General features: G+C 39.2%; 1 protein-coding gene across 1 annotated transcript; it reads right to left on the minus strand.

Moving 5' to 3' along the window:
• Positions 1–28572: 28572 nt before the first annotated feature.
• On the minus strand, positions 28573–47643 carry Ccdc198 (coiled-coil domain containing 198). Its single transcript, XM_090344183.1, has 6 exons — positions 47211–47643; positions 45638–45720; positions 38251–38343; positions 36516–36614; positions 35031–35190; positions 28573–30421 (listed from the first exon to the last, which is right to left on the minus strand). Exons 1-6 carry the CDS (start codon positions 47431–47433, stop codon positions 30186–30188), a joined length of 894 nt encoding a protein of 297 aa, XP_090200309.1. The 5' UTR covers positions 47434–47643; the 3' UTR covers positions 28573–30185.
• Between the last annotated feature and the right edge of the window lie 16288 nt (positions 47644–63931).

Here is a 63931-nt window from a genome sequence, read left to right on the forward strand (position 1 = left end):
ACTTTCCTTGCCCTGTGTTACAGTATTAGCTGACACATATAAGACTAGATGTATATGCTATGATGTCTACAATCATGAAGTTCATCCCTGTCCAGGAGCATAGATAAAATCAAATCAGTAGTGCATCATTTACTTTTTAAGTGCACCATGACATCACTAAAATGAATGCTATAAACTTTCAGGGCTTTCTGGTTTATAAAGACATCCATAAATTATATTGACATCAGTTATGAGTTGAGTATAAGATAAAGTATGTACCCTAAAATATTGGCCTGTTTGACTGGATATTGCTTCATATTTTTTTTCCTATTGTCCCATATCCTTTTGGAGAGAGATTTAATGGGCTTTGAAATGTGCAAGCTGTCTAAGATGCAGTCAAATAAAGTATGGTTAAGTTGTGTTTGCATTTTTCTTTTAAAATGCAGCTATGTGCATTTTATGATTGGGTTTTGCTCTTTTCTACTCAAAAAAACTAGTTATTTGGAAGAAATAATTTGAAAGAAATGATAAACAATTGTTATCACTCTACTTTGTGTTCTGACAAAGTAAATTTGAAAATAACATGAAATTAATTTCCCTAAAAGCAATTATAGTTAATCAACTCACTACCAAATCGATAGCATTTTTGTATGCACTAATCTTAACCCCAACTTTTTTAGTATTTGTTCAATAGCAGTTATTCCTTTGACTTTTTTTTTTTTGGTCAGCTGTGGGACTTGAACTCTGGGCAAGTCCCTGAGCTCTTCAGTTTAAGACTACCACCCTACTACTTGAGCTACAGCGCCACTTCCCTTTTTTGGTTTGTTGGGTTTTTTTTTTTTTATGGTGATTGGAGATAAGAGTCTCATGGACTTTAGTGCCCAGGCTGGCACTGAACTGATCCTCAGATCTTAGCCTCCTGAATAGCTATATATTATATGTGTGAGTCACCTTGCCTGACTCAAGGTTTTTTGTTTTTTGCCTGTCCTGGGCCTTGAACTCGGGGCCTCAGCACTGTCCTCGGACACTTTTTGCTCAAGGGTAGTGCTCTGCCACTTGAGCTACGGTGCTACTTCCAGCCTTTTCTGTATATGTGGTACCAAGGAATGGAACCCAGGGCTTTGTGCATGTTAGGTGATTACCACTAGGCCAAGCTCCTGATCCTCTTTTTTTTTTTATTGTACTTGATTATTTTGGGTTTACACAGTCCATTCTTGTACATATAGTATTTTTCTTTTGCTAAACACTTGATTATTTTGGGTTTGCACAGTTCATTCTTGTACATAAAGTATTTTTCTTTTGCTAAACACTAGTAAGATAAATCAGTACCATAAAAAGGCTTTTTGTCTCATTTTGAGAAACAAATTAGGAGTTTTACATTCTTTCATACTTCAGAATTATTTCTGGATGAAAGTAATTATATTATTGCTAAATTACTTTTGTCATATATGCCAAATATTTTTATAATGTGAGAATATCTAATTGACTTCATGGTTTATTTGGGTTATTGTAAATTCAGCCTAAGTAACAACAGAAAATTGGTACCATTAGCGCATTAATTGGAGACAGTATCTCACGTTGAAAGATCTCTTGTAGAGATATAGATAGTACTATAAGTGCATTCATTGACAGAGTAGATAGACATTGAAGATTATACTTTCTTTGGTGAATGAAATATATATATATATGTGTGTGTGTGTGTGTGTGTGACTTAAAAATATAAAATAGTATAGAAGAGTGTATCTCTTTCGAATCAGGACTGTTCAATTGCACTTTTAATAATGGAAATCTTGTATTATCCAATACCATTACCACTAGTCACAGCAACTCAGTCCCTGAAGTGTAGTGTGAATAAAGACCTGAAATCTTAATTTTCCTTAGCTAAAATTAGCCCTGTATAGCCAGAGAATATTGGATGGCATAGCTTTAGGTAATATTAAGCAGTAATAATTGAGTAAAGTATACTATACAGAATTTTAAATATGCTGATAAATTGAAAACTGAAATAGGAATAATAAAAACCTCCGAACACATAAGGAGAGAGAACTGTATTTTGACAATGCTTTTTTTCCCTGTGTGTGAGTGTGCAGGCACCGGTCCTTGAACTTGGCCTCTGTGCTGTCCCTGAGTTTATTTTGCTCAAGGCTAGTACTCTGCTAATTGAGCCACAGCACCACTTCTAGATAATGTATTTAGTTGACAGTGATCAATCCTCCTCACCCCAGTTCACACACATTGTCCCCATTGTGGTGATGTTCTCTGCAAAAAGCAGTCCTTACATTTTTATTGTTGGTTATTTGGGTTTCAGAGATGCACAGATTCAAATACCAGACATTAGTTTCTAGTGAAACTGATGGTTTCTCTCACGTGATTTTAGTCTTTTTTTTTTAAAAGGTATATCAGACCTGATCATGTTTCAGATGAATTTGAAGTCATTTCTAAATGAAATTGATATGTTCAGTGGTCAATTTGGAACCAGAGAGGTTTGTCATATTTATATCTTACTTTTTATGTAGTTCTGGAAGATAGTTTGTGTTGACTAAGTCAAAGGCAAGTGCTTTTGTTTGTGAACAAACCAGATAAATTTGCTGTGTCCATAGTCATAAAGTCCCACCTTGGGCATACCTGGTCTTCTGGTAAGTTGAAATTCATCAGAGGGCAGGAATGAGAATAGAAAACTTCTAGCCAAAGTGCCTGGTTTGATACAGCCCTTAAGCAAACTCAAAACACATGCTAATGTTTAATTTCATATTGAAAAAACAAGTGCCAAAGTACACATACTGTCTTACACATTTATACACGGCATAGGTTTTAATGGAATGTTTTTTCAATCTAAGGATTTTATAATGCTAAGAAGAAAGTTATTTTTAGTTATAAGCTTTTTTTTTAAAATTGAACAACTCTTTGCTGTATGAATATATCTCACTTTTAGATACTTTAGTATCTATGTGCATTTCTGTAAATTACTACTCCAGGGAAAGGACCTGATTTTGAAAGAAATTGTATTGTCACATAGTACGCAGATTAGGAAAAATCTTTAAACCTTGCAAACACTCCTTTCGCAATGTTTTTAGTAAACATAACTTGTTAGCGAGACGTACTCTAGGAAGTGTGTACTCTCATTTGTTCACGTACAACTGCAGTTTGTGTGTTTTATCCTTGTACCAAAGGAAATTGCCTTTTTAAAATTAGCAAATAGCTTGGACTTGGGGGAAAAATTAAACCAAAACTCCCTCACATATGTGTGTGTGCGTGTGTGTGTGTGTGTGTGTGTGTGTGTGTGTGTGTTGGGGCTTGAATTAGGGCCTGGATGCTGTCCCTAAGGTTTTGTGCTCAAGGATGGCATTCTACCACTTGAGCCACAGCTTCACTTGTGCCTTTTGGGGTATGTAATTGGAGATAAAAGTGTCATGGACTTTCCTACCCAGGCTGGTTTTGAACTGTAGTCCTCAGATCTCTTGTGTAGCTATGATTACAGATGTACAGATGCCCAGCAGTATTGACATTTAAAAGAGACGCATTAAAATCTACAGATGGATAAAACTTAAGTTGATAGAGTTGCTAAAATTTGTCTATGTTTATAGATGTGGTGCCCCAATATGTAAATCTGTCATCTTTTGGGTCAGATTTCCAATGAATATGTGGTTATTGACCATTTTAAAGATGTTAGAACCTACTATCTTAAGCTAAACCTCTGCTTTTAAGTTTATATCCTCTCCAGATGGTGATTGCAAGCTACAATTTGGTGCATAGTCTGCTGACATACCCACCCACTTCTTATTGACAATGTAAATAAAATTTGTAAGTCCGCCAAGTATTAACTAAATAATGGAAAATGATTTTTGGTTGTATCTTTGGACAAGTCCATTTGGTGGCTTATTTGGAAATTAAGTACATTAGTATGGATGCGAACATTGTGTTTTGATTTACAAGTTGGGTAATTTTTGTTCAGAACTGATAGCACACATAGCAAATATTTTTCATCCTGATGCTGGACAAATTTCTTTCCTGAGCTTTAAGTGATAAATACCTGACAATCTTGTAAAAAAAAAATAAAGGAGATAATTTATATGTCACTTTAACAATTCCTGGCACATATATAGTAACTAATTAAGGTAGCTCTTGTTAGTATATAATAAAGTAATAACTTTTGTATTTTAATGTTTTATGCCACCATTTAAGTAGTAAAACTAGATGTTAGATTCTATGATGTACTCCAAATTGTAACAAGTGAAGGAAAAACTTGTATTTCTATTATGGAGAATATTAAAAGTATAATAAGCTACATATGTACTTATGAAGTAGACCTAAGACTGTGGCCAATTCCATCATCCCTGCTTCCTGTAAAAAAAATTCCAAAATTTTTAATCATAAATGTTTTGGGATTTGTCTCAAACTGTAAAAAAATTTTTTTTAGGAATAAAATAATGAATCACACAAATCCCTAATCAGCAGATTTCCAGTTAGCATTCTGATTTTTAGGAGCTTATTTTTTTTAAATAGTCACCTACAGATATGTTGTAAGTATTGGAAAATAAATATGATGAATACAGAGCAATAACCCTTATGAAGATGAGGAAAAATTCCTCTTTCAACTACAATAGATGCCTAAGTATAAGTATAAGTACAAATACTTAGCTAAGTGGGATAGTAGAGGAGAGGTTGAGAGGAGGTAGTCTGTGGATGTAAGAGGTAAGGATTTAAAACAGTTGTGGTGCTTATGATCCTAGCATTCAGGAGATAGAGGCAGATGGATCCAGAATTTGAGGCCAGCCTGTACTACATACATAGCAATATCTTGTTTCAGAAAGCACAGACACTGGGAGTGGTGGCTCCTTTTTGTAATTCTAGGTACTTGAGGCTGAGATCTGGAAAATCATAATTGAGGCTAGCTTATTCTTAAGATTCCATCTCACCCAACAGAGAGCTGATGTGATGGTGTATGCTTGTCGGCTAGGAGGGAGGCGGAAGTAGGAGGATCACTATTTGTAAATGAGATGTTGCTCGAAAATAGGTGAAGCAGATGTAGCTCCATAACTATCGAGTTCAAATTGCTCAAATAAAATATGGGCCAATAAGTATGATGAAGTTGCCAACAGAGATTAATTATAATGAGGTTAGTTTTTTAAATGTATTAATGGAAAAGGTAACTGGGTGAGCAGGAGAGATGAAAAAATCAGGTGATATATATGCAAAAATTTAATAGGATTGATTGAAGATAATTGAAGTGGAAACAAAGTGGGGGAAAAAAAAGACCAAACTTCCCCATTATGATCAGGAGGGGATCAGTGAAAGTCAGGATGCTTATTACAGTCTTTATCTGAAGAAGAAACCCTGCTCCACATAGGTGACTGGAGTTACCAGAATTTCATAAAGTTAGGCGATCTTGAGTTTGTTGTACTGTGGCTACACTGTATATTCATTAGAAATGACAAAATTCAGTCAGTGAGTCCAATTTTAGAGTGCAGAAAAGTGTCTAGCTACTGTTGCCCATCTTGTTACAGAGGACAGAGTTAATGTGGATTGGTCCATTGTAGGATCCTTCAGATGCTGATGGAAGATAACTTTGCTAAGAGAGTTGAATCATAAGTGGTAGTAAAAAGCTCATAACAAATTGTTACCTCCTGTTTTTCAGAACACTTTCACTTAGTTTTAGTGGCTGTAAGGTCTTTTCAAATGCAAATCAAAGCATTGAGATTCCATCCCACCCCAGTTAGCGTGGTTTTCAAGGAAGCAAACCGAGGTGGATGTGTATAGTGTGTATACTGTTGGAATATAAATGAATGTGGCTACTATGGAAGTGAGCATGAAGGTTCCTCCCCCAGAGTAGGAAGGTATCTGCCATATTATCATCCTATTCCACTCTTGGACATATATCCAAAGGAAAGTAAGCTAACAATAAGAGAGACATGTGTGCATTCATGTTTATTGCAGCATTAATCACAACAGCCAAGAATGAAATTTCTTTGGATGCCTATTGAAAATGAATAAATAAAATGGTTTATATGCACCAGGGAGTATTTTTCAGCTACAAAGAAGAAAATCGATGGAACTGGAAATCATCATATTAAATGACTCAAAGGCAAACATTTTCTCTCCATGCAGAATGTTGACCTTAAAAACTAACTACAATATAGAAAATGAAAGCCAGACTCACAGAAATTACATGTTTCCTTCCACATGCAGAATATATACTTAAAAAAGTCAACCTTTTTTTGTGTGGGGGGGTGTGGAAGGCAGAAGGATGAAAATAATGATGGGAGTGAATAATTTATGTTTGTGCAAGTATGACAATAGAGTAATGAAACCACTATTAAAATTGAAAAGGAAAAGAGTTAATAGGAGTTAAGATTTGTAAATCATATAAATTTTAATGTATATTTCCATTTATGTGCCTTGTTTTGCAAGTCATAATAAAATAAGAACCTAAAAAAATCAGTGCCTCTGATAGTGGAAATATTTTGGTTTTGTTAATGAAAAGGCCAATACTAAAAAATGCTACAGTGATTTAAAAAAGTATACGATAGTGGTGCTCCTGACCCAAGCCGCCTCTCTAGATCTAGTTTTTATGTTTTTCATTTATTTTATTTTATTTTATTTTTGCCAGTCCTGGGCTTGAGCTCAGGGCCTGAGCACTGTTCTTGGGTTTTCTCAAGACTAGAGCTCTACCACTTGAGCCACAAGCACCACTTCTGGCTTTTTTTCTACATATGTGGTACCGGGGAATTAAACCCAGGTCTTTGTGCATGCTAGGCAAGCACTCTACCACTAGGCCAAACTCCTGGCCCTTCATTTATTTTTTATTACAAGTTATTTATTTTAGAGAAAGTGTCTGACTATATAGGCAAAGCTGGCCTTGAACTTGCAATCCTGCCTTCAGAATGAGAGCAGGGAATCCAGGCATTCATCTTCCCTAGGTAGATCTAGTTTTGCCACCACAAACAGTGCTTGGTGAAATCTGAAGCGGATGGAGCCAACTTCATCAACTTTAATGAATCTTAGTAAATTATTTAAATAGTTGTTGATTCAGCATAAAATGTAAATGCTCTCAAAATGTTTAATAAGTCTAATTGATGAAATCCATTAAAGGGTTTTGGATTAGGTGGATTTTCCTAGCATCTAATTGATTTCCACTAATTCGGTCTGGAATATCTTTCAAGGAATCTGAGATTTTTAAGGAGTCTTTCAAGAAGTGTTTTTCAAAATAGACTTGCATATTTTCTTGTTCTATACAAGTTGAAATTAATAATCATTACCTAATTCATTTACATTTAACTTTAAAATTTTTTGCTGGAGTATGTAAATCCATCTTACTCTGATAAATTCTAACTAAGGCCATATTAATACTTTTTGTAAGGATTAAAAAACAGTTTCTAAAGAGAAAACCACCTTGAGTGTAACACCTTAGAGTGTAAACCTCTAAAATGTGTAAAGATATGTAACTGTATAAAGATATGGAAAAATCAGATAATATTTTCCTCAGTGCTAAGTCCATAAAGCTGTGAACAAAACATTTTATATAGATGTTATATATGTTTATATGTATTATATATTATATGCTGGTTTTTTTAGTAGACCTTTTTGCTGGTGGTAAAAAGTTGCTTGGAATATCACAGATTAGTTATATAATGTTAAATGATTGGGTTGGTCTGTAATGCTTGCTTCTGAAAAAGTAGAATGCTAATGTTCAAGTCTTGAGTCTTTTTATGCAGTGAATAGGCCAGGGATCACAAGTATAGTGTAAAAGAAAAACTTTGGTATTTTCCTACTCATAAGAATGAGGTTATCAGATGCCTAGAGGAAAAACTGTACTGGAGTCAAAATAAATATTACATAAATGAATTAACTGATGCAGAATGCTTTTACAGTTCACAACAAAAAAGAAGTTCTTACTTAAAATTACCTGAGGTATCACAGATATTAACTATTGGATTATTTCTATTTCTGTTTTCCTCCCTCTTTTCCTCTCTTTTCATGAAAGTATGTGTCCTTTGCTAATGTTCTTTACCTTATGTCTTGAGGTCATAAGTGATTTTTTTGGTCATGAAACAGCAGCTCTGTTCAATTATTCATGAAACAGTGACTAAGGATTTGCTTTAGACTAGACTTCTGTGCTAGACTTTGAGGTAGCAGAAGCACCTGAATGGTTCATGTGAGTCTTACACATTTGTCTTGAAAGTTAGGTAGCATGAAGCTACCTTTTTCCTTTTTCAAGTAGGTAATATGGTTAGTGTTTATTGGAGCAGTCTGAATTTTGATTAATTTGTAACTACATGAGCCTCATCTTAAAAAAAATCTGAATGGCATAACTGAATAAAGTACCAGCTATGTATTTGGATACTTGAAGAGAAAGATGCTTGAGATTTAATCTTAAATTTCTTTTTGGTTCCAAGTCTGAGCAAAGCTCCTGGAAAATGGATCTGTACGCCTGACAGACTTGTGAACTACATAGCACAAACACTGTGGGAGTGTGCCAGTGTACAAGGAAATGTTTGAATCCTCATCCAGAATATACCAGGCCACCTACTATGTGCCAGACACTGAACCTGGCAGAAGAAGTCACTTTGCTCCTGTAGCATCAAATCATCTATGAAGATGGCACAAGTCTAAGGAAGAAAAGAAAAAAATGTTAAAGCTTTGAAGAAGACAGCAGTCTGCAGAGTCTAATAGAAAAATTGGGAACACTTAAGTATTCAAATGTATGGTGAGTCAGAACTATGGAAGGTAAATCTTGAAAGATTTATTAGGAAGCAAGAGAGAAATCTTCCTCATAAATACTTTAAAACTGGACAGTGAATGTAAGCACACAATTGTATCTCTTCAACAGCCTAATCTTTTTGTTACCAGATCATAACTAGTATTTTGTAGCATCTCTCTGTGCCTCTTAAAGAAACAAAACTCCAAAAGGCATTCATCGGTGTGGGCTAAGGATTCTTGCACGGGTGTGCCTGTGTTAGGGAAGGTAGCTCCTCAAGTAGCAAAACAAAGATCCTCTTAAATGGTTGTCTCCCTTCAGAAATGAAGGTCTTAACCTTGCCTGCTCCTGGGGAGTGCTGCTAATGGGTAGCCTTCAGTCAGCCATGAGTCCCCTTTAGTAAAAACCTAAGCTGAGGAGAGCTACTTTGCCCAGTCTAATGCCCTTTCTCAGAGTAGCCTGTATTCAAGGTCTGGTTAATGTGGATGTGTAAAAGCTCAACTGCACCCCTGGTGTCTGGAAGGGCAATCCCAGGACTGTATTGCACGTATTACATCTCAGCTCAGCTTTCCTCTGCTCAAATCTGTGTCCTGTCAAAACTTCCTGATAAGCTTCCCGCTTGCTGGTCTTCCTGACAAAGTCTGCCTCCCAAGGAACAGGCTTTCATATTTTCACCATTAGCTTATTCATGAAAATAAGTGAAGAGCTTTAATAGCCAACTTACCTCTGTTGTCTTCATTTGGGGAGGATGGGATAGAAGAGGGCTATGGCATGAAAGGCAGTCACTGCTAAGATTTAGACTTAGGAAGCTGGCAGTGAACACGCCCAACACTCCCAAAATTATGTCTTAAAGAGCAGGGCTTCCAGAGTCAGATTTAGGTGCTAATCACGTCTGACATGGGATAGGAAAAGGGTAACTTAGAAGGAATTTGGAGCTAGAATATAAGGGAGAGAAAGCAAAGGAAAGGGCGACATTGTCTTAAGAAATGTACTCATTCTCATCTGACTTATGAAACAGTAGCCCCTCTGTACAACACTGCCCTCCGTTTTTTTGGTTGTGGAGTTTGAACTCAGGGCCTGGGTGCTGAACTTTTTTTGCTCAAGGCCAATGCTCTACCACTTTGCACCACAGCCCCCACTTAAGTGGTTATGTGGAGGTGAGAGCCTCACAGACTTTTCTGCCCAGGCTGGCTTTGAACTGGGATCCTCAGCTATCAGCCTCTTGAGTAGCTAGGATTACAGGTTAGAGCCATCAGCACTTGGCTGTACATATCATTTTTATAATAAAAATAAAAAAGAACATGAGGGAATAGCAAGAACTTAGTTTAAATAGTTGGAGATGAGTATATTTACAAGTCTTTTCTACATGAGTTCTACCTTCTGCCTGTTAACCAAAATATCAACTAAAAACAACCCCAGTGAGACATTCAAGATGATTAGACAGTATGATGCCTTAAGAGATTCTTTTTGTATTTTATTGTTGTAATGTCGGGGTTCCAGTTATATTCTGCAGGTAGTAGGTACATAACTTCTCAAACATTGATACCTCTTCTCATGTTTTTGTCCCCCTCTCCCTCCCCCAACAAGAGGTTCTTTTTTGTAGAGCAGTTCCCTTCCTTGGGTTTGTATTTAGATGGCTATTTTAAATTGCTTACATTGGGGTATCTTAGGCTCTTTTTTTAAAAAAATAATTTTTATTATGATTAATAGAAGGGTTACATTATATTCACCAGATAGAAGGTGCATAACTTCACAAACATTGATATCCTTTCTCATGACATGGTCCCCATTTCCCTCCCACCCTCCCCCTGCTTATCTTGATTCCCCCCCTTCCCTATTCAATTTCAAATAAGCAATTAAGCACATTTAAAAAATATCAGATAACAAGGTGAAATATTGTAACAATATGAGATAACCAAGGAATGGCAAAAGAGATGAGCGATAACAGTACATTAAAGACAACAGTCACTCATTAAATGGCTTTTGTTTCCTTATTCTGGAGGTTTTTACATTTAGTGTCGTACTGTTTGGTTAGGCTCTTTTTTTATTGAGAGGACATATTTATTGCAGTATTTTGACCCTAAATTACTACTATTAGAGGAGCACAAAATGTTGAGGCTTATGGAGCATTTTAGGTAGGGGTTAATTAAATGGACTTTGACATAGAAAGCCTTGGGTTCAAACCACTTATCAGCTACATGATCCTGGAGATCTTGATGGAAGAATATCAGTTTTCTTAACTGCAATATTAAGAGAATAATAATTATCCTTACTCCACAGAGAAATGGAGATGATTAAATACAACAGTGCAAATAACATCTTTATGAGAGGGTTAGATCCAGACTATGAGTTTAATATGTATGAGCTGCTTTTGTGAGTAGTAGTAGAAAAAATATTCCAAAAAATAAAAAAAAGAACTTGTTATTTTAACCTAATGACCTGAATGTTATGCTAATTTCAAGTCAGGAATTGGGCATGAAGAACTGTGGATACAAGAGCATCTTTACATGGGATGCTGGCAAGATGGGGGCAGGCCTTCAGCTGATATGATAACAGCCACACTTGGTCTGAGAGCTGTTGTCAGACAGGAAGGACTGCATTTCTTATTGAAGAGCTCTAAGATCTAAATAATACCCTCTTCCACGTGGATTGAGTTACTAATGTTGCTTACATGGCTCTTTTTCCCAGGCTAGGGGCTGACTATTCACTTATTTATGGAAATTAAATCTTTCTGCTTATATTGATCTACCTTCAGAGATGGTATTTTTTTTTGCCAATCCCAGGGCTTGAACTCAGGGCCTGAGCACTGTCCTTGGGCTTTCTCAAGACTAGAGCTCTACCATTTGAGCCACAGCACCACTTCTTGCCTTTTCTATGTTTGTGATACAGAGGAATCAAACCCAGGTCTTCATTGATGCTGGGCAAGCACTCTACCACTAGGCCAAACTCCTGGCCCTGAAATGGTACTTCTTTAGTAAGGCTTTTATAATTTTCCAATTTATGATTGAATATATGCGTCAAAAACTTTTCATTTTGAAGAAACTTTGATTTTATGAAAATTTTGCAAAGCATTAAAAGACACAAAGAACTTCTTAACATGTCCTTTATTTTGTATTTCCAACATTTTCTCTTTTTTTTTTGGTTAATTGTGGGGCTTGAACTTGGCCTGGGTACTGTCCCTTAGCTCTTCAGCTCAAGGTTAGAGCTCTACCACTTTGAGCCACAGCACCACTTCCAGTTTCCTGGTGCTTAATTGGAGATAAGAATCTCACTAAGTCATCTAGGCTGACCTCAAAAGCCACTACATATTTTGGAGAGAGATGCTTTGCGATTGGGTAAAAATTGTGCTTCTAATCAAATGTTTACCTGTTTTAGCATCTATTAACTTGATTTATGACTAAATTATTATTACTATGATAATTGTCAAATGGTAATTTTTAATTTCCTAGAGAATCATTATTTTGCATTCTTGTAAGGTAGAGCTTTCCTTTTTCCTTTTTTTGCATAAACATTTATCACATAAATGAACCAATAAATTTCTATTGTATTCAGTGTGTTTGTATTATTTGTCAAATGGCTTCCTGTGATTTCGACATGTCCCTATCATTTTTGAGTGCCTGCAAGGAGTACAAGAAGAGGGCCAGGAGTTTGGCCTAGTGGTAGAGTGCTTGCCTAGCATGAAGATCCGGGTTCAATTCTTCAGTACCACATACATAGAAAAAGCTGGCTTCAAATAATAAAGAAATTACTGATTCTCAGGATGTAGAAGATGAGCCTAGAACACCTGGTCCTTCTCTCTCTCTCTCTCTCTCTCTCTCTCTCTCTCTCTCTCTCTCTCTCTCTCTCTCTCTCTCTCTCTCTCTCTTTCTCTCTCTCTCTCTCTCTTTCTTTCTTTCTTTCTTTTGTTCTTTCTTCCTTGCCAGTCCTGGGCTTGAACTCAGGGCCTGAGCACTGTCCTTGGGCTTTCTCAAGGCTAGAGCCCTACTGCTTGATCCACAGCACCACTTCCAGCTTTTTCTATGTATGTGGTACTGAGGAATCGAACTTGGATCTATGTGCACTCTACCACTAGGTCAAACTCTAGCTGCTTTTTTTCCCCAAAAAACGTTAAGGATTTTTTTCTTCTTTAAAAACATTTAAATTGTTATTATCAAGATGATATACAGAGGGGTTACAGTTACCTAAGTCAGGTAATGAGTACCTTTCTTTTGAGGCATTGTCCCCTTTTCCCTTGATCCCTCTTCAGTTTTTTCCTCTCATCCCACCCACAAGTTGTGTAGTTCATTTTTGCTGTAGTGTCTGATCAATACCACTGCTGCATGTGTTCACCCTCTCTAGCTTGTTTTATCTGTGTAACTTCTTTCTCCAGTCTTTAAACCTCCCATTGGCCTCAGTACATGGGGTTAGGTGGCTAGCAGTCCTGTCTTAAGCATGCTAGCCAGCTCTGCGGCCAGCCCCGACTAACTATGAAAGTTACTGGCCAGTATTTTTGCCTTGACTAATGGGAGTGGATGAAGAAGACAGTATAATTTTTTTCTTTAAGCCTGAAGTAGAAGTTCTGCTAAGGGTCATATGAACTAGTTCTTTTAATTTAATTATATTTCAAAGTTCAAAACAGGTAAGCAACAACAACAACCACAACAAAAACACCATAGTGTCAGTTTCACAAGCAATGGTCAAGCAGGTGTTTGACTTGGCAAGTGATTATATCTTGCTTATTTTTATAATCAGAGGTTCGTAAAATACCCTATTGAAGCCATGAAAATTGACCATTTCATTCCATAATGGGCAGTCCTTCACATCTTAGTGAAATTCATGTGCTACTGTAGTGCTACTCAATTCATGTTTCTTAAGTTGTACTCATTTTTAATCATGTTCAATTTTAGGAATGAAACATTTCCATGTACTTTAACGTCCTTGCTGGAAGTATTGTCTATTGCATGGAGTCCTTGAAGCCTAATTCATGTGAATAACTTTGTGTTTGTTTCACCAGTCCATACTTGTATTGTTATCATATTGCTTGCCACCAGAGCTGATTCCTTCCCCTAGTGATTTTGATTCAGGAACTCTGGAGAATACATACTTTTTTTATTTTTATTTTTAATATTTTTATTGTAATTAATAAAAGGGTTACATGATATTTGCCAGATAGAAGGTGCATTAATTCACATACATTGATACCCTTTCACATGTCTTGGTACCCATTACCCTCCCCCCCAGCCCCCCACCCGTCTTGGTTTCCCCCCCTTCCCTATCAAATTTCAAATAACCAAATACAAATAAATTCAATATATCAGATAACAAAGTGAGATACTGTAACAATATGAGATACCCAAGGGACAGCAAAGGAGATGAGAGATAACATAGTACATTAAGGACAACAATCATTCGGGAATACATACTTTTTAATGACATGTCTAGGAGGTTTCAGAGCAGTGTCGGGGGAGGGGGGATTTCCATGAGAAACACCAGATTAGCATGTTTTTACTTGAGCCCAAGAGTCCTGAAGCTGTGATCAATCATTCCTGGTGACAGTGACATTGATAAGCAAGCAAATCAGTGTGTTGATACCTGGCTGCTAACACTTGCAGTTAGGGAACAAATATGTTAGTGTGTTCAACACTCAAGTGTCAAAGCTGAGTTAGTGTGTTTGGAAGTGGAAAACCAGACAGAGCTGCCGCCACTGACAGCCTAGTCTGCAAATGGGTGAGATTTCGGCTGGGGTGGTTCATGCTCTTAAGGAAGATTGATTGAGAAGTGACTAGTGACAGGCCAAGGACATAAGCTACCCATTTCCTAATAAAATCGGTTTTACTGATGGAACAAAGACAGATGATTGAATAAATTATATTCTTCAGCAGAAAGAAAGCAACTCTCAAGTCAGCATTTACTTAACCTGATACCTGGAGTGCTTTCATGGAGATTATTGCATTCTGTCATAAATCACTTGGTAGGGGATTTATCATCACATTCCACAGATAAGGAAAGAGAGTTGAGGGTGTGAAGTTTGCAGGCAGAGATGGTGATGATGCAGCTACTAAGTGGCCATGAAAACTGGCAGTCTTGGCTTTCACTTCAGTATTTGTGCAGTGCACCTTACATTAGACAGTCTCTTTTACTTTATTTGCCCTCTCAGGAGGATAGTATTCTAGAAAACAGATACTGTCATGTCTGAAAAGTGTACAGCCAGGACCTTGTGACTTTATATCTAATAACAGGAAGGCCACTTTTGTAAGGATGCTGTGTTTGCCTTCCCAACTCATGTTATTTACTTGCATGGAAATTTCTTATTTCATAGAATTTGATCTCACTGAGAACCAAACACTTGTGTGACTGCTGGGTTAACGGATGTCTCTTTTACTAACCCATAAAAACCATCAAAGATTGGGGCCGGGAGTTTGGCCTAGTGGTTAAAGTGCGTGCCTAGCATGCATGAATACCTGGGTTCGATTCCTCGGTACCACATACATAGAAAAAAGCCGGAAGTGGTGCTGAGGCTCAAGTGGTAGAGCTCTAGCCTTGAGAAAGTCCAAGGACAGTGCTCAGGCCCTGAGCTCAAGCCCAGGACTGGCAAAAAAAAAAAAAACCATCAAAGAGAGACATGTATTTGGTTTTGTTCATTTGTTTCTGCACTTTGCTCAGTGTCTGATTTGTAAGAAATTGTTGAAAGGATAAATAATGATAAGAGGAACTTTAAAGGACATAGGAAGAAAACTGTGGCCAATTTTGTTTCAACTACAGTGAAACCTTGGGGAAAAATCCAAGGCAAATATAAAACCTTAACCTTTTCTTTCTGTAAAAGTTATCCTCTTTCTCTACTCCCTTCTCTCCTTTATTTCTCCCTATTTTCTTGACTCTCTTTCCTCATTTTTTAAAACTATAAAGCTCTGTTATCTCAAACTATTACACATTGAGAAGAAAAAAAATGGAAAGCAGTGTGTGTGTGTGCGCGTGCGTGGTATTTCTAGGGCTTGGCCTTGAATGCAGGTCCTGGGCTCAATCTTTTCTTGAGCTTTTGTGCTCAAGGTTAGCACTCTACCACTTGGGCCACAGCTCTATTTCCAGTATTTTTGGTAGTCTCACCAACTTTCTTGTTCAGGCTGGCTTTGAACAGTGACCCTCAGATATCAGTTTACTAAGCTGTGAGGACTATAGGTGTAACCACTAGCACCTGGCTTGGAAGTCATTCTTTTCAAGCTTGAACTTTGGAACCATCTGCGGTGTTTCCCTAAACGTCTGAAAGAATACAACTCTCCTAAATAAAGACTCCAAGAACTTTCTATTGAAATTACTTTCATTTTTCTCTGCTTTCCTCAATTTTATTTACTTGTGAAACTTTGAATAGAAACTTTAAAACCATACATAAACAAATAGTATTATAAACTATATGTACTAATTAATATGTGCTAGGAAACTTGTCTCATCTCATCTCCTGCCACTTGTGTTGGCAGCAATACTGAAGTTATTTAAAGTACATGCCAGCATCATATCATTTTACTTATAAATAGTTCAGTATCACTAACACCCAGCCTTTTTAAAAAGCACAACTCCCAATGCCATTTTGACTCTCAAAGATAATTCACCTACATAATTTTCATATTACATAATTTCTTACCATGCTCAATTTTCCTCCATTGTTAAAAATCATTGTCAAATGTTCTAATTGGTCTACACATGGAATTGTTCCCAAGTCTCTTGAATAAGTAGCTTTTCAAAATAGCATTTATTTATCAGAGAAACAGGATCATTTATCTCATACAATATTCTTCCTTCAAGATTTGTCTGAGTGCCTCCTTGACCAACACTTCTTTTTGAAAATTTAAATTGATTCCATAGTATTTTAGTAGACAGATTTCAGTTTGTTTAGAGTTCACTGTGACATTTAGAGTTCAGTGTAGGTAAACAATGTGCGGTGATCAATTCAGGATAATTATATCTATCACCTTAAGCATTTTTCCTCTTTCTATTGGGAATATTCAACTCTACTAGTTATTAGTCATGAGGCTTGAACTCAGGGCTTACGCCCTGTTCCTCAACTCTTTCACTCAAGGGTAGTGCTCTACCACTTTGAGTCACAGTCCCACTTCCAGTTTTCTGGTGGTTAATTGCAGTTAAAGAGTCCTAAGGATTTCCCTGCCCAGGTTGGCTTTGAACCTCGATCCTCAGAGCTCAGCATCCTGAGTAGCTAGGATTATGTGTGTGAGCCACTGGCATGCGGTCTACTAGCTATTTTGAAATACATAATTAATTCAACTTGTTCTTTTATCCCCCAAATTTCCTGAAAATTAGTAGATTTATATTTGCTCTCTTTGGCAAGAATACCTTCTAAGTGATTCTGTAGAGTGATTCATTCATTTCATCAGGCAAAATAGTACTCCATATTTAGTGATTTTAAGATTGGTTAAAATTATGACAGACAATTCTTCAAGGGGCTTTTGCATTTACCTTTATCTTGCCAGAAAAGTGTTCCAAGTTTACTTTATCTGTCTTATCTTTTCATGGGTGCTTGTGTAGTGAAACAATAGGGAAAATGATAGTACCTCCCTTTAGGGCAAATGACAGGCAAGAGTACTTATCACATAAAATATTAGAGTTCTTTTTTTTTTAATTTTATTTTTATTTATTTATTTTTTTATTGTAATTAGTAAAAGGGTTACATGATATTTGCCAGATAGAAGGTGCATTAATTCACATACATTGATACCCTTTCACATGTCTTGGTACCCATTTCCCTCCCCCCCCCACACCCCCCACCCGTCTTGGTTTTCCCCCCTTCCCTATCAAATTTCAAATATCCAAATACAAATAAATTCAATATATCAGATAACAAAGTGAGATACTATACCAATATGAGATAACCAAGGGATAGCAAAGGAGATGAGAGACAACATAGTACATTAAGGACAACAATCATTCATTATATGGCTTTTGTTTCACTATCCTGGAGGTCCTTTCAATTAGCTTCACATTATATGTCCTTATGTATCAATATTTTGCTCTATTGCAAATATCTGCTAGTACAGCCCAAGGTTTCTACTGATTATGACGAATGAGGGAAACCATTGAGCCTAAGTTCCTTTGAGTCTGGCTTACTTCACTTAATATGATTTTCTCTAAGTCTTTCCATTTCCTAACAAATGGGGCGATGTCATTCTTTCTGACAGCGGCATAGAATTCCATTGTGTACAAATACCACAACTTGTTGATCCACTCATCAACTGAGGGACATCTAGGTTGGTTCCATATCTTTGCTATGGTGAATAGTGCTGCAATGAACATTGTTGTGCTAGTGGGTTTAGTATGTCCTTGTTTCTGGATGGTTGGGTAAATGCCAAGTAGTGGAATTGCTGGGTCATAGGGGAGTTCTATATTTAGCCTTTTGAGGCACTGCCACACTGCTTTCCATAGTGGTTGAACGAGTTTGCACTCCCACCAACAGTGTAGTAGTGATCCCTCCTGGCCACATCCCCTCCAGCATCTGTTGTCATTCGTTTTCCTGATCCTGGCCATTCTAGCTGGAGTGAGGTGGAATCTTAGAGTTGTTTTGATTTGCATTTCTTTTATGACCAGAGATGTTGAGCATTTCGTCATGTGTCTATAGGCCATTTTTGTTTCTTCTTCAGAGAAGACTCTCTTTAAGTCTTTGGCCCATTTTTTAATGGGATGGTTGTTACTTTGGAGGTTAGTTTTGGAGTGATTCAATTTTTTGAGTTGTTGATATATTTTAGATATGAGGCCTTTGTCCGTTGTTTGGTTGGTGAAGATCTTCTCCCACTCTGTAGGCTTCCTGATTAGTTTAGTAGCTATGTCCTTTGCCATACAAAAGCTCTGCAGTTTAATGCAGTCCCACTTATCCAGCCTTTCTCTGATTTGTTGTGATTCTTGGTCCTTATTGAGAAAGTTTCGACCTGTGCCAAGGAGGCCTAGTGTATCTCCTATTCCTTCCTGTAGAGTTTTCAGTGTGTCAGCTTTTACCTCCAGGTCTTTGATCCATTTGGAGTTAATTCTAGTGCAAGGTGACAAAGAAGGATCCAGCTTTAGTTTTCTGTAGGTGCTTAACCAGTTCTGCCAGCACAACTTGTTGAAGAGGCTGTCTTTCTTCCATTCTATTTTTTTGGCTCCCTTGTCAAAGATTAGGTGGCCATAGGTCTGTGGTTTAATATCTGGGTCCTCAGTTCTATTCCATTGGTCTTCAGGCCTGTTCCTGTGCCAGTACCAAGCTGTTTTGAGAATTATAGCTCTGTAATAGAGTCTAAAGTTTGGAATTGAAATTCCTCCAGCGCTGTTCTTTCTGCTAAGAAGTGTTTTTGCTATACGGGGTCTTTTATTATTCCATATGGAATTTTGGATTGCCTCTTCTATTTCTTTAAAGAATGACATTGGGATGTTGATGGGTATTGCATTGAATTTGTAGATAGCTCTTGGCAAGATTGTCATTTTCACAATGTTGATTCTTCCAATCCAGGAGCATGGGAGGTTTTTCCATTTCCTTAGTTCTGCTTTAATTTCCTTTTTTAGGGTTTTAAAGTTTTCGTCAAAAAGGTCCTTTACATTCTTAGTTAAGCTAATTCCTAGTACTTTATTTTCTTTGAGGCTATTGTGAAAGGAGTTTCTTTCCTGATTATTGCCTCGTTCCTCTCACTGTTGGCATAAAGGAAGACAGTTGATTTTTGAGGGTTGATTTTATAGCCTGCTACTCTTCCAAAGCTTTGAATCAGGTCAAGGAGATTGGGAGTAGAGTCTATAGGATTCTTTAAATACAGAATCATGTCATCTGCAAAGAGGGATAGTTTTATTTCCTCTTTCCCTACTTGGATCCCCTTTATGCTTGCTTCTTGCCTTATTGCACTGGCTAGGAATTCTAGTACTATGTTAAAGAGGAGTGGAGAGAGTGGGCATCCTAGTCTCGTTCCTGATTTTAGAGGGAATGGCTTTAGATTTTTACCATTAAGTGTAATACTGGCAGTAGGTTTCTCATACACAGCCTTTATTACATTGAGGAATGTTCCATGGATTCCTAGTTTCTCCAGAGCTTTTAACATAAAGGGGTGTTGGATCTTGTCAAATGCCTTTTCCGCGTCTATTGAGACAATCATGTGATTTTTGTCTTTGCTCCTGTTGATGTGTTGAATTATATTAATTGATTTGTGTATGTTGAACCAGCTTTGCCTCCCTGTGATGAATCCAGTTTGATCATAGTGTATAATTTTTTTGATGAGTTGTTGTAGACGGTTGGCCAGTATTTTGTTGAGAAGTTTTGCATCGATGTTCATCAAAGATATAGGTCTATAGTTCTCTTTCTTTGATGAATCTCTGTCTGGTTTGGGGATGAGGGTTATACTGGCTTCATAGAATGAGTTTGGTAAGGAACCTTCATTTTCAATTTCGTTGAAGAGCTTGAGGAGTATTGGTGTGAGCTCTGCTTTGAAGACCTTATAGAATTCAGCTGTGAATCCATCTGCTCCTGGGCTTTTCTTAGGTGGAAGTTCTCTAATTGCCATTTCTATTTCAGAACTTGAAATAGGCCTGTTGAGTTGGCTTAGTTCTTCTTGGTTCAGTGTGGGTATGTTAATATTGGCTAGGAATTCATCCATTTCATCTAGATTCTCAAATTTGTTGGTATAAAGGTTTGAGAAGTATTCCCTCATGATATTCTGGATCTTGGTAATTTCTGTCGTGATATTACCATTTTCATCTGCGATTTTGTTTATTTCGATATGCTCTCTTCTTTTTTTGGTAAGATTTGCTAAGGGCTTGTCAATTTTGTTAATTCTTTCAAAGAACCAACTCCTTGTTTTGTTGATTCTTTCTATAGTTTTTTTGGATTCCAAATCATTTAATTCTGCTTTGATTTTAATTATTTGCTTTCTTCTACTGGGATTAGGGTTGGTTTGTTGCTCTTTTTCCAGGAGCTTAAGGTGGGACATTAACTTGTTGGTTTGCAATTTTTCCAACTTGTTGTTATAGACACTCAGCGCTATAAATTTTCCTCTGAGTACTGCCTTTGCTGTGTCCCAAAGGAGTTGGTATTTTGTGTGCTCCTTACTGTTAAATTTCATAAACTGTTGGATTTCTGTTCTGATCTCTTCGATGACCCATTGGTGATTCAACAATGTGTTGTTCAGTCTCCATGAGTTACAGGGTTTTCGTTGGTGGAGATGTGTGTTCAGTTCCAATTTGATGCCTTTGTGGTCTGAGAGTGTGCATGGAATAATTTCAGTGTTTCTGAATCTGTCCAGATGTTTTATGGCCTAAGATGTGATCTATTTTGGAAAATGTTCCATGTGCTGCTGAGAAAAACGTATATTGTGTTGTTGCTGGGTGGAATATTCTGCAGATGTCTGTTAGATCTAGTTGGTCTATATACTTGTTCAGTTCTAAGGTTTCTCTGTTGAGTTTTTGCCTTGTTGATCTGTCCATAGGTGAAAGTGGTGTGTTAAAGTCACCGACAATCACTGTATTTCGATCTATGTATGGTTTCAGTGTAAGTAAAGTTTGCTTGATGAAGTTTGGAGCTCCGGGATTGGGTGTGTAAATATTTAGGATCGTTATGTCTTCCTGGAGGAAAGATCCGTTTAGTAGTATGTAGTAACCTTCTTTGTCTTTTCTTACTAATTTTGGTTTGAAGTCTATTTTATCTGATATGAGGATGGCAACTCCAGCCTGTTTATGGGGGCCGTTAGCTTGATAAAGTTTATTCCAACCTCTCACTTTCAAAAGATGCTTGTTTTTTTGGGTAAGATGTGTCTCTTGAAGACAGCAGAACGATGGCTCTTGCTTTTTGATCCAACTAGACAGCCTATGCCGTTTAATTGGAGAGTTGAGTCCATTGATATTGAGAGTTAGGATTGAGAGATATTTATTAGGTCCTACCATTTTTAAAAGCTTTTATTTGGGGCTGTGTCTTGACAGTTCTTGTGGTCCTTAGGTGGTATGTTGTTTAGGTGCCATTTCTTTCCCTATATTGCATTTATTTTGGTTTTCTATGTGTAGAACGTCTTTCAGAATTCTCTGTAGTGTTGGTTTTGTTGCGACATATTGTTGCAGCTTTTCCCTGGAATGGAATGTTTTTATTGTTCCCTCAGTGATGAATGAGAGCTTAGCTGGGTACAGTATTCTTGGTTGGTAGTTATTTGACTTAAGGGCATGACATATATGCTTCCAGTCACTTCTTGCTTGCATGGTCTCTGCTGAGTAATCTGGGGTTATTCTGATTGGTTTTCCTTTATAGGTTACTGAACCCTTTTCCCTGGCTGCCTTTAGGATCCTTTTTTTGGTTTCTACTGATCCAGTTTGGATTACGATGTGGCGGTGAGATGTTCTTTTCTGGTCAGGTCTGTTTGGGGTTCTAAAAGCTTCTTGTATCTGGATGGGTCTGCTCTTCTGGATATTTGGGAAATTCTCTGAGATGATTCCCTGAAGTATATTTCCAATAACATTGACCTCTTTCTCCAGACCCTCCTCAATACCAATTAGCCTTAGATTAGGCTTCCTAATTGTATCTTGGACCTCCTGAAGCGCTCTCTCATTTTTCCTAGATTGGATTGACTCATTTTCTGTTCTTTCTCTATAATGACTAAATTATCTTCAGCCCCAGAAATTCTCTCCTCTGCATTGTCTAACCTGCTATCAAAGCTATCTACTTTACTTTTCATCTCCCTTGCTACTAATTGCTCATTTTTGATGCCTTGCATCTCTTCTTTTAGATCATGTATGGATTTCTTTAGCTCCTTGATTTCCATTTGAGTGGTTAGCTCAGTAGCTTTATTTTCTTTGAACATTTGCTGGAGTTCGGTCACCTTTTTATTTGTGGATTCTATGAATTCATCCATCTTTCTTTGAACAGCCTTTATTATGGCTTCCTTTATGGCTCCTTCTTTTTCACTTATCACCTTGTTTATGGTTTCCTCTTGTTCAGCTATGGCCTCCTCCCTTATCTCTTTCTTTATATTTTCACATTTTTCATTAATGATGTTTATCAATTGCATTTGTACAGCACTTGGAAGACTCTCCTCTAGGTTTGCCAGTGACTGTTCCATTGGCTGTTTACATTGGGTGGGGGAGGTGGGAGATGTTGTTTCTTGATTTGACATTTTTCTTGAGTTTCTTGTTCTGCCCATTTGAAAATGGGAGCAAGATTAATACTAAACACGATTATAGTTTTTCAGATATAACCAACCTAGACCTCTGTAGCTGGCAGACTGTAGATGTTCACAAGTTTTGATTGGTGTTATCACTCTTTCTTTTTGTGCAGTTACCGACTAGTCTAATTATTCACTGATAAGTGATTTATACCCAAAACAATAAGCCTCTCAATCCAATCTCTATTGTCTTTAAGTCCCTCTGAGCCTAGAGAATAATTAAACACCTAGATATACAATGTTGCTCAACAGCCATCAAGTGTAGATCCATGCAGTATAAGGGTTGAAAGACGAGCAGAGGTCCAGAGATAGAAAAATAGAATGAGAGAGGTCAGGGGGTAAGTAGGTAGAGTATTTCAGTACAAAGTTTGGAAAGTATTAGAATAAAACTTATGTGTTGCTGCGCGACTAGCTCTTAGCCCAACCAGTGGCCTCACAGTGGACCATGGGATGGATCTGCGAGCTTCTGTCTGAGCGTGGTTGGTGGTCGTTTTCCTGTGCTGCTTCCAGGGTCGGCCCCAAGCCAAGGGTCTGGGGATTGAGAGTTTCAGGAGCTCTCAGCAGGACCAGCAGGAGGCCCCTCTGTTCCCAGGGGCGGGGCCCAGCTGGGGACATGGGCTCCAAGGGCGGAGCCATGCCTTTTTGGTTCTCAGAAGGGGAGCTTGGCTGCTGGTGGGCTCTTCAGATCCCTGCTGTGTTTCCACTGCTTTGTCAGAGTCTGTGACTGTGGGGGGGCCCTCAGTGGTGTCTTGCTCAGAATTCCCAGCTGGAGGATGCCCCGCTCGAGAATTGAGGGGGGGCAGATGCTGGCTCCTATTTACCCGCACCCCCTACCCACTGTTGTAAGGCAGGGTCTCAAAGCCCTCCACTCTCCAGATCCAGTGGCCTGGGTGAGGAGCCTGGTGGGCAGGTGGGAGCTGGGACAGCTCCGCCTCCCCTGGTGGGGTGCTGAGTCTTGCCCGCTTGTCAGTCTCCAGTCAGAGGGCTGGGGGTTGAGCCCGTTGGGCGGGTGGGAGTTGGGACAGCCCCACCTCCCTTGGTGGGGTGCTGGGTCTTATGGGTAGCCCGCCTGTCAATCTCTAGTCAATGGCCTGAGGGAGGGGGCTGTTGAGGGGAGGGACAGGATTCTAAATTCCTTGCCCCCCTGCTCCCGCCAGTCTTTCTCGGGCGGGGTGTTGGGGTCTGAGTTAAGTTCTATTGCTTGGCACCCTCTCCGCTTTCCCGATGTGTTTGGGGACGCGCTGTATTACTCACGCCTCTGCGTCCCTCTGCGGGTGCTCCACGGTGGTGGGGAGTCTTTCACTCCCCTCAGGTCTCCGCTGCTGCCTGTGTTCTGTGTCTGGGTTCCGCTGCTTGCTGTTTTGGTTCCGCGTCTGGATTCCGCTGCTTCCGCTGTTCGCTGGCCCCGTTCTGTGCTGGTTTCTGCAGCCATTGGGCTCCCAGCCTGGTGCACTGCCGTCTCTTTTCGTGGATTAGAGCCGGTGCCCGCCCCCGCTTTCCCCGCGTGGAGCCGGTGCCCGCTCAAGCCGCTGTTCGAGGCTTGGTCCAGCGTGGCTTTCCGCGGGTTTGGGCGAGAGGTGGGGGAGGGGTCCTCGCGTTCCGAATTCTTTGAGAAAGTTGGATGTGAGCTTTATCTGGATTTCTTTTCTGGTTTGAGTCCTTCTCCATTGCTTTTTGAGTTTGTTGTTGTGGATTTCTTTAGAAAGTTGGCTCGTGGGACTCCCTGGTTCTCTCTTTTTATCAGAGAAAGCTAGGCAGCGTCCCTATTGTCTCGGCGCCATCTTCCTTCTCCTGTATTAGAGTTCTTTTAAAAAAATATTTTTGTGGGTCATGGGGCTTGAACTCAACCTGGGCACTGTCCCCGAGCTCTTCAGCTCAAGGCTACCGCTCTATCCTTGAGCCATGCCCCTCTTCCCATTTTTTAGGGATAATTGGACATATGCGTCTCACATCCTTTTTTGTGTCCAGGCTGACCTTGAATCTTTGCCCTTAAATCTCAGCCTCTTGAGTAGCTAGGATTACAGGCGTGAGTCACCATGCCAGGCAATATTAGAGTTCTTTAAGTTCAGAGTTCTTTCCTCCCATATAACCCATTGTATGTACAGGGTCATTTGAGCCCCTTTGTGTTGCTCTGTTAGAATTGAGGCTCCTGGAGCCAGAGAAAAAAAGTGATGAAACTTTTAACAAACTACTATTGATGTGAGTAATAAACTGTCTTCAGTACCTGCATTAGTCTGTATATGTATATATATATATATATATTATATATTGTGTGTATATCATGCCTAAGTAATTTTCCTGCTCTCTCTCTCTCTCCCTCCCCTCCCCTGCCCCTCTCTCTGAATAAAGCTCAGTATTTGCGGATATGAGGTACCATTGTGGAACCCCTTTGAGCAACTGATATGAAATGTAACCAAAAGAAGGGTTAGGACCTGACATTCTTTTTTCCAGTCCTGGGCTTGAACTCAAGGCCTGAGCACTGTCCTTGGGCTTTCCTCAAGGCTAGTGTTCTACCCTGAGCAACCACACCATTTCTGGCTTTTTCGATGTATGTGGTACTGAGGAATCGAACCCAGATCTTTGTGCATGCTAGGCAGGAACTCTACCACTAGGCCAAACTCCCAGCCCAAAAGAAGGGTTAGGAAGCTGAAACATGTCTAGACTGGGATGTAATAGAAGTAGATGTGGTGGATGATCAGAGAGGGGAAAGGAGGACAAATAATCTACGCACAGATGGGAAAATGGAACACAGAAATTCACTGAGACTAGGAAATTCAGGGGAGGAGGGAAGGAGAAGGAGAGAGGAGTTAACTTTATTCAAGATGTACCCAGAGGGCCAGGAATTTGGCCTAGTGGTTAAAGTGCTTGCCTAGCATGCATGAAGACCCGGGTTCGATTCCTCGGTACCACATACATAGAAAAAAGCCAGAAGTGGTGCTGAGGCTCAAGTGGTAGAGCTCTAGCCTTGAGAAAGTCCAAGGACAGTGCTCAGGCCCTGAGCTCAAGCCCTGGACTGGCAAAAAAAAAAAAAGATGTACCCAGAAATGAAAATACCCTTGAAAAATAATAGTATAATCAAAGCAAATAGAATTCCCAAATCTACATACCACCCCACATACGAGATTGTTAATATCAGTATCACAGTGGTATATTTATTATAATTAGTGATCTATATTCATATACTATTTTTACTCAGTCTGTAATTCACATTAGGTTTACTCCTGGTAATGTAAATATTATGAGCTTAACAAACACATATGCACAGTGTAGTGTTATCCCGATTCCTGTGTTCTATCTGTTCATTTCTTCTCCTCATCAGTCCCTGACAACCACTCATTAAAAAAAATTGTCTTTATAGTTGTATAATTGCAATTGTATACTTACAAGGACACAGTATTGTAATCTTTTCAGATTGGTTTCTTTCACTTAATATGCATTTAAGTTTCTTCCATGTTTCTTCATGGCCTACTAGCTCACTTCTTTATAGTGCTTAATAAGATTCCATTGTGTGGGTGTACAGTTCATCCAGTTGCCTGTGAGATACCTTGGCAGCTTCCACGTGTTAGCAATTGTAAACAAAATCTGTTATGAACATCTGTAGAAAGTTTTGATGTGGACATAAATTTTCAGTTCAGCTGGGTAAATAGCAAGGACTATAATTACTTGTGTGATGTGTCTGTTAAAGTCCTTTGCCTGTTTTTATCACCAGATTGCCTACTGCTTTAGTGGGAATAAGAATATCTGTTAATATTTAAGTTTGTTTAGATTTTTGCCTATTGCTATGACAGAGTGAAAAATTCTAAGCTCCTTACATGACAGATTGGAAACTAGAACTACTATAATTGCTTTCAACTTTTAATGTGTAATATTTTTTGCCAGTCCTGGGGCTTGAACTCAGGGCCTGAGCGCTTTCTCCAGACTAGAGCTCTACCATTTGAGCCACAGCACCATTTCTGGCTTTTTTGTATGTATGTGGTACTGAGTGTTTGCTAGGCAAACACTCTACCACTAGGACAAACCCTCAGCTCTACCATGTAATGTTATTTTTAGTTATGGAAAACATTAATAACTTCAAATCTTTGCCTACTATATTAAATTTCACCAGTAATTGGAATGGAAGCTAAATGTAGTGTCTTATTGTGCAGTAATTTCAATGACTTGTAGGGTAGTAGGACTGAGGTCCAAAGCAAGCCTGCACAAAAATGCAAGGCTCTAACAAATAACTAAAGTAAAAAATGTAGTCCACTTAATCGACTATCTGCCTAGTAAGCGTAAGGCTCTGAGTTCAAATCCAAGTGCCATTAAAAAAATCCCCAAAATACCACTTGTTCATTTAGTCAAAGCATATTTCTGGAGCACCCTAGTAAAAGCCTGGGTTGTGCTGCATCTATAATACTGAACACATCTATGTCATGGTGTGTGCTTTTTTTTTTTTCCAGTCCTGGGGCCTGAACTCCGGGGGTATTGGGCATTGTGCCTGAGCTTCTTTTGCTCAATGCTAGCACTCTTAAGTCACAGCACTATTTCCGGCTTTTTCTGTGTGTGTGGTACTGAGGAATCAAACCCAGAGTTTCATGCATGCTAGGCAATCACTCTACCACTAAGCCACACTCCCAGCCCTGGAGTGTGCATTTTAGTGGGACATGGGACACATGAGTGTCTTGACTGTCTTTGAGGTTTGGGAATGTTTGTCCTGCTACTCCTAGCCGTTAGCCTTTCCCTGTGCTCATAGGTCAACTACCAGTTAATCTGGAATAATGGAGCTGTGTGTTGAAAATAAAATTGGGGAGAGGAGGGAAAAGCCCCTGGCACCCAGCAAGTCATTCTTGGTATAAAAAAAAATTGGCTGTCTGAAAGGAAATCTTGCTGGGTGAATGTGAAAAGTTACTAAATCTCACTGTGCCTCTGTTTCCTTGGCATTAATACTAACCCACAAAAGCTGATGTGTGGGTTAAATATGTAAAGTATTTGAAGAGTGCTTGGCACACATAGGTAATTATTGTACAAAAGGGCAGTTAGTATGATTATTATTTATCCCTTTCAAGTTTTTGAATTTACTAATGGGTGAAGAAGAGTTCCACACAAAGCAAACAAATAACAAAAGAATTGGCTGTTGCTATTATTTGTTTTGAGAAACATACTGAGCTCTGGCATCTTTACTGGCATATGTGTCTAGCTTCTGTACCCTACTGTGATGTTGAATTTAGGTCATCTATTTAAGAGGTACAAATTCCAAGAGTTTTTTTTGAAAATGTTCCTTTCTGTGCTGTGCAACCAAGCTTGTATCTGTAAGACTCTTGAGAAATGAAGTGCAAGGGATTCACCGCAGAGCTGGGAAGAAACAAGTGCTCCTCTAATTGACTAGTTAATCCAACATATAATTAATGAATGGATAAAGCAAGCATTTAATAATAAACTCTATGTCAGATGTTGTGCTAGGAAATAGAGATACCACCGGGAGAACCCTGTACATGGCCTCACAGGGCTCACAGTCCACTGGGTTTGGAGAGGAGGGCTCTATTTAATTTTAAGTGACAAAGCAGAGCAATCTAGGCTGGTTTGGTTCTCTTCAGCATTGGTAGTTTCCCATTGTACTTTAAAGGATTCTAGATCCACCATAATATAGGAAGACAGTAGGAATGGCTTGGGTTCATTTTTTCCTCTCATGGGTCTGGCTGCAAGAAGGTGTTGTCAACAATTTATTTATTCCTTCAATGCAAATTAGTTTCTTGCCTAGCACACACAAGTTAAATAAGAATTTTTTTTTTTTTTGCCAGTCCTGGGCTTGAGCTCAGGGCCTGAGCACTGTCCTTGGACTTTCTCAAGGCTAGAGCTCTACCACTTGAGCCTCAGTACCACTTCTGGCTTTTTTCTATGTATGTGGTACCAAGGAATCGAACCCGGGCCTTCGTGCATGCTAGGCAAGCACTTTAACCACTAGGCCAAACTCCCGGCCCCTAAATAAGAATTTTTTAAAAAAATTAAACATTAAAATGAAATAGAAATTTATTAGGCCATTTTAGTACAATTATGTAGTAAAAAAAACTTCCTCCATACCTGTCCAAGCCAGGAGAGTCTAATTGCCTTCCATATTCAGAAAAAAAATCCTTTTCATCCCCTGACATTTTAAGCTTTTCATCTCCTTAGGGATTTGTCTGAACTAAATGTCAAATTCACATTGTGTTTTCTTCTTCCTCTTTTTTAATTTTTGGAAGATTTTTTTACTGAAGCCTTAAAATGGTATTTTACTTTTGCTTTGTTTTAAAGTTTTACTAATCCTTGAAAACTTCTGAATTGTTTGAAATTATTTTTTAGATTATAATAACCATGGGCAGTGAAATTTATACAAAAGAACTTCTTTAAAATTATTTTTGTAAATGGAATAATCTTTAGAACAAGCATTTCAAAATTCCAGTTAGTTTTTTTGCTTGCTTGTTTCTTTTTGTTTGTTTGCTAGTCCTAGGACCTGAACTCAGGGCCTGCGCACTAGTTAGTGATCCTTTAGCTTTTTTGCTCAAGGCTCTTGTTCTACCACTTGAGCCACAGCTCCATTTCTGTCTTTTTGGTAGCTAATTAGAGATAAGACATTCACAAACTTCCCTGTCAGGTCTGGCTTTGAATCTTACAGGCATGAGCCACCAGTGCCCAGCTCTATTTAGTTAAAAACAACACTCTAAAATCGACTTTGTAATCTGAGAGGTATTAATACTTTGAGCTTTAATTCCCAATGGCCTAATATGCGTGACATTATTCCATCACTCGTCTATTTGTTTTATAGGTTTTAGTTTACTCTTACAAGCCTGGAGCAATGGAAATTCTTCACATGGATGCCAACATGCTCTTGTACGGACCCTATTCAGTGGCTAGCATCTGTCACATGACTTGCTTCAACCAATAGGATGTGGCACAAGTGGTGTAGAGTTGGTTCTATGACTAGAGATTGGCATCTCTGTTTCCTCTTCTTGTGATGTTTGTTAGTGGTTTGGGTGAGTATACAGGAAATTTCACTATCCTGTCTTGCTGACCTTGAGAGCTGGCAGGGTGCAGTTGGCACCATTGCCTGATTGGGCCTTCAAAGGATTCCAGGGCTAGTTGCTGTCTGATTTCAACTACATGATACATTTGCGGAGACTAGCAGAAGTCACCTTCCTGGCCTAACCACACAGTGGTGAGGAATAAAATGGTGGTCCTTTCAGCCCTTCAGTCTTACGGCAGTTTTACAGCCAAGGTGAACAGCAGATGTGACACACCTTTGATTCGTTGTTTACCAGAGCAAATCACTTTGTGATTCATATACTAACTTGGATTTTTTTTAACCAGAAAACCAAGTTTTCCATATTACCAGTCTTTGTGGGGAGTGAGTAGCATTCTTATTCTCGGTCAAAAAATTCATCAAAAAGTAGGATTTTCTCTGTCCTAGTTCTCACAAGAGGGCATGGATTTTTCCCATCATTCTCCTGCTCATCTGAGTCAGAGCTGGAACTGTCCCAAAGGAACTCTCCCCCAGCCTCTTGATCACGGGGCCATGTTTCCATTTTGTCATTTTTTTGGTGACAATACTCATTCCTTTCTTGGTAGTCCAAAAATTCTGCATCATGATAGTTTCCTGTGAAAGACAAGTTCTTTCAAATTTTTGTCAACAATGATTATATCTATTAAATGCCTAGATTTTTATGAACACAGATGAATCTGCTTGATATTTTTATATATTCCAGCTGGTATCATTGTAATCACTAAGGTTTTCCAGTTGTTATTTTTACATAGGTAAAATGCTCTGAATGTTACAAGACTAGTACAATATGCATCATTCTATCCCCAACCCATTCACAATGTTTTACTACAATATTGCTTTCAGCTAACCCACTTAAAAATTAAGTGCAGGTACTCCTAAATATATTACCATAATCTCTCAAGAATGAAGATGTTTTTCCTACATAATTGCAATAAAATAATTATATTTAGGAACTTTATCACTGGTATTATATATTCTCTTTTTTAAACTTAAGTATTTATTTATTATTGTCATAGAGGGGTTACAGTCATATTCACCAGATAGAAGGTACATTACTTCTCACACATTGATACCCCTTCTCATGTTTTTGTCCCCATTTCCCTCCTACCACCCTCTCTCCTCATTTTGTTTTTCCCCCCTTCCCTTTCCTAGTTCAAATAAACAAAAAATGTGTATACACATACCAGGTAACAAAGTCAGGTACTGTAACAATATGAGATTAACCAAGGGGCAACAGAAGAGAAGAGAAATAACATAGTACATTAAGAACAACAATCACACATTATAAAGCTCTTTTTTCCATATCCTGGAGGTCATTTCATTTAGCCTCATTCTATCATATATTCTCTTATAGAATGCATATTTAAATATCTAGGATTATTTCAGCAATACTTTCTATGACTACATTTTGTTTGTTTGTGGGTTTTTTTTTTGCCAGTCCTGGGCTTGAGCTCAGGGCCTAAGCACTGTACTTGGACTTTCTCAAGGCTAGAGCTCTACCACTTGAGACTCAGCACCATTTCCGGCTTTTTTCTATGTATGTGGTACCAAGGAATCGAACCCAGGTCTTCATGCATGCTAGGCAAGCACTCTACCACTAGGCCAAACTCCTGGCCCTGTTTGTTTGTGTTTTATCTTTTAGGTCCAGGATTCAATGTAGAATCATGTATTTCATCTTATTTTTTGTATCTCTTCAAAAATATACATGCACATACACACATGTATGTAAGCATGCAAGTATGTGTATAATGTGCTGGTTAAGTAGAGATGGAGTCTCTCAGACTGTTCTGCCCAGGCTGGCTTCAAACTTCGATCTTCCAGGTCTTAGCCTGGGATAGGATTACAGATGTTAGCTACCAGTGCCCAGCTTTATAGTTTTCATTAGAGGATATTTGTTTTGTTGCTGTGGGATTAGATTTACTTTAGTTTTTTTTAATTTAAGAAATATACACCATCCTTTTAGAGTGTACAGAACTGTGTTACTTCAGACTTTTCCCTTCATTGGGTCTTAATTAATTGCAATCTTATTTTAGTGAGATTAATTAAAATTGCTCTCATGCTAGCAAAAATCTACCCTTTCTATGCTCATTTGATCATGTGTATTCACGCACAGAATTATTAAAAAGAAAAGGATTCTCACAGAATTTGGTTGTTGATTAATTCTCAAAGGTTATTAAATTCATCTAAGTTGGATTAATCCTAAAAATCACTCAGAGAACTCTTCAAATGTAAGATGACACCTCTTCCCACCAATTCCCAGAGATTCTGATTCAGGAAAATGAAGCTGGGATTTGTTCACCAACAAATCCTGGTTATACCTCTTGACATAGCCATACCTCCCTGTCTGGAGAATGATTTGGCTCCTGAGTTACCCTTTCTGCCCCCCTTTACCCCTGAGAGGTCAAAGGCAAAGGATTATGTAGGCCAATGTCTGAAAGCTGCTTTAATTTCCATTCAGAATTTCCAGATTATAGCTTTTTCTTAAAGGATCAAGACTCACTTAAAGGCAAAGAGTCATTGGTTTTTAGACCTGTACGCTTTCTCCTAAGGTGGCCCTAGAGCCTCGCACCATCTGTATCCTGATGAAGCTATGAGTAGATAAAAAATAAAGAAATCTGGTCTTGAATCCTGCCTCTGTCACAAAGGCGATGATAACTCCTACCTTCCAGGTTACACAGGAATTGAATGGAGCACAGTACTGGCTTATAATGAGCACTTACTACACTATAGCTGGAATGTTAGGAAGGCTTAGGAGAGCAAAAGAAAATCCCTTTTCCATATGCCATAGACTCTAGGCATACTCTCAAGTGATGAATGCCAGTGTCTGCTTTTGGCGGAGGCCCTTTCCTTGGTGGTTTTGACAGCATTTTGTCTATTGTGAACATTGTTCGTATGCATGACTACAAAATAGATCTCATACTGAGACTTGCAAGCATCAGGTGAAATGGGTGCCCCAGTAGATTTTCAATTATTCAGCCTTTCCTCATTTAATTAACTTATTGATTAAGCATCGTGTTCTCTGAGCAGAGAGAAAATCTATTTTAGCAGGTGATTTTGCACTTAGAACTTAAGACCTCCAGAGACACAGCCAGCATTTCTGCAGCTTTCCAAGTGGTCAGTAGTGCTGATGTGAAGATTTGGTCCACAGCACAGCAATTGTGCTGAGCCAACAATATGCATCATTTGCAACTCTGAGGAAATATGGACAGGAAGAACTTAAGGGGCGTTCTCATCTGTGGGGCAATGAAATAGAGAGGTATGAACACAGATAGATGGCCATTGGAAAGCACAGAGCAATCCAAGGCTGAGTATGCCATTGGGTGTGTGAGAGGCTGGAGGCAAGAGCTGGAGATAGCAAGATAGGCAGTGACTAGATCCTAAAAGGCTCAGGTTCATGTTAAGGAGTTTAGCATTCGTTTTCATGTCAGTGGGGACTCACCAATGAGACTGTTGTTGTTGTTTCTCTTGTCCTGGGGTTTGAACTCAGGGCCTGGGTACTGTCCCTGAGCCTCTTTGTACTCAAGACTTTTCTGAGTAGTTTATGGGAGATAAGAGTCTCCCTGTCTTTTCTGCCTAGGATGATTTCAAACTATCTCATGATCCTCAGATTTCAGCCCCCTGAGCAGCTAGATGACAAGTATGAGCCACTGGTACCTGCTGTTTGTTTGTTTTTAGGAAGGAGAGTGACATGATCAGACTTACAATTTTAGGATCATGTTGCATTTTACCATTGTTACAGTGCTTCTAGAATATCCATATGTGTGAGACACTTGGGTATGATCTGATTCAGAAAGTAGGTGAATTTTCTTTTTTCTTTTCTTTTCTTTTCCTTTCTTTCTTCTTTCTTTCTTTCTTTCTTTCTTTCTTTCTTTCTTTCTTTCCCTCCCTCCCTCCCTCCCTTCCTTCCTTCCTTCCTTCCTTCCTTCCTTCCTTCCTTCCTTCTCTCTCTCTCTCCCTCTTTCTTTTCTATTTTGCATTTGTACTCTCAGGTGATACTGATTCTGCTGCACCTTGGGAATACTGGAATATTTTGATCAGCAAGAAGACCAAAGAAATACTCATAGTTCACTGTTTCTTAAGTTGGTGGTTTTTTCTTTATTGTTGTTGTTTTTGCCAGTACTCTGGGCCTAGGCACTGCCCCTGACCTTCTTTTGCTCAAAGCTAGCACTCCTATCACTTGAGCCACAGCGCCACTTCCAGCTTTTTCTATTTATGTGGTACTGAGGGATCAAACCCAGGACCTCATGCATGCTAGGCAAGCACTCTTCCACTGAGCCACATAACCAGCCATTGTTTCTTAAATTTTGGAGCCATTAAGACCCTCCTGGAAGGCTGACTAAATCCAAGTTGCTGGTCCTCATTCAGAAGTTTTCATTTCAGGCACTCTGGCTGGACCTGAGCATGTTCCCAGGTGCTGCTGCTGTCCTGAGGCCACATTGAGAACCACTGAAGTGAATGGCTGAGGGGAGGCAGGTAAGACTTGAAGTGGAAACCTGGTTAGGTGGCTCTAGCAGTGGCCCTGGAGTAACAGGCTGAGGACCAGATCCAAGGCAAAAGTGTTGGGCAGGAAGGAGATGGCAGATTTTGGTGCTAGAGAACATTAACAGTCCTGTGGTGCTATTCTTCTGTGTGATTATGATACTAATGGTCGTCACACTTACTTGGCAAGGAAAGGGAGAGAAGAAAAGAAGGGGGCTCTGACTTGAGTAATATAGTATGAGGGTGCCCACTCACTGAGACAGTGATATGACAAGAGGAGCCAACATAGGGAGGGCAGTGGTGCTTGGATTCATTTCAGTTGTTCTACATGTGTCCAGGAGTACTGAGCAGGGGCCTGTGTGAGCAGGTGTGTGTGCATAGGACCCCAAACCAGCTCATTTAATGTATTTGTAGGAGTTTCACTGTCTAGATAATGAGGCTATTTTGCTTTGTTTCCTCCGGGGAACCAGGCAAGGATTTCAGTAATGCATATAAGGCATGTTGAAGTCATAGAAAAGAGAGAAAATAGTTTTTTACAGAGCTTCTGTCTTGTCCTCCCAGCTATCCAAAATTATGTGATAACATACTCACTATATTTTGAGATGTAAAATGCCACTAAAACATCAAGATTGTTTTCTGTCCTTCTCACTTTCTTCCCTAGACACAGTTTGCTTGAAGTTTGAGAAGCATTTGGAATATTCTTCTCTAAAAAAGTATGATTTACCTGAACCTCGGTGCATGGTTTCATCAGGCAATATGGTTAGAATGTTGTAGCCACCATTCTTTGGGATGCTTTGAAGTGTTTCCTTGGCTTTGTGATTTCTCAGTTTTTGCTTATTGTTCCTTGCTTCCCTGGGAAGAATTTTCTTCAATTTCATCTGGGCCTAAAAAATGATCTAGTTAATGTTCTACCTAACAACCTCTGCCAGAACACACCAGCCCCTCCACCACGTGGCAACCTGCAGCCTGCGCACAGACATCTGTGGTCCCTGAACAAAATATGGCTTCCTTTCTCCTCTTAGAAGGTATGAGAACTTTATCTCAGGCTTGTTGAGAGAAAAGGTACCCATATGCTCAAAGAAGTATAGGTTAATTATAAGGAGTATAGAATGGCAGATGACAGTAGGTTTAGGCTCATTCCCTTACAAAGGAGACTACAGAATATGACAGCTACAGGATATTACCAGGGGTCTGTTATGGTTTGAATATGTCCCCTCAAATTCATATGTTGAGAATTGTGTGTGTGTGTGTGTGTGTGTGTGTGTGTGTGTGTGTGTGTGTGGTGTATGTGTCCCCCCTACTGGGACTTAAAGTAAAGGCTACACTCTACCACTTGAGCCACATCTCCACTTCTGGCTTTTTGTTGGTTAATGGAAAATAAGATTCTCAGAGACTTCTCTGTTCAGTCTGGCTTTGAGCCACGAACCTCAGATCTCAGCCTCCTGAGTAGCTAAGATTACAAGTAGGAGCCATCAGTGTCTATATATAATGGTAGAAAGTTAATCCTCAAATTAAGTTGTTGATGGTATTTGGAAGAAGCATTCATGAGGAGACATTTAGGTCATGAGGACTCTATCATCCTGGCAGATTAAGGCCTCTAGCGCTGGAGTGGGCTATTCAGAGAGTGGGTTATTGTGAGAGCAAGTTCTACTGCTGTAGCTTTCTCTTTTTTTCATCCTCTCACTCTCTTGTAACCATTATTCATGAAATATCTTCTGCTTTGTTATGACACAGTATGAAGTCTCTAATCAGATATCAATGACTTAGACGCATCTTGAATTTCCCACCCTCCAGAACTATGAAAAGAAGTCTTTATAATTACCTACTTTCTGGTGTTCTGTATACCAGCAGAAGACAGAACAAGACAAAGATTTTTTTTTTAATTAGGTAATTATGTAGCACGAATTTTAGAAGACTAGGTATCAGAATAACAACCCAACTACCTTTACTAAACCAAGAAAGATCACTACATTTTCTGGAGTCAGAATATCAGAGGAACAACCTGTCTTTAAAAAGAGATATTTGAGGCCTCCATTTATCCTTGAGAGGACTGAAAACAGACTCAACCAGGCTGTTAGCTCCAGTAGTTGAATCTCTGATTCCAAAATGGCAAGGACTGACTGCTAAGTCATGAACTCTTGACAGTAGTCATGTGTCAGGGGTCGCAATTATGTGGTACAACTTAGGTCAATATGACACTTTTATTTACCTCTTGTCTGTTACGGTTCATTTCCAGCATCTGCATCTTATGCAAATATTGTCTTTTCCCAGAAGCATACATGGAAGTTGGCATTTTCTTCTCTAGTTCCTGCCATGAAAGATGACATACTCTTTAGTCTGGGGCAATTTGTGACTGAGGCTGTGCAATCCATATTACTAAATCCTTTTTGAAACAGAGTAAGACCGTCATCCCTAATCATCCATACAGATCTTGGTGAGGATAATGGTAAAGTATCATGTGGCCTTGGCAAGTTCTTTGTATCATTATCAGTGAATGAAATATATATGTATATATATATATTCTGCTATATATGTCACATAGTTGTATAGGGCCTTACAGAGTTTTGCAGACCTTGAATCCAAGAGTTTTGACACGTTCATTAAAATATCATTATGGTAGCTCACATCTGTAAATCCTAGCTACTCAGGAGGCTGTGACCTGAGGGTCACAGTTCATAGCCAGCCCAGGCACTAAAGTCCATGAGACTTTATCTCCAATTAACCACCAGAGGTGGTTGGAAGAGGTGCTGTGGCAGTAGCCTTCAGCTGAAGAGCTCAGGGACAGGGCCCAGGCCCAAAGTTCAAGTCCCACAACCAACCAAAAAAAATACATATACATATACATATATATATATTTATATCTATATATAAAATTTCCTTTGCAAGTTGATAGAGATATTTATTATTAAATCTCCAGAGATGTATTTTGGTTTGATGAGACCTTTCTTTTTCTTCTTACCATTGACTGATTGGCTGGTTATGAAATGAGAAGAGAGCCACTGAGTGGTTCAGTGGAATAGATTTCTTTCTGCATGGCATATTCTCACATGCTCATGGAAGACATGGGGAGCCTTGCAGCTAAGGAAGGATGTGAGCTTGATGATTTGTGACTCTGGTGATCTCCCTGAGATATGTCATGAACTTCGGTTGGGACAATGCAGACAGTTATTGAGGGCAAGTAAAGGTGACCAAATCTCCATTTGTCACCTGCTGATGCCAGAAAAGGAAGGGCTGAATTGAGGGGCCCTCCCCCACTGTCAGCAGCACAAATGTGGCCTTGAGGATCTGACGGTACCAGGGCATCAATTATCAGATCAGCCAGCCACATAGCAGCCATCTAGCCAGCTCTAAAATGAATTGTGTGCGTGTGCACACTATTGTGTGTGTGTGTGTGTGTGTGTGTGTGTGTGAGAGAGAGAGAGAGAGAGAGAGAGAGAGAGAGAGAGAGAGAGAGAGAGAGAGGACAACAGAACTTCATAAAAGTATAACCATGTAAAAAGATCCACAGAAGAGCTTTCCAAGGATTAGATTTTAGTGAGGCAATGACACAGAAACCATAGGAACAAACTGCAGGTAGATTTCTCTTGCAAACTGAGAATGAAGAGAAAACTTTAAAAACGGAGAGAAAAATGAAAGAGGGGAGTTGTGATGTATTCTCAGATTTGAAGGTTTCTAGGACCATCAATTTCCATGTCAAATTCCTCTCTCTCATCTACAAGGCCATTTTCTCTACAAAGCAGAAAGAGCCCAGAGTTCAGCCGAGGGGTAAAAGCAATATACAGCTAGAGAGGACAGACAGGTAGCTTTGCAACGTCCTAACTGTGAAGGACTTAACTGATTTGGCTTTGAGTTTTCTGTGCAGGGAAATCATGAAAAGAACCACTTGCCACAGCCTTACCCAGCCCCATGGTTTGCTTCCACCTCTGCTAACTGGCACAGCTCACCTTTGCATTGTACCTTGTCCTTGTCCTGGCTTCTTGCTGGCTCAGGCACCTTTCAGCGGTAATTACTTGTGGCAGGTCAATGGACTCAAGCTTCTAGAAGTTTAACATTTAGAGTATTCAGCATTTCTCATACCATGAGATGATGAAATATAAAAGCCAGACATTAAACTACTTTAGCACCTTGCAAAAGCAGCATTTATACCCTGGAGCATCCTGGGAAGACAATTCCAACAGTGTAACAGTTATACCTGTGCAAAAGGCTCTTCAATCTATCTGGTTCCTTTTTGTTCTGTTGCACTGTTATCATAGTTAAGAGTCTAAGAACTTTTTCTCTCTGAACTGAGGGGTCATGCTCAAAGTCATCACTTAACCAGGGTCTTCAGAAATTAGAGATGAAAGAGGCATCAGGGAGTGACTTTATTATACTCATCCAGTCCTGGGGGAAGTGACCTGAGAGACACTTCCACCAACACCCCAATGATAATCACAAATGACTCTGGGACTCATCTGAAGGGAGAATGCATCACTAACGCATCTTCGAGATGTCTTCTAACAGAGTTTGGCTTTATGGGGGGTGGGGACACAATGTTGGAGCTTCAAAGGTTCACTGAGACCCAACAGCCATTTGTTTCTCTGGGTCTGCCTTTCTCACCTTGGATCACTTTATGCCCCTCAAGCTGAGCACTGTTAGGGAGGGGCAGGGGATTCCAGGGATGGGGTTCTGACTCAGAAGGCAGGGGAGACAATGGTGGTTTTCTTATATTGATGTACCAGGAGAATTCTGGTGAGTTTATTTGCTCACTTCGTACTACTTGCCAGGTGTGGAGATATGATGGTAATCAACCATGGTTCATCATGGTTCTTGGTGAAGTTTATAGCTATGCAATACAGACTTGTGTGATTATTTGGCTGATTATTGTGAAGGGAGCTCAGTGCTTGGGAGAAAAAGTTGCTAGGACATGACAAGGACAATAAATAAATTGAGAACACAGACTTGGGAATGAATGCAGCATGTCATAGATTAAATTATGCCCAATTCTCCATTTCCATTGTGGAAGGCCTAACCCCCCAGGACCTCAGGACATGACCTTATTTTGGCACCTTAACACACAGATTGGATGGTGTTCATTGTTGAGGTGGAGAATTCTCAAAGATGTGGGATGGGTAGAATTTAGGGAAAAAATATAAATTTGGTTTGGAGCAACTTGAGTTGGAGAGACCCTTGAGGCAGGATAGAAGTTGAGCAGCTAAATTAGATACATAGGCATGCAGCTCAGAGGAGAGGTCTGTTCTAGAGATGAACATGAGCGTTCATCCTGGAATAGAACATGATTGAAACCGGGGTCACAGGCAAGGTCAAGAAGGAGAAGTAGAGAACAAAAGACTGTGGACTTGAGGAAACCCTGAGCCAGATGGACTGGAATGAGTTGGTCAAGGAGATTTAAGAAACAATAACTCCAGAGCAGGAATCCTAGGCACACATGGTGCTACAGCTGAGGCCATGAGCACTGCTCAGACATTACTCCAACATGCCTATGACAGGAAAAACAAGCCAGATCTGGAGTAGGGACAGGTAGAAGGGGAGATCAAGGTAGAGTTTGTGTGCCTCTTCTGCACTGGTATGTTCCAGATTTGGGTCTTTGTGATCAAGCCTCTATGACCTTGCAGTGTCAAATACTCACTAGGTCCAGGTATTAAAAAAAACGCTTCACAGAATCCTCAGGTGATCCTGTGTACAGTTATGAGAATCCCCAGTTCAGATAAGTTAGTGATATGTCCAAATTTTCCCAGCTAGAAAGTGGCTGCACTGAGATTTGAGCCTAGGTCCATCCAGTTCCCAATTCCCCAGGATGTTTCTTCCACTATTTGTTTCTCAGAAATGCTTTACTATCAGATAACCCTGGAATCAGCAAGAGAAATCCCTACGCAATTCACTAGAGATTGACAGTTTGGAGTTCTTGACTATATCTTGAGGGTAGATATTTTTCTGAACTCTCCCAAGAATGCTAATGATTTCTTTCCAACCTGGAGTTTATTGGCCCCACAGAACTTCTAGTGACTAAATCAAATATGCCAATACATTAGGAGGCCACAGAAGATTTGGTTATATAGAGTAATTGGAAAATTGAGTTTAAAGAGGGCAGATATCTAGTCACTTAAAAGCCTTGGTTTGTAACTTCTCACACAGCTAGGGTGTTGCTTTGCAAAGAAGAGATGAGTAACCTCGATCCTTGTCTTCTAATCTCAGTCTTTCAATTGAAATTTACATTTCAGATAAATGCTAGATATCTTCAAGATCCCTCTCCAGACTTGCTTGTCTGCCCTTGAAAGAACTTCAAAAAAAAAAAAAAAAACCAAAACAACAAAAAAATCGCATTATTCTTCCCCAAAGCCACTAGATGGCAGCAATTGACATAAAAATATTTGCACTCATTCTGAGAATCACCAAAAAACTTGTTAGGAAAACTGACCCCATCTAAATAAACCAGTCAATTCACATTGCCTCAGGATTTGGGGATCATATGCACACTCCTTTCCCCGCTTGGGAAGTGACATGCCTGAATTCATCTTCACAAAAAATGTAATGGAAGGAAGTTCTAGAGAATAGATGGAATGATATACCTCCCTCAATTTATGAATTTTTTGGCCTCCTAAACAAATTGGAAAATCTGCTAGGAGATTCAGGATTCAGAATGAGACCATAGACCACAAGTCTCTGAGCTCAGTGATAAACACTAACCAGAATGTTTTTGCTTCTGTTTACTTGTAAGAACTGGAAGATGGGTCAGAGCAACTCCAAGAAAGATGTAAACTTTGGCTAGCATCAAGACTTAGGAATGTGTCTCTTAAGGTTTTAGGAAGCAGAGAAAATTAGCCAGGACATCTTTCCCCCAGAATTAATTGAAAAATCACAAAATTAATGAAGAATTGCAGATGAAGGCCTTACAATTGATTTGCATCTTAATAACACCCTTTGCTTCAAACAACTGGCAATGAAAAATAAAACATAATAGTGAAAAAATATCGTTTGGCCTTAATACAAGACGTACATTTCCTTAGGCTGAGAAACTGAATGGAAATGCAATAGTGTGTGTGTGTGTGTGTGTGTGTGTGTGTGTGTGTGTGTGTGTGTGTATGTGTGTGACTGGTCCATAAAGCATGTCGGGCTCCTACTGGCTGATAGTTATTTCTATTGGTTAAAAGGGATTTAAAATGCTCCACAGGGTGGGGAATCAGAGCTAAGCTCTCAGCTTGAAATTAAGATGTGAGTTGAATATGAAGAAGATGAGACCATGAAACAGTAAATCTAAACATTTAGGTAAATGGACAATGTCCTGGAAACATAAATTAGCAAGAAGAATAAGCTGTGCAAATAAACTAAGATCCATAAAATAGATTAAGCTAGCAAGAAAATTTCTGACTTCCCTTAAAAGGCTAAGTGGCAAGAAAAAGGGTCTTAAAGATATTTTAACAAACATAAGAGGAACAGATAATTCATGTCTTAGATGTTTTAAAGAGATTGAAGTAAAACCCCATTTCATAAGACTAATTCAATGGTCATGCAAAAATAAACTAAGAATACTATAGATCCATTTCACTTATTAAAATAGATATACAAAGTATTAGAAAACCCAATTTATCAATTTATTTAGTTTTGTGCCAGAACTGGTGCTTGAACTTAGGGCCTCGGTGCTCTGCTTGAGTTTTTGTGCTCAAGGCTAGTGTTCTACCACTTGAGTCATAGCTCTGCTTCCATATTTTTGATGGTTAATTGGAGATAAGCATCTCACAGATTTTCCTGCCCGGGCTGGCACATTATAAAATATCATTGAAAGTTGAAAAACAACAAAAGGGTAAATGGACTATATTCATGGTTCAGTAGATTTCATGTTACCTAATACCAAAAACCTCTCTCATAGCAAATTCCTCATACTTCCTCTCTTCTCATATATTCATTCAGTACTCAACACAAACCTATTGATCATTTGATATGTATCCAGCACTGTTCTGGCCCCTTGGATAAGTTAGCAATGACAGAAAAAGAAATTCCTGCCTCTGTGAAATTATGTTCTAACATTGAAAGTAGGGAAGCAGTGAAGGAAATATGCAACAAATAGTGGATATTATTAAGGCATTTGATATGTGAAGTGGTATTCAGAGGTAAACACAAGATATCTAATGGCAAGGGAATCAGAAGGGCTGGGATGAATGTTGTAATTATTAATGAGTTGGTCAGGACAGACCTCATAGGGGTAGTAAAAATCCAAAGTTTGAAGATAAGGGAATTACCCAAGCAGATCAGTCTAAAGGCGAGAGGAGAGAAGGAAGTGTGGAGGGGCACCCCAAGTTAGACTGGATGGGAGAGATTAGGTGAGACACTGGTCAGGCCAGAGGGGGCTTCCCTGCTCAACTCTTTCACCTAAGGGATTTACAGCTCCCTGGCAGAGACATTCAGATTCTCTCTGTTCTGAGACGAAGAGCCTTAGTTCATGACCTTTATATACTTGAGGAGTAGATGTTTCAGGAAATAGAGAGTGCCAAATGTGCAACTCAAATTATTTAGGATGCAATTAAGTTTGGTTTAATAATTAAAAATACTTTTAGAATTTTCTTTGGCAGAGATCAGGCTATTAATTAACATGTCATGGGAACCTAGCATTTATTATTCTCTCAAAAACCCATTTGTGGTGGAAAATGTGCTGAGCCTCATTTGTGAAGATAATTATAGCTGATATCTTTGGTAGTGTCTGCCAAGTTCCTAGTGATTTCCCTTTTCTCCAGAGCTAACTCCAGAACCTACAGGGTGACTTCTCCTCCCACAGTTCTACTGTGTGAACATGTCTTCTGCTCAGAGCTCATTGGATCAGAGCCGAAATCAAAGCAAAGCTGAACCAATAAGATCTTATTCCCAGGAATTTGGAAGCAGAGCCAGGAAGGTCAGGACAATCTGTCCACTTGACTGGAACCTCAGATGTAAGTCCTATTTCATCAAATAGATCTGAGGAGCAGAGAAAGCTGATCTTCAGGGAGATTAAAGCCAATGTAGAGAGGAGAGCTTAAAGTCAGCATTTCAGGTTTTAAGGCATAATTCTTCCCTAAGTTAGATGATTCTCTGCTCTTGTGTTCAATCAGACATTCTTCTATGCTAATAATTAAAGACATTAAGTGCATTGACTTGTCAGTTGGACATCTAATAGAGTAATGTTACAGTAGCAGTGGCAGGGAGTACCTTGATTATGAAATGTTGAATCTTATCATTCATTCATCATTTCATTTGTCCACTCACAGACTGTTGTGTTGTGCATATTGCTAGTGGCTGAAGATGTAATAAGAGTTAGTCTTTGCACTAACGTATTTTTTTCCTTGATTTTTCATTTTTAAGGTTTTTTGTTAGTATAGAGGTAAAGTGTTAGAGCTGGAAAGATTATTAGGAAAACTGAAACCCAACTACAAACCAGGTGCTAGTGGCTCATGCCTATAATCCTAGCTACTCAAGAGAAGATTTGAGGATTGTGGTTAGAAGCCAGCCTGGGCAGGAAAGTCTATGAGATTCTTATCTCCAATTAATTACAAGAAAACTGGAAGAAACACTGGCTCAAAGTGGTAGAACATTAGCCTTGAGTAAGAAGGCTCAGGGATGGTGCCCAGGCCCTGAGTTCAAGACCAAAAAACAAAACAAAACAAAAACATCAACCAAACAAATAAATCCAGCTACAGCTTATTACAAGTTGATAGAATATGCTATAGTTTGTAAATATAGCATATTATACAGGTTATAATAGTTTCTTCTACTTTGAGTCAGTCCTTAATCAGCTTTCTTTTCTTTCTTTTTCTTTTCTTTTTTGTTTTGTCGGTCATGTGGCTTGAACTCTGGGCGTGGGTGCTGTCCCTGAGCTCTTCAGCTCAAGCCTATCACTCTACCACTTGAGCCACAGTGCCACTTCCTTTACTTTATTTTTCTTTCTTTTTAAAATTTTATTGTTGGGATAATGCAGAGAGGGGTTTCAGTTACATTCATCAGGTAGTGGGTGTATTACTTCTCACACATTGATATTTTTGTCTCTTCTCATATTTTTGTCCCCATTTTTCTGTCCCCACCCCTCCCAATCATCTTGTTTTCCCCCTTCCCTTCCCTATTTCAAATAAACAAATAAGCATACATACAATGTACCAGGTAACAAAGTCAGATACAGTAACAATGTGAGATTAACCATAAGTGCAAAGAAAGAGAAATAATATAATACATTAAGAGCAGCAATCACACAAGATATAACTCCTGTTTCCATATTTTAGAGTTCATTTCATTTAGTATCATTCTATATGACTTTATGTACATAGGTTTTGAGCTATTGTAATCCTCTGCTAAGAGAGTCATAGAGGTGTACTAATTATTACAAATGAGGGAAACTACTGCTATTTTTCTTACACTAAGTAGCATATTTCAAAGCTTCTAATTTGGGGGATAAAAGGGTTTTTTTCCCCTTAGAACAAAAGAATATAATGACTTCAAGTAATAAGTTTGAGCTTCTAAAGAAGATAAGTAAATAAAGCCAACTGAAACAGAAAAAATCCTCAACAAATGAGCTTCTGGGTTTGGTCCAAGCATCTAGGTGGTTTAGAAGCGGGTGGGTTTGGCTATAATTCCCTTTCTCAAATGTCAGTGTAGATCCTGCTCACAAGAGAGCCCCAAACCCGCCTATTAACTGATGCACATTTCAAAAACACACTGATCCCTTTCTCTTTCTGGGGTGAGATTTCTTAGAATTTGTAGCTCTCTAAAGGAAATCCATTAAACTTTTATTAAGGTGAATGTATTGAAAGCTGCAGCTTTATTGCCTTAGAATCCAATATCCTTAATTTAAAGAACCAGTTGACATCTAAGATGATAAAAGGTTAGGGATTGAAATAGGTATCAGAGATCACATGCACTGATGCTAAATGTGAAGATTTTGAAGACCTGGTGATACTTAGCCTTTGTGTCTTTGGGCAAATAACCCTCTTTATGACATCTATAAAGCAAAAATAAGACTTTGTCACAGGGGGTTAAGTGATGAAATGAATGACAAAGATCAAGTTGGCTAGTGTAATAATTGACTTTATAGTAGGCGGTAGTAATGTCTGTTGCTGTTATTCATCACATGTGGGTTTTCCCATAATCCCCAATGAATCAGTGCTAGATTCTGGTCCTTTAAGTTCCCATATCCATGTCTTTGCTGCCATACTCACTTATTTGGTTGTCTTAAAAAGTGAAATCATTCCTGAAGCATATCCTAATTAGTTTCTGCTATTGGCAACATGTTCTGAAAACATTTTTCATTAACAGCTTAGTCAATAGTTACCATTAAATCCAAGAAATTCCTTATGAACCTGTTTAAATTCAGCTTACTTGAAGTCTTCGGGGTGGATGCCTTTTAATAATACTGATTTCTCTCTGTTCCAGTGGGATGTCAAAATACATGGCTGTGGGCACTTGAAGGATTGGGGAGCAGATATAAGAATAAACTATTAAAAACAATTCACCATTAGATTAGGAAATTAGATTGCTCATTAGTTATTAAACTTTGTCAACATAATTTTTCACCTTTAGTCACATAGGTCTAATCCATGTATCAAATGGGGAGATAAATCATGTAAAGCAGGACACCCACATGAATGCAAATGATAAAATATGAGTCTAAAATTTTGCTTCCTCATTCCCCTCCCAGCTTGATATTTAAAGGAAAATAATGCTTTTACCATTCCTTTACCAAGATCCTAAAAATCTGGATGGAGGAGTAGTATAAAAAACAGGGATCTGTTGATGAAACTAAGGAAAACTACTATGTGCTGAAGAAGTTGAAAGAATATTATTTTAAAAGGCTGTATGAGTGACAACCCGTCAGTATCATCAATTGTATAGAAAGTCACCTTGAAAGCATTCTGGGCATGATTTTCTAGTTATAACAAGAATAAACAGGTACCATCACCAAGTCATTCAGTAAGAGGACATATTTATGTTAATGATCCAAATATGAAGAAAAGACAAATGATATACATACGTGTATTATATGGTATATGGATGGGTATGTACTTTTCTACCCAACTTAGAATGTCCGCTTAGATATCACTTTGAGTCCCCACAAAACATGTTACCTATCTTACAAAAAATCCCAGGATAATTTCTAGGCTCAGAGCTCCCAATCTTGATGGAAAATGTTTCCCTTAGTTCTGTGACTAACCATGAAAAACATGAAGTTAGGGAAGGGTGACTCATCAACTGTCTAGCCTATGAAATAAATCTATTTTGTTTGGAGTGGTTTCAAAATTCCCACTCCTAAAGTGCTACTTTGTTTTTGCTGATACTAAGGTTTGAACTCAGGGCCTGGACTCTGTCCCTAAGCTTCTGTTCCCATGGCTAGCACTCTACCACTTGTCCCATAGCTCCACTTCCAGCTTTTCTGGTAATCTATTGGAGATAAGTGTCTCACAGACTTTCCTGCCTGGGTTGGCTTCAGATTGTGATCCTTACAACTCAGCCTCTTGTGCAGCTAGGATTATAGGGGAGAACCACCAGCACTTTGCTGAAGGGCTACTTTGAAAACCACAAAGCCTGATGCATTAAACTGCACTGGAGACAATGACTTAAATTCAGTCTACTGAAATGTGATTGCTATTATTTATCACATCAGTATCCATACGATGTCAATCATTTAACCGAAGTAGTCATAATCATAGGAAGTACTAGAAGCCAAGCTGAAATCCAATGTTTTTCCCTTCTCAATTGTAATGGTGAAAAATTTCTTTGTAGACAGTACACAATCATTCCTATGTACCAAGTCTTTAAATGGGCAACCATTCAATTCCCAGATTCATCATACAGACTTCTTTCTCAGTCATCTAGACTTTGTAAGATCACAGTCACTTATACCTAGTAACAGCTTCCTATAGTCTAGACACACCATCTCATGCTGAATGTTTACCTGCAGTATGTCCTCCATACCAGGATTCTCGCAGAGGTGGTAGCTGCCCTTCCAAAGCTTTATTCCCATGCTGCAGTATTTCAAATGAGTAGGAACTCTTTTCTTCTGACTTCTGACTCAATGGCAAGTGCGTAGAGCCAGCGGAGGGAATCTCTGCTTCTTTGTTTTGCAAAGGTTTGACTTTGGTCACCCGGAGGTGAACCTTGGAGTGGTTCAGGCCCATTTTTCGTGAAGATACAGAAAAACAATGATGGTGGTTTGAGGACCTTAATGTAGCTTTTTAAATTATTTCCACAGGCATACCCCAGTTTTACAAAGCAGTCATTTCTTTCACCAACATCTTTCCACCACTATATCACCACACAATAACCCTTCTGGCCACTTCCTGGGTGGCTGGTTTCTATGGAGATTTCCTTCCAACGCCTACTTGGCTATTCCAGATCTAAAGAATGCAGTTAAACATTGACTTGGTTATGCTAGCTTCTGAAAAACTCAGTGCTATTGATCATTAAACAAATACCTAACACCAGGAACATTAACAGAGATGTAGAGCACAGATTTACAGACAATCCTGACCCTTTTGTTGCAGGCAACAAAGTTAAATCATCTTTGGAAATACATGCCAATTACAGTGGGCTTTGTTAATCTTTCCTTTTAGAGACCATGCCTTTCAATTAGGACAGGAAACAACAGAGTAGCTGCAAATCCACTTGAGTTTTTTTCTGTCAATGCCTTAAGATGACTTTGGAGTACATGAAGGGAAGGCAAGAACATAATACAGTCTTGGTTATTTTTTCCTCCTGGTTTAAAAGGACTATACTTGCATTACAAAATTTGTTCTTAGAGATAGTCTATTTATGATGCTTTCTAAATGTAGATAAAAGACTGAGAGGAAATAATGCTAAATGGTGAGAAGTGACTTTTGAACGGTAGGATTATAAATGACTTTTGTTTCATTGTTGTACAGTGAGAAAATGGAGAAAACACATTTGAGAAGTCAAAGTGTGAGTATTTTTTTTTTGCCAGTCATGTACCTTGAACTCAGGGCTTGAGCACTGTACTTGGGCTTTTTCCTCAAGGCTAGTGCTCTACCACTTGAGCCACAGCACCACTTCTGGCTTTCTATGTGGTACTGAGGAATCGAATCCAGGTCTTCATGCATGCGAGGCAATCACTCTACCACTGGGCCAAACTCCTGGCCCAAACTGTGAATCTTTAATAGAAGGCCATCCACCACAGGTGGACTCCTCTCACAAAGACCTGCAGCCTGGTGAACATGCTCCACTGTCAGAAAACTGAGCCATGAGAGCACAGAGGAAAGAAAGAGCAGAAAAACAGTACCAATACATCAGATCGACCCCAAAGGAGAGCTGAAGTAGCACGCCATGTTGATGGGAAGGAAAGCCAGGAAACAAGACAGGAGGAGCATGGGAAATTTCATAACCATTCCGAGCTGGTCTGAGCTTAGAGTCAGGTCAGGGGGCAGAATCACAGGAAATTCGAATGCGCAGGACTGATGGGCCCAGTAATCTATAATCCAAGTTCCTGCCCCTCCCTCGGGATTCAAGCCCACTTCTCACCTGGGAGGTGGGCTTGCCTTTCCTTTGAACAGTGGTCCTCAGATCTCAACCTCCCGAGTAGCTAGGTTTATAGGCATGAGCCACTAGAGCCTACCTGTTTCTCTTTTGATTACTAGCCAATTCCATACTTGTGATTTCCACAGGCCATTCAGTTTCCTGACCTTTAAAATAAGATTAATAATACTTCCTGAAGAATGAATCAGTCAATCAATGGAGTCCATTTCTAGCACTTAGAATAATGTAATGAGCACATAGTAAGCACCAGCCAGCATTCTCTTCCTTCAGGGCTAAATTTTGTTGGTGCTGCAGTACTTTTATAAAATGAGGGATCATTTGCATATAATTTACACTCACTTTTCCATATCCTTGAAAACATCTCTGGATTGCTTATAATGCCTAATACTATGTTAAATACTTATACAAACACTAGTTATATTATTGAGGGAGGGAATAATGATTTTAAAAAACCAAGTCTGTACATGTTGAGATTTTTTAAAAAATCTTTTTTTGTTTGCACAGTTGGTTGGATCTATGGATGGAGGAGCTGGTATGGAGATCAATTGTACTAAGCAGATAACAACTGCTCAGGTAGAATTCCTTAGGATTGGGTGAATGATTGTGTGGATCCAGATTGGTTAAGTTGCTTTTTGTTCCTTTGGCATATAGCTTGCTTGGAAGGACCTTAGAATTTAAAACACTGTGTACATAAATATTCCGTGGGGTTAAATTTAGTTTCACATATAAATTAAGTATTATGTATTCAGTCAGTGGGTTTAAATCCCAAATGTTTGCAGGATTCCTAAATTATGTTCTAATAAGCTTACAGCCCTTTCTGCAATTTATCTATATTGAATAAGCAATCACTAGAGATTTTTCAGCAATGTGAGTTATATGATTGCCAACTAAGCAGAGTCAGTGTCTGATCCCAACATTAATTTTTCTCCTAGACATGATTTTGCTTTATGTTTCCTTCAAAATTGGGTATGAAGGTAACAATGCAATCAGACCTACTTGACTTAGATGTGCTCAGGCAAAACATGTAGAGAAAAAGCATTCTGAAATTTTTCATAATAAACTGCTCAATGATTGCAATTGAGTGAAATTTATATTTTCCCCCTTTAAATGCAGTCTGCCAGGGCAACACTGAATGAATGAATGAATCAACTTGTTACCTGCTGTGCTACTCTGAAAATAGCCAGTGGATGACTTCCATAAAAATGCATTGCTAAGGGATTTACTTAAATTTAGAAAAACATGTATATATTTTATCTTTCATCGGGAATATCAATCTTTAGTTATGCCAATACTTTTTAAGTCATCTTTGTAAAATCACCTTTTCTCTCTCATGCACACAGACAGACAGACACACACACACACACACACACACACACACACACACACACAGACGCACACAGACATGTACATCCACACATCCACACAGACAGACACACATTGTAATTTAACCATAACCTTTGTTTGATCTAAATGTCATTGGGGGTATATGCCCAGTAAATATATTTATTTTTTCTTAAGGCAAAACAAACAAAATAATCTTACTCTGATGCCATCTAAAAAGAAAATAATTTGCTTCCAGCTTCCAAGACACCACATGATAGGGTAAAGAGTAGTGTGGTGACTCAGATATACAAAAATTCAGGTAAGCCAAAACGGCCCAGAGTAAAGCTTCAGCTGTGTCATTGAACTGAATGTCAGTCTTGCCAGCCTTAGTGCCTGGGCTTCAGAAATTCCAACTGTCAGCTGTGGGCTTTGCAAAACACTGTGGTCAACCCCAAGTTAGGCAGTTATCTTGTTGTGGGAAAATTTTTACTTTGGTGAAAAGGAATTTAGAGGACATTAAATAAGAGACTAGGTTACTCTTTCCCAAAGCTTACTCTTTCCTTTCACCTTTTTTTATTGTTGTTCTTTTTGTTTGCCAGTCCTATGGCTTGAACTCCAGGGCCTGGGCTTTGTTTCTGAGCCTCTTTGTGCTAAAAGGTAGCACCCTACCATTCAAGCCACAGCACTATTTCTGGCTTTTTTTTTTGAGTAGTCTATTGGAGATAAGTCTCACACTTTCCTACCCAAGCTGGCTTCAAACGGTGATCCTATGAATTAAGCCTCGGGAGTGGCTAGGATTACAGGCATGAGCCACCAGCTCTCAGCTTCATTTCACTTCTGTATTCCTTTTTATTTCTCATCAATGTAATGCCAAGAAACACCAAGTACCATCATCACAGTTTGGTGTGGCAGTGGATTATTTTTCCAGGTATCTTAGAGTGATGTGGCTCAGATCACTTGCCAGTGCAAAGGAGATGGGTCTGCTTTTCTATTATCTGTGAATGAGCTTCAGCCAGCACAATTAAGTGGCTTGGTACTGAAATTATATGTCCATCCATGCTGATGCCAAATCCTAACAATATGAGCTCCTTCCAGGCTCCAGAGGACAACTTGTACATTTTATGTTTGGTTTTGTTGTGGAAATAAATTGAATCTATATGATTGCCAAATGAAAGATTTGCTGGTTGGAAGTTTGCTTTCTTGTACCAAGTTCCAACCTGGGAAAGACACTCTAAAAAAGTTTTTTTTCATAACTCTTTTTTTAAAGCAAAATAATGGACTCATTAATTCCATATGCTTCTGACTGAAGGGAAGGAAATGTTACACAGAAGTGTCAGGGCATCTCAGATTCTGCTGTGGGTTTTCTCCCCTAAGGACTGTCTATATTTTACTCAGGGCTTCATGCTCTCACTTTTTTCCCCCATCTCAAGGCTGACCCTTTACTCTGCAATAAGCCACATTGATTTTTCTTTTCTCTTTTTCTTTTTTCTTTGGTGGGCCATGGGGCTTCAACTCTGGCCTAGGAGCTCTCCCTGTGCTCTTCAGCTCAAGAACACTGTTCTAACCTTGAGCCACAGCCCCATTTCCCATTTTCTAGCAATTAATTTGAGGTAAGAGTCTTACAGTCTTTAGTGCCCGGGCTGGCTTTGAACCTTGATCCTCAGATCTCAGCTGCTTGAGTAGCTAGAACACATTGACTTTTCTAGCATGGGCTAGCTTCAAAGAACAATCCTCAGATCTCAGCCTCCTGAGTAGCTTCTCTAGGTGTGCTAATGAAATAATACCCCTCAGAAATTCCCACCAATGCCTGGCAGGGGTTGAGGTGAAGATACTTGACCAGCCTCACTCTTGTAGTGGTGTGCCACTGAGGTAGCACTCCACTCTACTTTCCAGAATTCTGCAACAGGATTAATTTACCCAGATTCATTCCAGGTAAAGCTGGGCCTTCCTTTGCCATTCAAGCCAGTCACCACAGGCCCTGAATAAGCAAATTGCCTGACTCCATATAATATCTAATGGGCCTAGAATGTTAGCGGATCTTGTTGAATCCTCAGATAGACTCTCAAAGCACCTAGCAGCCTCCTCCATCATCTTTGGCCTGGCACTCTGCTCTACAACACTCAGGTACATATGAATGAATGCTGGGACAAGCCACCTAGAAAGGGTTATTAATATTCCTGAATTCCCACCATCAGATCTCATGGGATTAGTAAAGAAGCCATGGAATATCTATGAGGGAAAACTAATAGCCAGATTTGAAAGGATAAGACTCTAGGAAAGAAGGCCATGAAGACACAGAGGGAAGGAATAGCTAGCAGAAAGTAACAGCAGAGTTATATACCCAGGCAGGTTCGAGACATGGGTAGAGATAGATAAAATTGAAGAGAAGGGTAATCTTTGGTTTGGGAGAACTTAATGGCTGGCATTTCTTTTCAAATATTTTATAGAACTCCCAGTCTTGTAGGAAACCAAAATCTTTCCAAGTGTGCACCTATTCAAAAAAAATCTAATGTTTACCTTTGGAGTACTGCTCATTCTCATCTGCCGGTGATCATTTATCATCATAATAACAACAAATAATGTACAAGCATCATCTGTGCTCTAGGCATTCCACAGAAATTTGAAATACGTGCTCTGTTAGCTTTCTTAGTGCTGTTGACAAAACACCTGAAAAAAAATCAGCTTAAAAGGAGGAAAAGTTCATTCTGGCTCACAGTGGCACAATTCTAAGTCCATTTGGCTTGGTTAGCTCTGTTCTGAGACTTGTGACAAAGCAGAAAGAACATCATGGGTGGAAGTGCATGACAGATGGCAGAGAAAAGTTTCTACCTTATGGGTAGCTGGGAAAGAAAAATGGAATATGAGAGACAGAGGGGGGAGGGTGGGAAGGAGAAGGAAAGAAAAAGAGGGAGAGAGGGAAAAGGAGAGAGAAAGGGAGAGAGGGAAAAGGAGAGAGAAAGGGAGAGAGAGAGAGCTCCTAACATCCCCTTCAAAGTCTGGGTTTGGGGGAGGTTGATTAGGATTCAAATCATAGCACATACATATGTTTAATTCCTACAGCAATAGGATGGTGATCCTATCATTGGCCTCATTTTAACAATAAGCAAATGATAGCTGGGAGATTAAGTCACCTGGCTATGTGTTCCTTAGGATTTGAATTCGGGTACTCTGGTTTAGAACTCCAGCTCTACCTGTATCTTTTACAAGTCATGGATGAGTTCCTGAAAAGGAATTATTTGCTCTCCCATCTTTATGCCATCTTTCCCCTTCTCTCCACATACCCAATGTAGAAACAGATGGATTCATGGTCCCTGGAAGTATTAATGGGAAGAGTGGATATCTTACCTTCCCTTTCTTCTGTCTCAGGCTCTAGGGAAAGAACTCTGGGTTTCTAATTAGTGCTAAATCTTTAGAATGACATGGGGGGGGGAACCCTTAAATTCTCATTAGTCTTTTAATGAGTTTTGTTATGAGCAAAAATGAAGTGGAGAGCTGTGGCTGTTTCAGATCTTGCAGCTGTTGATCTGTAATTGTCTCGTACATTGTAAAGTCTCAAAGTGCTTCTCTTTGAAAAAAAATCCTTGAAAGCAGAAGTTGCTTTCTAGAAAGCAAAATATATGCTGAGAAAATGTACCATGAAGACGTGGCATGTTCATTCTCCTTCCCATGGTTGCCCTTTGCTTTGGACTCCTGGAGGCCCAGTACTTCTCTTTGCTCTCTGGTCTTTCCACCTAGCCTTCTGAGAACAGCCACCTTAGCTTAGTACATTTCACAGCCAAGAAGTGATTTCTAGCTGCTACTGAACCAGATGGAAAAGCCAACTTGGAACTATTGTGTCAAGATTTTGAATATCTCTAGCATGCACTCATCATACAAGAATGAATCAATAGCACCAAAATGGTGAAACTAATCAGAACATGTGCATATAACCAGAAAGACTACCAAACCAGATCTCCTCATGCAAGTAATACTTCGTTCTAGTAGAACAAAACAGCTGAGAACATTTCTTGGGATAAACTTTGACCTTGGGGCAATGAAATCTATCTCTACTTTAGGGAAGTTCTCTTCTGAGTCATTTTCAGCCTTGATTTCTTCTGTGAACACTGGGTGGTTCTTTTGCCATTTTTCTTTCTTTTCCAGGGATTTTCTGAATAAGGTGGCCATGAAAGCATAGTACTGTGGAGTGAACCTGGATACAAGGAAACTTGCACTAGCTTCCTCTAGTAATAATACTTGTTGTTTTCCCCATTCTCGTCACATGCAGGCACTGTATAATTCTCTGAAGAAGTACAGTAGTTTTGTCTCAATGAGGTGCAGTGGTACCTCATAATCCTAACTCCTTGAAAAGCTGAGATCAGGAAGGTTGTGGTTCTAGGCCAGCACAGACAAAAATTGACAGCTCCATTTCAACTAATACAAAATCTGATCAAGGTGGTGCATGCCTTCCATGTTAACTACATTGGTGGCATAAATAGGAGAACTGCAGTTCCAGTCAATCTGGGCAGAAGGGTAAGATTCTATTTGAAACGTAACAAACTCAAAAAGGGCAGGAAGTAGAGTGATTGGACTTCCTATGGAGTCAAATTTCTGTCCTGAATCCTAGTCCCATCCCTTTCTAGCTGTGTGATTTATGTATATGTTTCTGGGATTTAAAAAGAATCGATAACACTTTCATCTAGGATGAGTAATGCTGAGGATTGGGTGAGTTGTTTTGTGAGGAGTGACCATTAACAATGGTTAGAACAAAGAAACCAAGCCTCCTACCTTTGGAGCAAGCAACTTTTGAATGCCTATTTCAAGGATGAAGAAAGACTGATTTGAAGCAGTGGCTAAACTGCTTTCAACCTAGATATGCAGTGTGGACTTAAAAGCATAACTTTTCCTATGGCTCCTCCTTTGGACTTCAGTTTCCTCAACATTTAATAGGGGACAATGGAGGTTCTCAGGCTATTCCTGGTTTTTGTTGTAGTTGCAGTTGTTTTGTTTCCATTCCTGGGGCTAGAACTCAGGGTCTGGGAACTGTCCTTAGGCTTTTTCAAGACTAGCGCTCTACCACTTGAGCCACAGCACCATTCTGGCCTTTTCTGTGTATGTGGTACCAAGGAATCAAACCCAAGGCTTCATGTATGCTAGGCAAGCACTCTATGACCAGGCCATGCTCAGGGCCCCTGCTGCTATTTCTAACTCTAACCCTCCACAAACCTTGTATCCCTACCTTCTCCAAAATGTCTTCAATCCCCAATAGACTTGGATATCCCTTGGTTTAGTGTCTTTGTTGTACCTTTTGGTCCATTTTGGTTTTCCTCTGTTCTCCTTAATGGGATTTATAAGAATTAGAGAGCACAGCCACTTATCTCCCATTATCTCCCTTGTATGGTGCTTTTCTATTCAAATATATGTGTACTTTTTCTCTTCCTGGATTTGCAGAATATGAAGTGTCTAAAGGTAATGATCCATAATGATGTATCCTCTTCAGAACCCTCTATCTTGGGAAGATCTTTCTCCCCATTGCTCTTTTCCCCACCAAATGCATAAACAATTACATGCAGTTTATAATATTGTGCTACTCCCCATATCAGTTCAATATTATTACTGAATGTCTTCCGTAGCAGGCCATTGCAAACTGCCACATTCATTTTGATGGCTCTATATTACTCCAGATCCATGCACATACTTAATCATTCCCCTCTGGATGGACATAAAGGTTGTTTAGGGTTTATTGGTTGCAAACACCATTACAATGAATATGCTTGCATTCACTTCTTATGCACAGTGTGGATATTTTTTTTCTAGATAAAAACCAAGGTGAACTTTCTTGGTTACAAGATACTGAATTTTAATAGATGACGTATCTTTATCTGTCACCTCTTAGCTTGGTCTAGCTCAAATCTAGTATTTAGGCATTCTCCTAGCCACGAGGGAGGTATTAGAAGAACCTGCTTCATTGTGTGATTTACCCATAATCTGATTTTGTTGGAGTACCACCTGTGGCTGTGCTAACTCATTTGAACTCTTGCTTGATTTCCCTGACTCAGTTATTTGCCATGATAATCCCATTTCCACATTTCTCATTTTTGTAGCTATGCCTCTGAGACATTTAATAGTTACCTTGTGAGTCTCTGCCAGTTTCAGCTTTCTCCTCCTCCTTCTGCACACTTATCCAAACACATTCACCAGCTCTTGGTCTCTGTCCTCATCCTTTCTTGTGGAATTCTGATCTACAGTTGTCCTTTTTCTTTACTTCACTGTTCTGGTGACAGAGATCCTATTACAGTCTATATTCCACAGCTTCTGCTGTGATATTAAAACTGCAAAATAATCATTTTTGGGTTTTGAGACCTGTCCTTCCTGGATTCCCCTGCTTCCTGTCTGTCCAGGGGCTGCCCAAACCCATACAGCATTCATATTTTTCACATTGTTACACAATACTGATAATTTTCTATTTTGATCCACATCTCTTGTCTCCACCCCTTATGAAAAACTTTTCTTTCCCCACCCCCTTCTATTTTTGATATCCTTCAAGACTGGGTCTTTGCCCTGATATTCTAAGTGCTCATGCCTTTATTATTTACAATTAAAACTTACATTAATAGACTTAATACTGTTTTTGTTTTCCCAAATCAGCATGTCTGGCTGTCCCCCTTCCCTGTGTTCCGGTAGTGCGTTTCTGCTCTTCTCCACAGCGTCTCTAGTTGAATGTTTCCTATCACTTCACTTTCAATATGTCTAAACCCAACAGAACCATCTGCTACTAACCTATCCCATCTGTTCTCTTTCCTGCTCCCCTTGTATCTGTAAGTGACACCATATTGTCCTAGTCACCCAGATAGGAATCTTGGAATGAGATTTTGTTCTTTACCTCTGATACAGAATCCATCACTGATTTCTGCTGATTTTTTTGTCCTTGAAAAATAACATTGTCACAGCCAGGAGTTTGGTCTAATGGCAGAGTGCTTGCCTACCATGCATGAAGAACTGGATTCGATTCCTCGGTACCAAATACATAGAAAAAAAAGCCAGAAGTGGTGCTGTAGCTCAAGTGGTAGAGCTCTAGCCTGGAGAAAATCCAAGCACAGTGCTCAGGTCCTGAGCCCAAGTAAAGAACTGGCAAAATAATAACAACATTGCAAGCTGGGCACGTCTGTAACCCTAGCTAATCAGAAGGCTGAGATCTGAGGATCCAGGTTCAAAGCCAGCTCAGGCACTAAAGTCTATGAGACTCTTATCTTCAATTAACCACCAGAAAACTGGAAGTGGCACTGTGGTTCAAGGGATAGTGCAGTAGCTATGAACTGAAGAGCCCAGGGACAGGGCCGAGTTCAAACCCCACAACCAACCAACACACACACACACACACACACACACACACACACACACACACACGCCAAAACAATACATTGCAGGTGACTTAAGTTAAAAATTCAAGTGCAGGTATGCATCTGTTTTTTCTCTTTTCTAAAACTCACTAAGATATGTGTAAAGGTATATACTTTTAAGGGCAAAAAGTGCAGAGTAGAATGAAAAAGGAGAGTTGCAAGTTGGAAAGGAGCTGGTTAAGCAATAATTGATTTAGCAGACTTGAAAGAGCCACCTCCTAAGCCAGTAGTACAAAGATCCTACCAACACCACCATTTTTACAGCTTAATGACCCAAAAATTGGAGGCGCTAAAGTATATAAGAGGTAAGAATAAAGGAAAAACTAAAAAGAGTTTTAAAGTGTTTTTGAGGTAGTTAGAACTTAGTTGTCCTTTCCTAATCCTGTCAGTTCCATAAAAGATTAGATATTTATTGTCTAGTACACTGTGTTTCTGTTCTGGGAATATTAGTATCTATTGTAGAGAGATACTACCAAGTGTAAGCTAGTTGTTCACAGTTTATATTAGAGTGCTGAGATCTTCCTTGGTAGCCTTACAATGTAAGCTTCTCTGAAGCAGGAAAGGAAGGATTCCTGGTTGGGGACTCTTGGAAAAAAGACCTAGACACCAGAGGCTTTCTTGTGACAACCTGATTCAGCAAGCCCCACCCTCCATCATTTTTCTTCCTTTCTGTTTTCTTTCATATTTTTTTGGTGTGCGTGTGGGGAAGGTCCAAGATGGAGACTCAAACACAGTACCTGATGGTTTGGTCATTGGCTAGGCTCACTGGCCATGCCTTCAACTCCAGCCCTATCCTACTGAAAGAAACCCAACAAACAAAAAGTCTTCCACTTTTAGAGACTGAGCATCTGAAACCAAGGTTTCAGCAGGGCCATATTCTCCCTTAAATCTGTAAAGGGAAATGTCTTTTTATTTCTAGTTCCTTCCTCTCTTCCTTCCTTCCTTCCTTCTTTCCTTCTTTCCTTCTTTCCTCCCTTTCCTTCCTCCTTCTGTCCCTCCTTCCCCCTTCCTTCCTCCCCTTTCTTTATACTCTTCCTCTTTTCCTTTTCCTTCACCTCATCCATCTTATGAACAGGCAGAAAAGGGTTACCTAGACCTTTGAAGAAAACTCTAATAAAACAATAATAGAAATTTCTGGGTGCTACTGGCTCACTCCTGTAATCCTAGCAACGCAGGGGTCTGAGATCTGAGGGTCATGGTTTGAATCCAGTCCAGGCAGGAAAGTTCATGAGACTCTTACTTCCAATTAGCCACTGGAAAGTCAGACCAAGTGTCTGAGTCCTAGCCTTGAGCAAAAAAAGTTGAAGGACAGTGCTCAGGCTTGGAATTCAAGCCACAGGACTGGCACCAAAGCAAGAACAACTAAATGAAGCTAAAACAAAACAGTGAACAAATGCAGCAGTGGTACTCACCAGAGACTGTGTTGAAATGAACTATACAACTTGTGGGTGGGGATAGGAGAGAAAAACTGGGAGACAGTGAGGGAAGGGTGACATTTCCCCCAAAACGTACTTTTATCTGGCTTATGTAACTGTAACTCTTCTGTTCATCACCTTTACAATAACAATAAAGAAATTAAAAAAAAGAATCAGAGACCCATATAGGAAGAAGGAATATGAGCTAAAACTTCTGTCTTTCTGTTTACTATTCTAGATGATTCTATTAAGATTTTATGAGGAAAAGCCTACAAAAAACAAGAGATAAAGAAAAATAAAAACAAACTAAAGGTTCACAGAACAACCACATTGAGCCCTTTAAAATTATAGATATCACATAAAATTTTTTTAAAAACTCAATAATTTTTTTAATTAAAGAAAATAAGATGGAAAATAAGAAAATCCCAGAAAAGGGGTTGGGAGGAGTGGAACAGCAAAACCAGAGAAGTTCTCAAAGAAATAGTCTGTGAAAATATCCCATGACTGAGGACGTTGGTTACCAGACTGGAAAAGACCAGGACCACACGGATTAAAGCAACAAGCCCAGCTATTGTGTACTCTGAGTACATGAGAGTCAGAAAAGAACTTCATTTTTTCCAGAAAAAAGAACCCTAAAATATTAAGAAAATGAAGGCTCATAGAACAGTCAACACAGCAATATATTTTCTTTCCTCCTCTTTCTCCTCCTCCCCCTCCTTCTTCTTGTCTTCTTCTGGTTCTGGGGCTTGAACTGAGAGCCTGGGCACTATTCCTGAGCTGATTGTGCTCAAGGCTAGCACTCCACCATTTGAACCACAGCTCCACTTCGGGCTTTGTTTTGAGTAGATTTATTGGAGATAAGAGTCTCAGAGACTTTCCTGTCTGGGCTGGCACTGAACCACAATCCTTAGATCTCAGCCTCGGTGGCTAGGATTACAGGCATGAGTCACTGGTGCCTGACTAGCAATGTCTTTAGAATTCTGCAGGTATTTGCATTTTTGAATTTTATACTTAATAAATGTAGCATGATTCAGCGTAAGGGTATAGGATATCCCTTTTCAGGCATGCTACAGCTCAAAACTTTATTTATTTATTTATTTATTTTGTTACAGCAACTTAGCCTTTTATTTCTTTTCTTTTTGTTTTGCCAGTTCTAGGACTTGAGCCCTGTCCTTGGGCTTTCTCTAGGCTAGAGCTCTACCACTTGAGCAACAGCACTACTTCCAGCTTTTTCTATGTATATGTAGTACTGAGGAATTGAACCCAGGTCTTCAAGCATGCTAGGCAAGCACTCTACCACTAGGCCAAAATCCCAGCCCACTTAGTCTTCTATTTCTTTTTTTTAAAATTATAATTAGTAAAAGGGTTACATGATATTTGCCAGATAGAAGGAGCATTAATTCACATACATTGATACCCTTTCACATGTCTTGGTACCCATTACCCTCCCCCACACACCCTCGACCCGTCTTGGTTTTCCAAAACTTTTTTTAACCTAATATATTTGTATTTGTATTGATTCATCTGTTTTAAGGATTGAATCCTTTAGTCCTTGAATTTGCTAGGCAATAACTCTGTCTCTTGAGGCAGGACTCCAGCCCTAACAAGTACTTCATTAAAGAATACGACGGTGGATATGCATTACTAGAATGGTAAACAAAGAAAGGTGAAAAACTAGAACCCAGGAAAGATGACCCAATCTAAGAGAAAGACAAAAGGAATTTGCAAAATGAAGATGATGAGATATATGCTGTGCATGCAACACTGTATTGGAATAGATCAGAGGGCTGAGAAGAAATTTCTTCATGATGAAACTCATAGTTATTTTCTCCTTTTACCCTTCCCTCTTTAATTTCTTCCTTTTCTTCTTATAACATGGCTCCTCTTAAAGTTTTCTTTTTGCTATAAAGTATTTTCCTTTTATTTATTTCAAAAGCATGTTTTATCACTGTAATGAGTCAATTGGGAACCCCCCCCCCCACATTGATCAGGTCTTTACTAGGTTTTAATTACCCTTAAGCATAGTGCATGATTTATCTCCATATTCATCTGGAGGTAAACACTGATAAGAAAGTGGGGTGCAAAGAGATAAAGCAGCTTGTCTAATGACACATCTGACAGGTGTCCCAGCAGATATTTGAACTTAGCCTGAGGCAGGTGCCCATGACCCTAACAATATGTTTCGTATAAAAGTCAAAGTCAGATCCTCTCCACGGTCTCGACTTTGTGAGAGACTTTTTGATAACAGCTCAGTGCCCATCTTGTCATGTTTTCCCCAACTTTATATAAACATATATAGGAATCGTTTTTCTTTATGAAAATTGAACTATCATGTCTATTTTCATTTTAGTTCAACTAACGTTTATTGAAAGTCCATATTGTGCATGAAACTGTAGCTAGATATTAGGATACAAGTCCATATATTCCCTGTGTATAAGCAGTGAGATTCATAAACTGACTGGTCCAAGAGCTATTATCCTAATGCACCAGTTTTTCAAAGAATCGTAACAAATGAAATTAATGGGTAAATTATACCAATCTTGAGCTTTCCTCTGGTTCAGATACCACTATAAAACTACAGTTGTCCTCACCTTTTTTTAGTATCAGCTATATGTGAGTGTCATGAGTTATCCAGCCAAGATTGCTGCTTTTTGAATTTTCAGGATTCCAGGGAAGTAGTTCTATGACACATTTTTTTCTGCCTCTCTGCCAACCCTTTTCTCTTAAATGCCATCCTCCCTCACACTGAGCCGTTGCCACCAGCATCTCCTTGGCGGTAGGCCACATAACTATGTAAATTTAAAAAACTTCTAGATAGTGTTGTCTGGAATGTTTATGTGTCTGATTCGTGGGTTTGTGACAGACTTTATGGTCTAGTTAGCAGAGATTTTCTTCATCACTTCATTACTGTGAGGGAGAAAATGACAATAACTAAAAAATAAAGCCTGTTAGTCAAAGATGGATTGTTGGCTCAGTGTGATGCTTGTATGTAAGTATAGTAATGAGAAAGTAGGGGATTCCTGCAACTGGTTATATTGAAAACTACTATGATTTCTTTTTTTTTTCTTTTGTTGGTCCTGGAGCATGACCTCTGGTCCTGGGTGCTGTCCCTGAGCTTATATGCTCAAGGTTTGAGCCAGAGCTCCACTTCTGGTAGTTTTTTTTTTCTGTAATTAATTGGAGATAAGAGTCTCATAGAGGGGCCAAGAGTTTGGCCTAATGGCCTTGTGCTTGCCTAGCATGCATGAACTCCCAGGTTTGATTCTTTGGTACCACAAACATAGAAAAACATAGAAAAAGTCGGAAGTGGTGCTGTGGCTCAAGTGGTGGAGCACTAGTCTTGAGACAGCTCAAGATCAGTGCTTTAGGCTCTGAGTTCAAGTCCCAGGACTGGCAACAAAACAAAACAAAACAAAAGAGTCTCACAGACTTTCCTGACAGGACTGACTTCAAATCACTGTTCTTAGATCATAGCCTCCTGAGTCGCTAGGATTACAGGCAGGCGTGAGCCACCTGCACATAACTACTTTTTTTTTTGCCAGTCCTGGGCTTGAACTCAGGGCCTGAGCACTGTCCTTGGACTTTCTCAAGGCTAGAGTTCTACCACTTGAGCCTCAATACCACTTCTGGCTTTTGTGGTACCGAGGAATTGAACCCAGGTCTTCATGCATGCTAGGCAAGCACTCTACCAGTAGGCCAAACTCCTGGCCCCAACATTTTAAGAAGTTGTCCATGTTTTAAAAGTTGAATCAGGTCCTTGAATTTTCGTGGCTGATGCTCTACCCCTTGGCTCTCTCCTCCAGTTTTGCTTCTGGTTATTTTATTATTATTATTATTATTTTGCCAGTCATGGGGACTGAACTCAGGGCCTAAGCACTGTCCTTGGACTTTTTCAAGGATAGAGCTCTACCACTTGAACCACAGCACCACTTCCGACTTTTTGCTATGTATGTCATACCGAGGAATTGAACCTGAGTCTTCGTGCATGTTGGGCAAGCACTTTTACTACTAGGCCAAATTCCTGGCCCCTGGTTAGTTTTTTATTGGAGATGTTATGTAGTAAACTTCTCTGCTCAGGCTGGCCTTGCAATTTCATCTACCAGAACTCAGTCTCCCACATAGCTAGGATTACAGGTGTGAGCCATCAGCACCGCTTTGCCAACTAGTTTCATCTTGCATTCCCACCAACAATATATAATCATTTTAGTTGCCAACATTTGGTATTTTCAGCCATTTAAATTTTAGTCATTCTAATGAGTATGTAATGGTATCGCATAGCAAGTTTAATTTTCATTTGTATATTTGATATCCACCTATCAGCTCTTCGGTGAAGTATGTATTCAAATCCATTGCCCATTTCAAAAGAGCATGTTTGACATATTTGCACAAGAAAACTTTTTTGATCCTCCTTATTCTTCTGTTGTATTTCTTATGTATTCTGAATAAAAGTAGTTTTATCACATGATACTTTGCAAATGGTTTTTCCTATTTTGAGGCTTGTCTTTCTATTTTCTTTTTTTATGCTCTAAATTGTTTTCTTTTTTGATTGTAATTAATAGAAGGGTTATATTATATTCACCAGATAGAAAGTGCATTATTTCACAAACATTGATACCGTTTCTCATGACATGGTCCCCATTTCCCTCCCTCCTTGTCTTTCTGTTTTCTTAAGAGTATTTTTTGAAAAGCACTACTTTAAAAATGCAAATGACAAGTATCATTTCAAGTTCATGTGATTATTTTATTATATTCTGAAAGATCTTTGCTTAACTATACTGCTACTTTTAAATGTTTCTTTTGTTCATCAAAATGAATTATTCTCAGATAATGTAACTATGTACTTAGAGAGAGCAGAGCAATCAACTTAACAATTATGACAGACAAGAAGAAAATTAAATAAGGCCATCGGAATGAGATTCAGATCTCAACTTTCTTGAACAGTCGTGTTGGGGAGTTGGGAGAACAATACCTGTATTCAAAAGATGGGGCTGAAAAGAATTTGAGACCTGAAG

Source organism: Megascapheus bottae, chromosome 14 (genome assembly GCF_031878675.1).
Source record: "Megascapheus bottae isolate mThoBot1 chromosome 14, mThoBot2.hap1, whole genome shotgun sequence".
Taxonomy (NCBI): Eukaryota; Metazoa; Chordata; class Mammalia; order Rodentia; family Geomyidae; genus Megascapheus; species Megascapheus bottae.

What these genes read in the sequence shown, in the direction of transcription:
- Ccdc198 (XM_090344183.1), bottom strand. Translation starts at nt 47,433, where the DNA reads ATGGGCCTGAACCACTCCAAGGTTCACCTCCGGGTGACCAAAGTCAAA. An exon ending in TGAACCGTAACAGACAAGAG is followed by an intron (nt 35,191 to 36,515) that starts GTAAATAAAAGT and finishes ATCATTTTTTAG; the next exon opens with GCCCAGATGAAATTGAAGAA. An exon ending in AACCATGCACCGAGGTTCAG is followed by an intron (nt 30,422 to 35,030) that starts GTAAATCATACT and finishes TGTCTTTCACAG; the next exon opens with GAAACTATCATGATGCAGAA.